We start from the raw sequence: 65,000 nt of genomic DNA on the forward strand, positions 1-65,000 counted from the left end.
GTCAGGATTTGGGGAAAATGACCCCAAATGAACAGCGAGACACGTACTGCAGGCGGGCAGTGAGATAAATTCGTAATTGTGACTACATCTCGCAATTCTGACTGTATAACTCGTAATTCTGACTTTATAACTCGTAATTCTGACTTTTTATCTCATAATTCTGACTTTATAACTCGTAATTCTGAATTTATATCTCATAATTGCGACTATATCTTGCAATTCTGACTTTATAACTCGTAATTGTGACAATATCTGACTTTATATCTCATAATTGCGACTATATCTTGCAATTCTGACTTTATAACTCGTAATTGTGACAATATCTGACTTTATATCTCATAATTGCGACTATATCTTGCAATTCTGACTTTATAACTCGTAATTGTGACAATATCTGACTTTATATCTCAATTGCGACTATATCACGCAATTCTGACTTTATAACTTGTAATTGTGACAATATCTGACTTTATATCTCATAATTGCGACTATATCTTGCAATTCTGACTTTATAGCTCGTAATTGCGACAATATCTGACTTTATATCTCATAATTGCGACTATATCTTGCAATTCTGACTTTATAACTCGTAATTGTGACAATATCTGACTTTATATCTCATAATTGCGACTATATCTTACAATTCTGACTTTATAGCTCGTAATTGCGACAATATCTGACTTTATATCTCATAATTGCGACTATATCTTGCAATTCTGACTTTATAGCTCGTAATTGCGACAATATCTGACTTTATATCTCATAATTGCGACTATATCTTGCAATTCTGACTTTATAGCTCGTAATTGCGACAATATCTGACTTTATATCTCATAATTGCGACTATATCTTGCAATTCTGACTTTATAGCTCGTAATTGCGACAATATCTGACTTTATATCTCATAATTGCGACTATATCTTGCAATTCTGACTTTATAGCTCGTAATTGCGACAATATCTGACTTTATATCTCATAATTGCGACTATATCTTGCAATTCTGACTTTATAGCTCGTAATTGCGACAATATCTGACTTTATATCTCATAATTGCGACTATCTCGCAATTCTGACTTTATAGCTCGTAATTGCGACAATATCTGACTTTATATCTCATAATTGCGACTATATCTTGCAATTCTGACTTTATAGCTCGTAATTGCGACAATATCTGACTTTATATCTCATAATTGCGACTATATCTCGCAATTCTGACTTTATAGCTCGTAATTGCGACAATATCTGACTTTATATCTCATAATTGCGACTATATCTTGCAATTCTGACTTTATAGCTCGTAATTGCGACAATATCTGACTTTATATCTCATAATTGCGACTATATCACGCAATTCTGACTTTATAACTTGTAATTGTGACAATATCTGACTTTATATCTCATAATTGCGACTATATCACGCAATTCTGACTTTATAGCTCGTAATTGCGACAATATCTGACTTTATATCTCATAATTGCGACTATATCACGCAATTCTGACTTTATAACTTGTAATTGTGACAATATCTGACTTTATATCTCATAATTGCGACTATATCTTGCAATTCTGACTTTATAACTTGTAATTGTGACAATATCTGACTTTATATCTCATAATTGCGACTATATCTTGCAATTCTGACTTTATAGCTCGTAATTGTGACAATATCTGACTTTATATCTCATAATTGCGACTATATCACGCAATTCTGACTTTATAACTCGTAATTGTGACAATATCTGACTTTATATCTCATAATTGCGACTATATCACGCAATTCTGACTTTATAACTTGTAATTGCGACAATATCTGACTTTATATCTCATAATTGCGACTATATCTTGCAATTCTGACTTTATAACTTGTAATTGTGACAATATCTGACTTTATATCTCATAATTGCGACTATATCTTGCAATTCTGACTTTATAGCTCGTAATTGTGACAATATCTGACTTTATATCTCATAATTGCGACTATATCACGCAATTCTGACTTTATAACTCGTAATTGTGACAATATCTGACTTTATATCTCATAATTGCGACTATATCTTGCAATTCTGACTTTATAGCTCGTAATTGCGACAATATCTGACTTTATATCTCATAATTGCGACTATATCTTGCAATTCTGACTTTATAGCTCGTAATTGCGACTATCACGCAATTCGGACCATATCATGCAACTGACTTTATCATTCGTAATTGAGACAATATTTGAATATAATCTCATAATTGCGACTATATCTCGCAATTCTGACTTTATAACTCGTAATTGCGACTATCACGCAATTCAGACCATATCATGTAACTGACTTTATCATTCGTAATTGTGACAATATTTGAATATAATCTCATAATTGTGACTATATCTCGCAATTCTGACTTTATAACTCGTAATTGCGACGATCACACAATTCGGACCATATCATGCAGCTGACTTTATAACTCGTAATTGTGACTATATCTCCCAATTCTGACTTTATAACTCGTAATTGCGAAAATATCATGCAATTCGAACCATATCATGCAACTGACTTTATAATTCGTAATTGCGACAATATCGGACTTTATAACTCGAAATTCTGACTATATCTCCCAATTCTGACTTTATAACTCGTAATTGTGACTATATCACGCAATTCTGACTTTATAACTCGTAATTGTGACTATATCTCGCAATTCTGACTTTATAGCTCGCAAATGCGACTATCATGCAATTCTGACTTTATAACTCGTAATTGTGACTATATCACGTAATTCTGACTTTATAATTTGTAATTGTGACTATATCACGCAATTCTGACTTTATAACTCGCAAATGTGACTATATCACGCAATTCTGACTTTATAGCTTGCAAATGCGACTATCATGCAATTCTGACTTTATAATTTGTAATTGTGACTATATCACGTAATTCTGACTTTATAATTTGTAATTGTGACTATATCACGCAATTCTGACTTTATAACTCGTAATTGTGACTATATCACGCAATTCTGACTTTATAGCTTGCAAATGCGACTATCATGCAATTCTGACTTTATAACTCGTAATTATGACTATATCACACAATTCTGACTTTATAACTCGTAATTCTGACTATATCACGCAATTCTGACTTTATAGTTCGCAAATGCAACTATCATGCAATTCTGACTTTTTAACTCGTAATTGTTACTATATCTCGCAATTCTGACTTCATAACTCGCAATTCTGAGTTTATATCACATAATTCTGACTTTATAACTCGTTATTGCAACTAAATCACACAATTCAGACTTCATAACTCGCAATTGTGAGTTTATATCACGTAATTCTGACTTTATACGTTGCAAATGCGACTATCACGCAATTCTGACTTTATAACTCGTAATTGCGACTATATCACGCAATTCTGACTTTATAACTCGTAATTGCGACTATATCATGCAATTCTGACTTTATAACTCGCAAATGCGACGATCACTCAATTCTGACTTTACTATAACTCGCAATTGTGACTATATCACGCAATTCTGACTTTATAGCTCGTAATTCTGACTTTATTCAGAGTATATATATATATATCACGCAATTGCGAGAAAAAGTCAGAATTGTGTCTTTGAAAGCACAATTCGTGGCGGAAACCAAGCTTCCATAGTTCCAAGACACATGTAATGCCCAAGAAATGTTCGAGCATGCTTACAATTACCCAAACCGTTGTGTCTAGTTAGGCAGATCACTAGGTTTTGAGACACAACCAAGGCAGGTTTGTCTTTGGTCACCAAGACGTGTCAAACAATTGAGAGACAAACCGGCTTTAGAGAATCATAATGAATCCCTATTGAAAAGAAGAGGGGAAAAACTACTCTCATGCTTCTACAATTACAAAACAAAGCGGCGTTTGACCAAAACAAAGCTGTCGGATCAACGCAGCTCAACATAACAATGACCTCACCGCAGTAAGATATCAAGAATTGCATGCCAATCTAAAAAAGTCTAAAACTTTTCAGGGTTGCATTTCCCAAAAGCCAGTAGTTGGTGCCAATATATGAGTTTATTACAAGCTCTCTATATTCGATTAACAGGCACTTGAAAACCAATGGTGATGCTCTACGGCATAAAGTAAACAGAAGCCGTTGTCATGGTGATGCAATGACATGTTATAAGACACTATAACCCCCCCCATCCCACTAATCATCTGCTGGGTCATTAATAAACGAACAGTAATCCAAGATTCATAACAATGACCAGCATGTGCACCAGAGATCATGGGAAATTAATCCCAGCATTCATTTATTTCAGGATTTCCCCCCCCCCGAGGCTCAAGGACCCCCTGATGCCACATATCAGGCAGATGGCTGGTGAAGTTGCAGGAAATTGGGTGTTTTTGGGGCGGCTGACATGTGCCCGTGTTCACACAAACATAACCACAGAAATAAAGCAAGCATGAAAATTCACATCATTTTCTAAAAGCATGTTATAGCTCTTATTGTGAACAAAGTGCATGTGTTTCTGTTCTCAAAATGCCATAACCGGACTTCAACAAAAGCATAAGCTCAGTAAAACAATCGATATGCAGATTTGAAAAGCTCTTTTATTTGGCACTCATGTAATGGCTTCCTTATTAGTAGTTGATTAAAGGGATAGTTCACACAAAAATTAAAATTAGCCCATAATTTTATCTACCTCAAGTCATCCGAGGTGTGTATGACATTCTTCTTTCAGACGAATAAAATCGGAGTTATATTACAAAAGTATTTGAAAAGTATCAAAAAGAAATGGATTCATAGTTGCTCTGTTTTTGAAGTCCATAAAAAGTGCATCTATCCATCATATAACTGCTCCACGCGGCTCTGGGGCGTTAATAAAGGCCTTCTGAAGCGAATCGACTAAGAAAAATATCCATTTTTAAAACTTTATCAAGTAAACTTTCGGCCGACCGCCTTCCCTGTTCAATTTATGGAAAGATTGTTTAAAAGTTCCCCTGCAGATCGAAAGATTAACGCGACCAGGTCCGCTCGTCATGACGTCACGAACACATCTTTGAGTTTCACTTTCAACATTCAACACTAGGCGTAGGCGGTCGGTCGAAAGTTTACTTGATAAAGTTTTAAATATGAATATTTTCCTTACACAAACGCATCGATTCGCTTCAGAAGGCCTTTATTAACACCCCAGAGCCGCGTGGAGCAGTTATATGATGGATAGATGCACTTTTTATGGACTTCAAAAACAGAGCAACTATTAATCCAATTCTAGTGCTTGGATTAGCCCGGACTTTTGTAATATAACAAAATGTGCTATAGAAATAAAGGTTGTTGCTAGTTTTAATTTTTGGGTGAACTATCCCTTTAAATGGGTCTTTCCCAATTTAAAATATAATCGCGACTTCTTTTCCTCAGAACTGCGAGTTTACATCTCGCAATTCTGACTTTACATCCACTATACCCCCTGAAGGTGTGCTGTGGTGTCTGGCACCAAGATGTTAGCAGCAGATCCTTTAAGTCCTGTAAGTTGCGGACTTGTTTGTTCAGCTCATCCCACAGATGCTCGATTGGATTGAGATCTGGGGAATTTGGAGGCCGGGTTTTTTTCCTGCTTCTAACACATCAACTCTGAGGACAAAATGTTCACTTGCTGCCTAATATAACAGCTGATGGAGAGATCATCAGAGTTATTCACTTCACCTTCATACCAGCACTTATATGCATATTCAGTGTCTTTCTATTACATTAAAAAGGTATTATTATACCACGTAATTTAAATGCAAGCAAATCACCGTTAATATTATAGTGAAGTATCAACTGGGGTTCTCTGTATATTTTGAAGTCCATAAAAAGTGCATCTATCCATCATATAACTGCTCCACGCGGCTCTGGGGCGTTAATAAAGGCCTTCTGAAGCGAATCAATGCGTTTGTGTAAGAAAAATATCCATATTTAAAACTTTATCAAGTAAACTTTCGGCTGACCGCCTTCCCAGTTCAATTTATGGAAAAATTGTTGAAAGTTTAAATTTAGTTTAATATTATTGAGAAGTATCAACTGGGGTTCTCTGTATTATTTTTTTTTGCTAGGCCAAAATTAATCGAAATCTAATCGAATTAGTGTCAATATGGTTGTCCAAATATCAGCTGAACACCAGTATTGTCATCATAAGCTGCTTAAAATAAAAGCGTCCACTCCATAAAGTTATTCACAAACATAGCCCAAGAGAATAATTCAGCTTCCTGAAATGTTTTTCTGGCACATTCAATCTGTTAACAGCACTTCAGCAAAGTCTTTGGGTGATAAACAGAGCTCAAGGACACGATGAAGCCTTTATGGCTGTGGTTCCCATCAGGAAACACCTGCAGTTCCCCCTCCTCTGAATATATCCATCTCTGGAAAAGTATTAATTTGAGATATATGAGCATCATGTGGATGAACATGTTTGGGCAGTTTTGGACTGTCCGTGTAGAAACATGTCCATCTGTCACTCAAACAGAGGCAGACAGTTGAATATTTCAAGATCATATTAACTCGATCCATTAGGATATGCTATTTTGTTATCTCAAATATGCATATCTCGCAAATATCCCATAAATTTCAAATGCCTAGTGAGTCATCATGGAAACTTCCTTCCTAAGAATCCTCCTCCTCTTTCAGTGAAGGACATAAACAACAACATAACCCGTCTTTTATCACCCTAAGTCTGGTTTGTTTACATTTCATTTCCCTTTTTTTTTGGAGGAAATTCTTCAGATAAACAAAGTCCCCACTTTCACCAACCCCTGGTTTCGAGGGTTTGGGTTGAGAAAAAAAACAACAACATGGATAAACTCACCAGCGTTAAACGTGTTTGTTTAGTTGTCTCAGTAACTTTAGTTGTTTCTCTTCAGTTTGGCTGAGTTTGATCCACGTTTCGCTCCACGGCTGGAAAGGCGGGCGGGTGCGCGCGTGGGTGCGTGGACGCGCATCAGCTGAAAACTCTGCTGCTTTTCCTCCACGCGACTTGGAATGTTCAGTTGAGAGGGATTCGCGGTTCAAAACAACCAATCAGAGCGCACATCAGAAGGCTTCAATGGGAAGGGGCGTGGACATGAAAACAGGTGGGCGGGGATATGAAAGCATGTGGGCGGGGACCTGAGAGAAGGTGGGCGGTCTTTCTTTAAACGCAGGCGAAATACATAAGAAATTAACATAACGGTCGCTGTTTTTATCTAAAATCAAACTTTATTTGCATTTGATTGAGTGCAAGAATGTATAAAAAAATAAATAAATATAATATAATGTATAATAAATAACAGCCAATACATAATATAGAAAATAACAATGAGTAGCAACGATAGATACAATTAAATATTTTTTAACTCCTCAAAAAAAATAAAAAATAAAACAATAATAATAATTATATATATAATGTTATTATATACATTATTAATAATAATAATATATATATATATATATACACATCTACAGCTACAGTATATATATATATATATTTATATATATATATATATATATATATATATATATATATATATATATATATATATATATATATATATATATATATATATATATATATATATATATATATATATATATATATATATATATATATATATATATATATATATATATATATATATATATATATATATATATATATATATATATATATATAAACAATAGATAGCTCATACATAATATAGAACAATTTACTATTTTAGTTATTTTTAACTCTAAAATGATATAATTATTAATAATTATAATAATATCATATATATATATATATATATATATATATATATATATATATATATATATATATATATATATATATATATATATATATATATATATATATATATATATATATATATATATATATATATATATATATATATATATATATATATATATATATATAATGTATAATAAATAACAACAGATAGCCAATACATAATATAGAAAATACCAATGAGTAGCAATGATGGATAAAATTAAATATTTTTTAACTCCTCAAAAAAAATTTTTTATTAAATAATTATAGAATTAGTAATTATATATATATATATATATATATAATATATGTTATTATATACATTATTAATAATAATTAATATATATATAAACAATAGATAGCTAATACATAATATAGAAACATTTACTATTTTAGTTATTTTTAACTCTATAATTATATAATTATTAATAATTATAATAATAAATATATACATAATATAATATATATGTATAAAATGTATAAAACGTTTATAAAAAATATAATATATATAATATAATGTATAATAAATAACAACAGATAGCCAATACATAATATAGAAAATATCAATGAGTAGCAATGATAGATAAAACTAAATATTTTTAACTCCTCAAAAAAATGTTATTATATACATTATTAATAATATATATATATATATATATATATATATATATATATATATATATATATATATATATATATATATATATATATATATATATATATATATATATATATATATATATATATATATATATATATATATATATATATTATATATAAACAAACGACTATTTATAAGTCTATAATTATATAAATATTAATCATTTTAATAATAAATATATATAATATAATAATACAATAATTAATTTAATACAATTATTAATAATGACATAATTAATTAAAACTTTTGAAAACGAAAATGACATTAAAGTGTCATGTAATTCTAATATTAATGATATTTTAAAATATTTCAGATCTGTCTGTGAATTATCCATCTGACAATGTCTTTGTGTTTCTGTCCTGATTTGGCTGTGTGGGAAAATAACTTAAAGAACTTTATAATGATATCAAATAAAAAAATAAATATAAAAAAACTTTGAATGATTCCTCTATGATTAGTAAACTGGACATTGGATATAATATTGAGTCATAATCACAAAGCAGGATTAGTTTGCACAGGTAAAATCTGATTAGCCCCTCTGGGGTCACATTGGGGATTAAACTGGCCTCCATTTATAAAACCCCTCAGTTAAACTCAGTTAATAAAACAACATTAGCAGCTTTATAATGGTATTTTGAGGCCAGAGACATTTGGAGAATAATAGGTTTTACCAAAGGTATTTGCGTATTTTACAGTAATAAACATTCATATTTCTAATCGCAGTGTAAAACATTCAGAAAGTGTGTCTGTTGCGCCTTCATGTGGACGGTGTGCGCGATAACGCGGGACGTTTGCGCCTACATCTCCCAGAAGTCCTTGCGCTTGACGTCAAGGCCGCGGCAACAGGAAGTGTTCTAACTGAGCCGTTGCTGTAGAACAGGTAAGCTAGGTTTTTACATTCGTTTAAAATGATTCGCGGTGCTTTTGGTACATAAAATAAAACATAAAGTATTTCTGGCTTCAGGTCAGAATTTATTTACACGATCTAGCATTATGTTATAACAATGGTTGGTTTATATTCGTAGCTAGCTAATGCTAGGCTTCCTCCAAAACATTTGACACTTCTGAAATACATTTGTTTTTTTTAAAAAGGGACAGTGTACATTAATCAACATTCATGAATGTAAATGTACCCAAATTAGCCCAAAGGCTAGTTTTCATTGGTAGTCAGATGTTATTGGGCCTAAAACTTGAGAAAATTAAAGAAATAAGAGAGAACCACAACAGTAGAAGCAGAACTTCTCAAATACAAAAGGCAATATATATGCATTTATATAAGATATTGTTATGGGTTAAATACTATTAATAATAGTAACATTATTAATGGTAATAATAGAGGAAGCACATTGTTGATCAAGACATATAACATCTACATTTAAGCCAATAATGGCAGTAAAAGAGTCTTTCACTGATCTGATCATCTGTAGAGAATCAGATGTTGCTTACTGGCTGTTTTTCTGCAAATACACTATATTGCCAAAAGTTTTGGGACGCCTGCCTTTACATGAACTTCTTAATCCCATTCTAAATCCGTAGGGTTTAATATGGAGTTGCCCCACCCTTTGCAGCTCTTCTGGGAAGGCTTTCCTCAAGGTTTAGGAGTGTGTTTATGGGAATTTTCTTCTAGAAGCGCGTTTGTACCGAAACCCGGTTCCAATTTAACCGGTATGTAACCGGACCGAATCAGAACGCAGATTTTGGTGCCATTTAAGTTCAAACGTGCTTTCACATATCAAAACTATTCAGTGTTTTCAACCACATCATGTTTATTTTAGGTTCCAGACATTTAAATGTTCATACGTACTAGCAAAAAACACACACTGATGTCTATGGAAGCGGCAAAAACACTCCTTTCAGACGGTTATAACTTGACTACGTGTTCAGATACACATTATATAGTAACTCTATAGTTTAATCTATTCTTCTCCCAGTTCAGCGGTCACTTACTTTCATGTATTTCGTGAGACGAGGATGAATTTATGTAACGTAAATCCGACCGATCCGATTCTCTGAGGCGCAAACTAACATGTCGGCACCCATCACGCATTATAGATCAACTTACACATATTTGAAAATCAGAATATCAGATAGTTTGTGACATAGTTTGTGAATATTTTGAATAAAAAACCTGAAAAAATTGCTGAAGAGCTGTCATACAGCGTTATTGCGGCTTCGGTGTGTCATGTGAGAAGCATGACACATCGCCATGGAAACAATAAGACGATGCGTTCTACAATATTTAGCCAGAAAATATGATCATATATATTTTAAAATAAAGCTGAACCTTGAAGCCGGTTTGTAGCAGACCAAGAATACTGACTACTGTTATTAGTAGCCTACTGTAGTTGTAACAGTTATTTAGTGTTAAATTAGTTGTAGTTGGGTTAGGTGGCTTTAGTTTTACTGTGAATTTGTTAAGCAAATAGTGTTTTGTATTTGTTTATATTTATATATTTAAGTATACTTTGAAGCCACACTGTGTGATATTTTCCCCCATCTAGCGGTTAAAAGCTATATGACCATCCAGTGAATATTAGTTTCTCTTCCTCTCAATTCTGATTTCGTTTTAACTCCTACGGTGGCCGATTTAGTCCAAGATTAACATGGCTTCCAGTTCGATATCGTCCACATTCGACACGGTTCCATCGAGTGTTAAAACGCCAAAGGCAAAGCATGAATTCACGGATTTGTCCCTCTTTGGCTAATGTACTTTCAAGATGGAGGAGCAACATGGCGACCCGCATTCGAACCCTCACCCGTATGTATTTACAATGGCATATTATAAACTTACGAGAATACTTTATTACTTGAAAGAAGTAAATATACATTAATGAGCACATGTATTTTTGAAAGAACTAAGTGTTTTTAGCTAAGAATAAACTAAAAAAGTTACACAGTGTAGCTTTAAACTTTTAATAAATGGTTCAGTTTAAATAATAAAGCCATTCTTTAATGTTATCCACCTGGTTTTGTGGCTCTTTTTATAATTTAAATATCGGTTCAGACACCGTTATCGAAAAAAACCCAAACGATACTCAACCAACCCTACTATTGGGTTGAGGTGCAGGCCACTCAAGTTCCTCCACACCAAACTCGCTCATCCATGTCTTTATGGAGCGACGCTTTGTGCTCCGGGTCATGTTGGGACAGGAAGGAGCCGTCCCCAAACTGTTCCCACAAAGTTGAGAGCATGAAATTGTCCAAAATGTCTTGGTGAAGCATTAAGAGTTCCTTTCACTGGAACTAAGGGGCCAACCCCTGAAAAACAACCTCACCCCATAATCCCCCCTCCACCAAACTTTACACTTGGCACAATGCAGCCAGGCAAGTCCAGTTCTCCTGGCAACCGCCAAACCCAGACTCGCCATCGGATCGCCAGACAGAGAAGCGTGATTGGTCACTCCAGAGAACACGTCTCCACTGCTCTAGAGTCCAGTGGCGGTGCACTTTACCCCATTGCATCCCACGCTTTGGTGATGTAAGGCTTGGATGAGCTGCTCAGCCATGAAACCCATTGCATGAAGCTCTACACACTGTTCTTGAGCTCATCTGAAGGCCACAGAAGTTTGGAGGTCTCTGCAGAAAGTTGGAGACTTCTGTGTCCCTCAGCATGCGCTGACCCCGCTCTGTGATTTCACTTTGTGGCTGTTGTTCCCAATCGCTTCCACGTTGTTATAACACCACTAACAGTTGAGTGTGGAATATTTAGTAGTGAGGAAATGTCCCGAATGGACTTATTGCACAGGTGACACCGATCACGATACCACGCTTGAGTTCTCTGAGCTCCTGAGAGCGACCCATTCTTTCTCTAATGTGTGTAGAAGCGTCTGCACTAGTGCTTGATTTATACACCTGTGGCCATGAAGTGATTGTACACCTGTATTCAATGATTTGGAGGAGTGTCCCAATACTTTTGTTAGAGATGCACCGATTGTAATTTTCTTGGCCGATACCGATTTTTACAGATTTTTGCCGATTCCGATTTTCTTTCTAAGAACTATAATTGACAGCATATACAAACAAAAATCCACTTTTTCTTCAAAGCAAATTTTTTTTATTAAAATAAATTATTAAACATTACAACAGGATCTTCTCTCACTTAAACAACTCTCAAAAAATAAGTGTTCTGTGCCTGGAAAGAAGTAGAAATAACAAATAACTGAAAATCAGTTGCTTTGTGAAACTAAACATTATAAATTGACCTTTTTTTTTCTCTTTTTTACTATATATATACAAGGGCGTAGATTTGGTTTGAACATTGGGGGGGTTGAACGTTGGTATGCTGCCTGTTTTTTTTATGCATTGTTATTGGATTCCATCCATCCATCCATCCATCCATCCATCCATCCATCCATCCATCCATCCATCCATCCATCCATCCATCCATCCATCCATCCATCCATCCATCCATCCATCCATCCATCCATCCATCCATCCATCCATCCATCCATCCATCCATCCATCCATCCATCCATCCATCCATCCATCCATCCATCCATCCATCCATCCATCCATCCGATCGGGTCACTCGCACCGGTGCGTCTAAATATTTTTTCGCAGTCGCACGCAGTAACTTTCAGGCGCAAATGCGCCCAAAATGGTCGCTATGTAGAGCCCTGTTTACGATTATAAATTCCACAACAACAACAAAAAAATTGTAGCCCATGAAAAGAGTTTGTGTGGATAATAATGTAACGTAATTATTCAACCGTTCAAAATGAAACTTTGAATGAACTTAGCTTGCGAACAGGCCATGTGTTTTTTTTTAATTGAACGTAACCGACACTTAAGCTATGCGGGCGTTACTGATGCATGCAATGACATGGAGGCGCTGGCTCCGCGTGAACAACGGCTTAAATGAACAACTACCCTACTAGGAAAAAAGCTTTAGTTGGGGCAGCCCTATAGCCGTTTATTTCAGATAGACCTATATTTGTTCCAGCTTGTCACAAACGGCATTTGGGGTTGAGCGAGCGGCGCTGAGAGGAATGAGAAAGCTGCTCTCCATTCTGGAGGAAATGGCGCTCATTCTTTTCTACGCACACAGCATTGTCACAATATGACCTCATGCAAGTTTTAAAAACATATTTCAACATATTAATAATACCTGTTAATAACTTTTTGTTTAATTCGTTCAAAAATAATAGTGTACATATTTGGTTAAAATCGATTCCCTATTTTCGTTTTCGAAACGTGTGTTGGTTGGTCCGATCGATTGTGCAATCGATTTTCGAATTTTCCTAATATATACTTATATATATTTTACTTTTTACTAAAATATCAAGTGAAAAAGAATCAACCATCTAGGCATAATTATTATTATTAGTAGAGACGTATTATTATTACATAGAGAAGGCGCTAAATCTACTGTAGGCTACAAAAGTAGCCCAATATATTCTGTTAATTAATTTTTTTTAAACCAAACTTTTATTTTGACGGGTGGCCGTGCAGACCTTTGAGTGTCTGTGTTCATAATATGACAGTTTTCTCAAATGAAACGGTAAATTCTCATGAAGTGGCGGTTTATGCGTTCGGCTGATCATCCAGCGCCATGAAATCCATAATTTCTTTGTAATTGCTTTGGTGTTTTGGCTGCTTATACCCAGGAAAGACAGGAGCGGCTGCAGACCTGTGGCTGGCTCTGAGCTCTGGCCAGCTTTAGCCGTTTTACCTTTTACTACCTTCTTCAAACTGGGCAGTTCTGCGGGGGGATGGAGTTTTCCTGGTGGTTCTCTGTGGTTTATTTAAAAATGTATGCAGTTTATGCAGAAAATCGGCCAATTCCGATCCCTGGCCGATCAATTGGTGCTTCTCTAACTTATCGTCCCCTTGGAATTATAAGGTTCTATCTGCGTTCTGAGCAGTTTTGAGATATTGAGCTTCAAAGTTTTTGCATTACATATAGGAAAATGTATATGGGGAACAAGTTTCTTTCAAACATGAAAATAACAGGGACCCTAAATGTATTCTAAATATACAATATCAAAATCCTCTCAAAATTGTAAATGGGGATTTTTGGAATGGGTCAAATGCAGATAGAACCTTCTAATTCTAAAAAAAAAAACACTTTTCGCTTAGTATTATAAGGTTCTATCTGCCAAACCATTATTTGAACATTAAATATAAAAAATTATGTTGTAACAATGTCTCAACATGTGTTGGAATGTAAAATTTTATCCTTTCTTATGACATTTATTTCATATTTTTAGCACTTCCATGTATTTAGGACATTTCAAATTAAGCTAGGCAGGTCTAAATATTTTGTCCAGTGCAGATGTAAATTTTTGGTACCAATTTGGTGGGTAATTAAACACATTATTGCAGAAATTGTTCATCTTTCTTTTGTTTTGACAGAAAGCAGCTACTGTAATACATCTGAGCAGGATTTTATTCCACCTAAAGTGGGCCAGGTAAAATGTCTTTCTCTCTAGACATCAGTATGGCTGAAATAACATGCTAACGTTTATTGTTGTAATTAAGACCCCATCAATTAAACTTTTTACTATTTGACCTTTAAGGCTTAATATTGTAAAAATTAAGACATTTTAAGACTTTAAAAACAGACATGCTTCAGCAAATTAATTCATAAAGTTTAATAATCATTGAAAAATGATTCACTGACTATATGTGATGCCTGGAATTCGGGCTGCTGTCCTTGACAAGATCGTCAATAAAATTGTCGATCTTGAGGTTTCTTAAAAACTTTGCATTGTGTGCCATAATCCTCACAGATATTGTGTGTCTGCGATCTTTCCTGTCAAGGAAAAAGCCGGCGACACAACCTATAAAGTTGATCCTGATTGGTCCTCTTCTGTGCATTCGAAGTGCTGATTGGCTCACGCAGATAGAACCTTATAGAGCCAAGTCAGAGTTCGACTTTGTAGATAGAACCTTTTTGTTTTTCAATAAAAAGTCCCAAAATGTACACAACTTTAAAAAAAAAACATCACATAATGTAAATAAGTTGTCACAGAATAAGAATATGTGAATAACTCAATTTTGACAAAAACGTCAGATAGAACCTTATAATTCCAAGGGGACGTTATGTCAATATAGTGTATTAATGTATTCAAGTGTGTTTCTTGTGCTCTTCAGGAATGACCTGTACACTTGAGAAGGTGCTGGCCGATGCCAAATCACTGGTGGAGAGACTCCGAGATCATGACAATGCTGCTGAGATCCTGATCGAACAAACCACACTGCTGAATAAGAGAGTGGAGGCCATGAAGCAGGTATCATCGCTTGTTCTCAGTCTACCCAGTGAATAAAACCAAGTCTCATCTTCAGATTTCTTGTCCTCTCAGTATCAGGAAGAGATCGAGGTGTTGAACCAGGTGGCGAGACATCGGCCGCGCTCGACTCTGGTCATGGGAATCCAGCAGGAAAACCGGCAAATACGGGAACTGCAGCATGAAAACAAAGGTGTGTTTGGAGGGATTGCATCTGAAGCAGAGGTGGACAGTAACTAAGTACATTTACTTGAGTACTGTACTTAAGTAGACTTTTTGAGTATCTGTACTTTCCTTGAGTAGTATTTTTTTATGGAAACTTTTACTTCACTACATTTGAAAGACAAATATCGTACTTTTTACTCCACTACATTTCTATCAAGGTCCTCGAAGTAGAAAGTCGTAGCCGCTTTGAAAGTCAGTGGATGATTTGTTTTCTTCTTTAAAACGTGATAAGTTTTGTTTTTGCAGACAGCCTATCAGTAATCACTCTTGTAGGATCACATGAAGTTCAATGATTTCCAAGTATATTTTGAACACCAATCAATTGATGGCAAAATAGACGGCGGCAGTTCACAGACACAGTGCTCGCAACCATAGTCATACTTAAAAGTTAAAATTAAGAAGAGCAGACGTGGATAAGACTGAAAGAGTGCACACAGAAAGCTGCCTCTCAGACGCCAGACCACAAGTACTGGATTTTAGTCTGTTGAATCTACTAAAATTGTATTGTAGTCAATTAAAACTAGACTAAAACAATTCAGATGCCTAAAATGTTATAGTCAAAAGACTATGACTAAAACTAAATCACGATTTGCTGTCAAAATTAACACTGGTATGAAGTATGATTGGTCAAAGGATTTTTATAGATTTACCCGCTATTTAGTATCAGTGATACTGGCCTTCATTCATAAAAATATTACAATACAACACATTTAAAATAGGCCTATGCTGTCTTTAAATTGTTTATACATTAATTTGGAGAGTAACTGAAATTATTACAATGTTAAAAACTTAAAATATTAAAAACTTGCGATTAATCGTGATTAATTACAGAAAAAATGCGATTAATTCATTTTTTTTTTAATCGATGCCCAGCACTAATATTTAATGTATATACATGCAAATATTTCTTAAATATATACATGAATGTGTGTGTATTTATATATAAATAATAATTTACAGAGTACACACACATATATTATGTAAACACAAACTTTTGTTTTGGATGCGATTAATCGCGATTAATCTTTTGACAGCCCTAAATATAATATATATGTGTGCAGGTCTTAAAAGCCTTCAAATAGATTTTTAAAAAGGTACATGTACAGGTGATTTAATAAATAATTTTGCATATTTTTAATGCCTAACAATTAACATGTCCATATCTTTTCATTTAATTGGAAAATTCATGTATGCAATATTATCTCTATATTTTGATGTTTTAATTAAGTAATGATTTATAAAAAAAGAAAACTAAAACTAGTGTGAAATAAATGTCTAAAGCAGGAATAAGAGCTGCAAACTGCATATCTCGTTAAAACTCACTCACTCTTGCACACCAGCCTCTTTCCTCATTGGATTTTGTAAAATTGGAGATTTTTCCTCATTGGAAATTGTATTTTATTTGTCAGTGTATGCTTTAGTGTTACTGCATTAAAGCTACACTGTGTAACTTTTTTAGTTTATTCTAAGCTAAAAACACTTAGTTCTTTCAAAAATATATGTGCTCATTAATGTATATTTACTTCTTTCAAGTAATAAAGTATTCTCGTAAGTTTATAATATGCCATTGTAAATACATACGGGTGAGGGTTCGAATGCGGGTCGCCATGTTGCCCCTCCATCTTGAAAGTACATTAGCCAAAGAGGGACATACCCGTAAATTCAAGCTTCACCTTTGGCGTTTTAACACTCGATGGAACCGTGTCGAATGTGGACGAGGTCGAACTGGAAGCCATATTAATCTTGGACTAAATTGGCCACCGTAGGAGTTAAAACGAAATCGGAATTGAGAAGAACATAAACTAATATTCACTGGATGGTCATTTAGCTTTTAACCGCTAGATGGGGGAAAATATCATGATTAATGATACACACAGCTACAGTAGGTGTTTGATATATTGGCAGTAACACACACACCTTTATCGTATTTATTGTGCTTGATTTAAAATAAAAGGTGCTTTAAAAAGTCCTTGAATCTGGTGTTCATGAAAGAGTGGGAACCCTGCTGAAAGCTCAATCTAAACCCTCCCGTTTCTCTCCACAGAGCTGCGCTCGTCGCTGGAGGAGCATCAGTCTGCGCTGGAGCTGATCATGAGCAAATACAGAGAGCAGGTGTTTCGCCTTCTGATGGCCAGCAAGAGAGATGATCCTGCTATCGTCACGCAGCTCAGAGAACAGCACACTAATGTCAGTCCCGCAGACGCGTTTTCAGAGGTTTACCCTAATGCTCAAGTGCTCATTTCATGTGTTTATGTTGCAGGAGATGCAAGCGCACATTGAAAAAATAAATGAAATGGCCACGGTGATGAGGAAAGCCATCGAGGTGGATGAAGGGCGACTGTGTGAGGATGAGGAGAGAATCAAACGTCTGGAGGTGGGACATAATTTCACAAAACGAGTAATTAGTGCTGGGCGGTATGACCAAAAATCTATATCACGCTATCTTTGAGTTACATTGTACTTACTCAAATAAGTAATGCGTAATATTAATTACTGATCTTCAGACAAAACAATAACACTAGCCAGGTTTACGAACTTCTGTTGTTTCTTGAAGTAGAGACCAGGAGAACTTGGATAGGTTTTTCAGCAGGATTCTTTATTGAGAAAAAAACGTGCTGTCTTTCCGCTGAGGTTCCAAGTCTGACTAAAGCCAGTTGAACCTCGTATTTTATCTACATTTCAAGGGGAGGGATTATACAGCAGGGGAGGAGACATAGGAAAATCGAGACACACCCCAAACATTCCTGTCTCATCAGCCGTAATTCAATCAGCAGAACAGTGTCATTCAAATGCATAGATGCTAATCCAATCACTCAGGCAGTATTGCTCTAAACTTGTCATGGTAAATAGTCAGGAAGTGCATAAAGACAAAAGACTTAATGTCTCAAACACTTACACAGCCTGACGTAATCTCCTTAGAGTTTCCTCAAGTTTACTTCAAAATGTAAAACACAAATATAGATAATGTTTTCAGTTATATTCTATTACATTGGAACATAGATATAACAATGTGTAAATTTGTAATCCAACAACGTGCACACTTTTCCGATTACATGAGGCGTTATCTAAACCGATCTGGTGTTCACATGTGCTGACTTTCAATCGGGATCATTTTGTGAGATGCGCACACAGTTTGTCTGCCGCATCAGATTCGTAACGTTGCCAGTTATAGTAACTGCGACGTTCGTGGATCAATAGTTCTGTGTTGGTGATTTTTATATTGATTTATTTTGCAATAGTTTAACCTAATTTATGTACATTGCAATGGCTATTTCAACAGCTGTGAATGATGAATGCGGAATCAAAATGAATTCAATTCATTTATTTTGAAAAACACAAAATTAACAATAAAATGCGCACAAATTATTAATAAAACATAGGATGTACAGTGAAACAAGAAAGCATTCAAGACGTGCTCCGCATCATTACTAGTACTAAACACATAGATATTTCATATGATTAAGGAAAGACACCATAATCACAGAGGTATAAATATTAACAAAAGTAATTAAAGTAGACTGTGGGTAATGTTACTTAAACTTTTTTATATATATAACTTACGAGAAACAGAGAAATGTCCTCTCCAGCAGCTTGAATGTTCCCCGTTGCCATGGCAACTCTCAACAGCCACCAGGACTTATACAGTTTTATAAAAGCTATTTATTATTTGTTGTAAAGTGTAAGAATCACCTCGGAAAAATTAATTCTTCTCTCAGGCGCAGTTGAAGCCTTTAGGACAAACGCTGTCAAGATGAGATGCTGTAGCCAGGCTATGTCTGTGTCATTATTCCAACATTATATGTTCATAACTCGTTACGAAATAAAAAGTTTAACACAGAAAAATTAACTTTCCTCTCTTGTCAACATTAGCCTGGTGTGAGCGTGGCGCGCGCTCTTCAGTTGAGGAGGCGCGCGCACTGTATATCACGTCACAGAAAGACGTACACTCAATGTAATCGGATCAGGTTGTTTACCTGATGGAGTTTTTCGTTTGATCGGTTCATGAAAAGGTTTATCCCACCCCTCTCAAACCCATTACAATTTCACTCGGTTTGGGCATTTTTATTCCGATTGAGATGCCGTGTTGGGGAAAGTTCTATCGATTCTTTTTGTAATCGATTAATCTAGCACTTAATCGATCGATTAATCGGATAAAAGAATTCTGTGTTTTTAAACAACCAAAACAAATAATGCATAACGAAAATGAAGAGGAAAAGCAATTTAATTTATTAATATGCACAACAGGTTTCATGCTGTAATCTAGCCCTGACATCAAAATATCTTTTATGTATATTTCTACACCTGCAGCATTTACCATTAGGCTACTAACAAATAATATATCATTTCTGGGGTGATCCTATTTGCTATGGTAACCTAGCAACCTGTGTGTGTGCGTGTGTGTGTGTGTGTGTGTGTGTGTGTGTGTGTGTGTGTGTGTGTGTGTGTGTGTGTGTGTGTGTGTGTGTGTGTGTGTGTGTGTGTGTGTGTGTGTGTGTGTGCGTGTGCGCGTGTGCGTGAGGCTTCATTGCAGTTTGGTACAGCAGAAATACATACATTAATTTTCAATAGAACGCTGTGGCTTGCATCACTTGCATTGCGGTGCATTTTAGGTGAAGCATCCGTTCGAAAAATCGCGTCACAACATCACGTCCCCGTGTATATCAATTCAATGTTTGAGTGGTAGGTAATAACCATATATCGTCAATATTATAATATTAAGCTACCCTAGATGAATCTGCAAATTTGAAAAATCGATTTGCATTATAGCTTGAGGAAAGACAAATAAACAAATATCACAGACATGTTAGGTATCCTAAACTATGATTTTATACGTCTTATGTATTTACTTGCAAGAATGTAGCCCCTCACGCCAACGAGCAAACGCCGGCCCAATGTTGATCCTCGTCCTGCCTTTAATCCCTTCACTTTCTCGTTTCCTCGTTTTGCTTTCCTCCGACAAAACCTTTGCTTTCTTATTTTTCTGTGCTGCTTCGGCCATGACTATATAACATTCGGCAAACAAATGATAGTTTTTCTCGCACGTCCGAATTTAAGGGAAGTGACGTATATGCCGTAAAGCAGTCGAATTTTGTAGTTCTTTTTTTTCTCGGGTTACTACCCGAAACCCGAAGTTTAAAAGTACGATTAAAAACGATACAGACCCCGTCAGGCTATGGCAGACGTGTCATTCAACCTATTGTAAGTCGATGTATCATCACAAGAGGTTTAAAAAAATATATTATAAAGGTTGAAAAGTTACCTAGTGCTGCTTTAAAGGGTTAGTTCACCCAAAAATGAAAATTCTGTCATTAATTACTCACCCTTATGTCGTTCGAGACCCGTAAGACCTCCGTTCATCTTCAGACACAAATGAAGATATTTTAGTGTAAAGCTGATGCTGAGAAAGGCTTCAGACAGGCCTCCATTGGCATTCAGTACACTTATACTCCCAAGACCGATAAAAGGCACTTAAAATGTCGTTACAAAGTCCATCTCACCACAGTGACTCTACAATAATCTTACGATGCGACGACAATAGTTTTTGTGCGCAAAAAAAATCAAAATAACACCTTTATCCAGCTTGTTATTGCCTTCCGCGTGTGCCTCCACGACGCATGCGCGAGAATATGACGTAGCGCCGGTGTTCGGGAATCCATGAAATGCACACTTAAGCCCCATTTTGAGCACTACGCCGAGACCTAAAGCACGATCAATGTAGAATTCAACAGCTGAGACACGCGCGTCTTCCTCTGATTGTAAACAAATCGCTTCTGGGTCATGTGTCCGAACGCCGGATCTGCGTCATATTCTCGCGCATGCGTCGTGGAGGCACACACGGAAGGCAGTAACAAGTTGGATAAAGGTGTTATTTTGATTTTTTTTGCGCACAAAAACTATTGTCGTCGCATCGTAAGATTATTGTAGAGTCACTGTGGTGAGATGGACTTTGTAACGATGTTTTGAGTGCCTTTTATCGGTCTTGGGAGTATAAGTGTACTGAATGCCAATGGAGGCCTGTCTGAAGCCTTTCTCAGCATCAGCTTTCAACAAAAATATCTTCATTTGTGTTCCGAATATGAACGGAGGTCTTACGGGTCTCGAACGACGTGAGGGTGAGTAATTAATGACAGAATTTTCATTTTTGGGTGAACTAACCCTTTAAGGTGTTTATATGGAGCATTTTTATTCGGATTTGACTTTTAAACTGATTACTGTGCTCCATGTAAACGCACCTGATATATTGTGAGATGTGTGCAAGTTGCTTTCAGTTAAAACATGCGTTTTAGTTTTAAAGCCTTGTCTGTGAAACCCGGGGACTGTGGAGTGGTGATATTCTGGTTTATAGGTGATGTTGTTCTGTTGCAGCTGGAGAATAGTGGTCTGCGGGAGCTGCTGGGAATCAGCCGCGAGGCGTTTCTGGTGCTGAAGAGGGACGATACGTCTGACAGCACGTCTCTCTCGCCGCTGCTCTCCAGCACAGATGTCAGTCTGAGGAAGAGCTAAAGAGAGACTCGAGAGTTTACAAACCGTCATTCAGAGCTGCCCTACAAATCCCACAATCCTCCATTACAGGGTCATGTGACCTCACCGAGCTTCCTGGATGTCCATCAGCCATGAGGGGTTTTGCAGGAAGGGCCTAACACTGGGATTCAACCACTTTTCCTTCATCATGGCTTCAGTCTGGAAAATGACAAAATTGACTGATTCCGCCGTGGAGTGACCGATAGGCAGATTGTGAATGATTACCTGGACATGGGACTTTGTACAGGGAATGTCACAAATGTGCCATTTTAATGAAAAAGGCTTGTTTCTTTTGTGCTTCTTGTGTTTGTAACAGTGTTTTATGTGAGTATGAGATTGAAAGTGATTAAAACCGGTGAATGAACAGGGGCTGATTTCATTCAGCATTTCAGTGTATTCAAATATAGCGGTGCATGTTATTCCAAAGAAAAGACAGTTTGGAAATATAACTTTTCTGCTAGTCGCTGTGCGTGTAAATCTCTGATTTTAAGAGACGCTCTAGCGACTGACACTAGTGGTTGCAGCCTTTAGCCTCCTTGTTAGAGCGTCCGTCGGGCTGTGATTATGGGGCGTGTTTCAAACGAACCAGGAAAGACCTCAATTGGATAGACCTACAACCAATCAGAGCAACGGAGCGACGCATAACATTAGTTGTCAAATGTCAACAGAACTCAACTGCACTGTGTTGCCAAGTCCGCGAGTTGAAGCAACCCCGATTATGTGATATACAGACCCAGTAATGCAAATTTTATCATTCAGCCCTGCCAAAATAACACATATTTTACCTGTCAAATGCCACTTTTTTCCAGAGAACCCCCCGGAAAGCTATTGGGCTAGTTTTTGGCTAGTTTTGAGTAGCAATTGGGCGGGTTTTGTTGTGAAAACTTGGCAACCCTGTCTGCACGCACGCTGGAAGAAGTAAGTGTAAACAATCTTTGCCGGTGTTGTAAAAAAATAATTTAAGGATACACGGAGTACCAACACGATCATAATTTCTGAGAGAAATGGTAAAGGTGAATGCATATACAAACAAGTTCTCCGTTTAGGATTAGAACAAATTCAACCCAAGCGCCTTTGATGACGTGATGATTGCGTTACTGTTGATCATCTGTCCATCATCGTCTAAAGCCCGCCCTGATGATTTCATTGGTCCGAACAGTTTCTGTTCAGGCATAATTACTCCTCTACGGATCAAGTCCAGACCGAACTGCCCGAGCTCAAATGTTGTGGGCGGGGCTAAGTTCGGCTGGCATCCAGGCTAAGAGTTATTATCCTTGGCTAAAACCTTAAAACGTTTCTATTAATTGAAATGAAGCTGAAATAAAAATGCTAAATAAATTAATATTAGAAATGTTGCCGTGACACTATCAAGTGTAGTAATTAAGCTTAAAGGTGCAGTGTGTGAATTTTAGCGCCATCTAGTGGTGAGGTTGTGAGTTGCAAGAAGCTACGGTGGCTGAGACAGGACAAAGATGTGGTCGTCTGACTGTGCGTTCACACCAGACGCAACTTGCGCGAATAAATCACGCTAGTATTCGTGCGTAGTTGGACATTTTGAGTTTACTTGCGCGTGACATTCGCGTCATGGGAGGGGCTTCTGCCAGCCGGCTCGTCTCGTTGTGACATGGATTGTTTTAAAATACGGAGAATAAGCTCAATTTGCCGGCTTTAGCTAACTTGAAGTCTCAATATGTAGAGCTCAAATTCAGTAAAGAGCGTTTTTTTGCAACTCACCAGACAGTCCGACCTCCTCACTCACTTTCTTCCAAGCAAGATCCTTTTTATTCCCGTTTCTATAAAGTATGAAGATTGTTGCCACTACTAAAGCAAAACGGCCGTAACGCTCAATTCGCGCCGTGTCATTTGTGCAAATTGCGCCGCCTCATGTCTAATCGAGTCTTTACATTGACTTAACATATAAATCACTCGCGCTTAACGCTTCATTCACGCCTGGTGTGAACGCATCATGAGACAGCAGAGAGTAGCTAGCGGTCTGTAGAGAAATTTGTCCCTTTAGGGCTACCGTAGAAACATGGCGGCACAAAATGACGGCTTCACTGTAAGGGGACCCGCGGTGTGTGTAGATAGAAACGGCTCATTCTAAGGTAATAAAACATAACCGTCTTTATACACCACTGTAAAACATAGTTATGTATATTATATTGCATTTCTGTCAATAGATCCTCATAAATATTACACACTGCACCTTTAAATATATATATAAGATATACAAGTTAAATGTATAACTTATTATTATACTAATTATTAACTGTAAATAACTAAAGAGTAAATGGTAATAATAAAATGAGAAGTGCACTACTAAGTTACAAAAAATAAAAGTATATTAAAATAATTTAAAAAAAAAAACACTACAAAGCTATAAATCTATAAATCTCACAATCCAATTAATTCCAGATGATTAAAATCAATTCCTGCCAGACATTTGTCTCATGTAATATCGTGTTTCACTCACAATTACATCACATTAAATATGCACAGGAACGCAGGGCAATTTTTGTTCATTACATTTATATATATTCATGTTTAACATTTAGTAGTTTATTTGTAATAAACACTTTAAGTTCGCTGTTTAAAAAGTGTTATTTGTATATGAATTATGATTTTAAACCCCCCCGCGCGGAGTGTGACGTCATATTGTGACCGTTGAAGTGTGAAAGAATTCATCCGCGCTACTCCTGAGAAAAAGTCCACTTCGGTGTTGTGTAAGGAAGGCAGGTTTTTATGTTAATTTTATTTTCTGTCACTGTGCAGGCTCTTTTATTGTATATGACAATATAATGATGATATACCGTATCAAATCGAGGGGCCGTTTACACATCATTTTCAACTTAACGTCTTTTTTTATGCGCTTTGGCCGTTCATTTACACAACAACGGCGTTTTGGGGGCATGAAAACGCAAACTTTTGAAAAAAGGGTTACAAAGTGCAAGTTTTTGAAAATACCACCTTGTTATATCAAAACAACAAAACGCAAATTGGCATGCGCATGCGTGTTAGTGAAGATGTCGTCACGACACAGAGCCCCGCCCCCAGAACTCACGGCATCCTCCCCCAAGTTCCGCCATTTTGGGAGGTTGGCCGCCAAAACAAACATTCATTATTTGTGTTGGTAGCATAGGTTGTTGTCGCGCTATTTTAGGATGCCTGGGAAACACTGTAGTGTAATAGGTTGCTCCAGTGCCTCACACGATTACCGTGGGAAACATAAGAACAGCGTGTTAAAGTTTTATCGTTTTCCTACATGGAAAAGGCACGAAGGAGAGCATGTCTCCGATGTTACAAGAAGACGTCGGATGTCTTGGGTGGCTGCTATCCAAAGAAAGGACATTACTTTCGACCGCATCTCTGATTCGAGGAGGGTGTGTTCTCTGCATTTTCATTCGGGTAAGTTGTCTTAACATGTGTGTATGTTGTCGGCTCTTAAAGGGATAGTATACCCAAAAATAAAAATCCTGTCATCTTTTAAGTTACTCGCCCTCAAGTTGTTCCAAACCTGTATGAGTCTTTTAATTCTGCTGAACACAAAATATATTTTTAAGAATGTTTGTAACCAAGCAACCATTGACTACCATAGTAGGGGAAACAATAGGGCTCGGGCGTCTAACGTCATTACGTTGCGTGGCGGCCATGTTGATGGCCTCATTTGCTGCTACTTATAGACGTGCTCCCTCTCGGTCTTAATTTGGCGTTATTATTGGAAACCATGGTAAATCGTTGCTGCATTGTGGGATGTAACACTGCATCACATAATCGCCATGGGAAAAAGGTCGAAAATGGGTTAACTTTCCACCGCTTTCCTGCTTGGAGACGCAATCACGGAGACCAAGTATCCGAGGTAACAAAGAGTCGTCGACTCGCTTGGATCGCGGCTGTAAGACGACCAAACATAACCTTCCACAGTATCCCGATGTCGATGAGAGTTTGTTCCCTGCATTTTCATTCTGGTAAGTTGAAGATCAGGGCCGTGCAGAGAGTTCTTCAGGGGCAGGGGCTCAAATGTAAAAAAGGGGCTATATATATATATATATATATATATATATATTATGCTCATCAAGCCTGCATTTATTTAATCAAAAATACAGGAAAAACAGTAGCCTAATATTGTGAAATATTACATTATGTTCTTTTTAACTTTGTATTAATCCAACAATCTTGAAAAGAGTATCACAGTTTCCATCATTGACATTAAATCCTCATATTAGAATGATTTCTGAATGATCATGTGACACTGAAGAGTGGAGTAATGATGCTGAAAATACAGCTGTGATCACAGGAATAAATTATATTTTAAATTATTTTAAAATAGAAAACCATTATTTTAATATATTTCGCAATATTGCTGTTTTTATCAAATAAATGCTGGCTTGATGAACATAAGAGACTTCTTTCATAATGCTGCATAATATTCAAAAATGGTAACGTTAAATAAAGTCCTTTCACGTAACCATTTCTCCAGCCTACACTTCACATAATAGGCCTGTGGCACTTGGGTTTTGATAGTTTCATGAAATAGTAAACGGTGTATCAATATACATAAATACAAGTGAATTTAACACTACTTACCATTAATGCGACTTTTACTGCTGCGTGGTTTTGTGCAGTGATTTGTTTGTTGTCAGTTAAAATCCATTTTGTCAGTGATGCAATTTATAAAATGAGCCAAACCGCAGGAAATCGTTCCACAAACGTTAGTTCGTCTGTCGATGTAATTTTCAACCGATTTATGAATAAGAACAGAAAATTACCGCTTCACATCGCCCAATGGAATTTGAACTTGCTTTGCCAGATCACGATTGGTTGGTGTATATACATGACAAACGGGCATTGGTGAATTGTGTAATACTTTAAAATATATAATATATAGATCTGTAATTAAATCAACACATTAGCTCTGATTATGGATGAAAAAAAAAATATTGGTTTACTTTTTTCCCGTGAGGCCACACACTCTCTGAAAGGACCATATTTGACTCGAGAGCCGTTTCCGAACAGTGGGAAATCAGCTGTCAATCAAAACGCACGCGATCCATAGCAACGCGTTATGGCAACGCCTCAACAGAAATTGTCCGACTTTTGAGCCGTCCGTTACTATTGTATACATTGTCATGTTATAATAATCACATTTATTTATTTTTATTGACCACGATATTATCATTGATATTTGTCTGAGAGGGGCACTTTTGATTCATTTTGAAAAAGGGCAGGGGCTCGAGCACCCAAAGCCCCCCCCTCTGCTTTTTACACATTGTTTCTTTCCTTCAACTGTGATACCACATACATACACATGCATGCGCGCGCACACAAAACATAACATTATAGTTCTATATGTTTTCAACACTTCTGCTATGGGATGCACAGCAAACCTGGCCATCATTGGAAAGTGATGACCCATATGGCTTCAGAGTGCGTTGAGAGTGCAAGACCTGAGGAGACATAAATGAACATGCATTACGCATTTGCTAATTTGTCTTAAAACTGGAAAAAACAGCAGTAATAATAAATTAACACTTTACAATAAAAAAATGACAGATAAGGACAACAATTCATTATGTTTCATTCTATGCAGGAAACCAAACATTAACCTCAACCCCTCAGTAATGTGTATACATGACATATAATGACTTATATATATATATATATATATATATATATATATATATGTATGACAGTAAAGTGTACAATCTGAATACATTTATGCATTTAGCAGACGCTTTTATCCAAAGCGACTTACAACTTGGGGAATATATATTAGGGATGGGCAACAGTGGTCGAGTAATCGAGTACTCGAATGTGACAGCGATCATCGATCATGAGAACGATGATCGCCCTGAAAAAAAAAAATATTTGTCTCTTTTTTTATTGGTTATTGCGTCGTTTTGCGCGGTACCGGAGGTCTGATTAGTTAGCGTTATACAGCACGCCTCCAGACCGCGGCGAAATAAAGTGAAACTGAGGCGTGCACTGCAGTGATGTCTGGAATCACTGATCATTAAATGGTTAGTGCAAGATGTGCAGCGCCAATCTGTCATAGCATTATAATGAGAACACCGTGGAAAATGCTGTAAATGATCTGTGCTCAGTTCCCCGTGTATCAGCTGATCCACAGAGAAACTAGCGAGAACACTCAGACTAGCGCGTGAAGTTCATGTGCGCATTCGCGTCCTTTTCTGCAGATGCAGAAGATTATCTTTATGTTGTTTATCTGATTAATCTAATATAAAACGCGTTTGGTTGAGCTTAATAAGATAGAAAAGCGCTGCCGTTATACCGGCTGTTCATTCTCTTCAGTTTCAGCTCAAATGCATTAATGCTCGAGCTCGACATGGTTTGAGACAGTCATTTTCTTTTTAGATTGGCTATTTCTTTCTCAGAATCATTTATATTAGTTATGCAGCAGTGCTATACTGTTCTCGTATTTTTTAACAGTAGACCTAGTTTATTTAAAGTTGTTTTTCGTTATGAGTTTGAAAACGCGCAGTGATGTCTGTAAAAGCTTCGACCATGAATAATACAATTAAGTGCATGATGTGCAGAGTCCATCAGTCAAAGCATTATAATGAGAACAGGATTTTAATAAAATGTTGTTTCTGTGTGCTTTCGTTGTCCGTGTATCAGCGTTGTTAAAGGAAGAGCGCATTCAAAATGTTCCGTTTCAAACCATAGCCTGTCAAATCTAGCACGCTGAAGTTCACGTGCGCATTCACGTCCTTTTGTGGTGATATATGTCATAATAGGTTCATAATAATCTTCATATTAACATTGATATAGGGTGCGTTTGGTTGAGTTTATTAACCAGCTAGCAAGCTCTGCAGGGTGGTGTTATTTCACAGTTTCAGCTCAAAGGCAATGCTCGATATTACTGACTTGGTTATTTGAGATGGTCCTTTTATAAAGATGTTTCTTTTTCAAAGACATTTATGCATCATAATCAAGCAGTTATTTTTTTGTTTTAAATGTTCATGTTTTCATATACCTGTTTTCATGTCACGTTTGTATTTCTTTACAACCATTTTCATAACAGTTTCATTATCTCAATGACGGACAAGCCCCGCCCCCTGCACATGCCCCGCCCCCGAGTACTCGAGTACTCGTTTTTGAGATCTATCGATGATCGAAATGAGAAATTGACAAAAATGCCCATCCCTAATATATATATATATATATAGCTTAAAGGGTTAGTTCACCCAAAAATGAAAATTCTGTCATTAATTACTTCCCCTCATGTCGTTGGACACCCGTCAGACCTCCGTTCATCTTCAGACACAAATGAAGATATTTTAGTGTAAATCTGATGCTCTGAAAGGCCTCCATTGGCTCAATGCACGGTTCACTCTCAAGACCCTTAAAAGGCACTAAAGACGTCGTTACAAAGTCCATCTCACTACAGTGGCTCTACAATAACTTTATGAATCGGCGAGAATAGTTTTTGTGCGCAGAAAAACCCTAAATAACGACTTGTATAGTGATGACGATTTCAAAACACGGCATCATGAAGCTTCGAAGCGTTATGAATCAGTGAGTCGAATCAGCAGTTTGAATCGCCAAATTTCAGCAGTTTGACACGCGATCCGAATCATGATTCGACTCACTGATTCATAACCAGGGCTCTACATAGCGACCATTTTGGGCGCATTTGCGCCTGAAAATTACTGCGTGCGACTGCGAAAAAATATTTAGGCGCACCGGTGCGAGTGACCCGATTGCTTCTCATGAATATGTATAATCGGAATAAAAACTAGAAACACTGACTGACTGAGCAACTGTTACGTTTCGTGCTGCAATCAACTGCTTTTCATGCCTTCTGTCAGCGGAGCATGTGCAAAAAACGTGTGCGACGGACTACACTTCACAGATTAATACCACATTTGAATTATCATAAACAAGGTCGGAAATTAACAGGGGCTTGGGGCAAAAATGCCACCAAAAATGAATTAATACAAAATAATTTAAAAACGCTCCTGTATGAGTTCTTGATTTAATCTTTATCCGCTGCAGTCCATAACATTTATTGAGTTTAAAAATGACTAGATGCATATGAGTGAGTACATCATGAATCCATTTTCCAAACCGTGTTTTTATCTTACCCTGAATCACTACGGTACACATACAATAAGTGTTTATATTCTGACTATTCAATTCCAGTTTGGGTCGCAGCGCTGCGGAGGAGCACAGTCCCTGCGTGACTCGCCATAGACATAAACAGAGAGAAGTAGATCCGGCTGTTCTTCCGCAAGACGCGTGCATTTCTGTTCATTAGCGCCAGAGCGCCAAAAGTTACGAATTGCTATTGCTCCAAGTATTGGCATGATTGCAAATGTGATACTGATCTTGTACAAAAGTCCAATAGACAAGTTGATATTAAGTAACAACGTTTTAGCCACAATACTGTTTATTTCGTGAAAATCAAAACTACAACAGTTGTGCATCTCCAAGCGTTTCGATCAAATGAATCTGCGTTTGAACGATTGAATGAACGACTCCCACATAGACTTGACGCCCCCTACTGGCTGTTTTATTTTCATATTTATACTTTGCATGGACTTTTTATTTAAAATATAAATATTTTAACTAAGTTTAATTTTAACTTGTACATAGCCTATTTCTAAATTCAAAAATTTAAAACATTTATACAACATTATTGACCCATGAGCTGCATGTAAATGTATCTAAACACCACTTCAGATAGAGCTTCTGCGCCACTTCTACTTTTGATGCTGATTTAATTTGATTGGTAACAGTCTGGTTGTGTCTTATTGCTCTAACTGAATTTATTGTTTAAATTAACATTTTAAAAACAACTTTTCTATTTTAATTGAAGAAATTGACAAAAGCATAATGCATACATTTAATAAGATTAGAAAACATTGCTCTTATAATGGTAAAAATGCCCCTGGACATTAATTTAAAGGGAGAAAGATCGTCCTGTAACAGGAAAGTTATAATTGGAATACGTGTTATTGATCAGAAAGTGCTCCTACATTTTTGACTGTGCTCCTAATTTTTTTTTAATTAGGAGCACAAGTGCTCCTCAAGAAAAATGTTAGCGTAGAGCCCTGATAACGCTTCGAAGCTTCATGAGGCCGTGTTTTGAAATCGTCATCACTATATAAGTCGTTATTTAGGAATTTTTTGCGCACAAAAACGATTCTCGCCGATTCATAAAGAATGGTTGTTCGCACTAACGGTTACTAAACTAGCAGCTAGGTGGAGCACAGCTTACCTTTGTCCGGATTACGGTGTTCCCACTGTTTGCCGGCTTTATGATCTGCATCTCCTGAACCCATCCATTTGTGAACTGCACATGAGACTCCAATGCCTTGTAGCTTCGGAACTGTTCTGGGGCCGGTTGCATAACCCGTAAAGACTAGTCTTACAAGTTAGACACACATTTTTTTTTCTTTAACCCTCAGAGCCCGACGGCATCGCCCACGACGTCACACGGCACCTCCGATAAATATCTATATTATTTCATGAAACTTTGATCGATTTTCTTACCGTTTTTTCCAGCAGAAAGCTAACGAGCTAGCCATCACGGGGGTGTCTTTGGTGTCTTTATAGCCTTTACAGAAGGTTTTCTATCCAGCCTGGAACATGTGCATCTTTTTGGAGTTGTTCAGCAATAAATCAAAACGCTTACATCCAAGATATATCCACTTGATGTCCATAATTTATAAATTTTCCGTCATTTTTGCCGCTAGCGCGATGCTAGCTGCCATTTTGGATGAGGGTTTGACCAATGACAGGCTGATCCGTCATCCACGTTGGTGTGCGTCATTACGCGAACCACAGCTCTGTTATTGTGGAGAGAGAGACGCACGGCTAGTGTTGAGGAGAGAGAGAGAGAGAGAGAGAGAGAGACGCACGGCTAGTGTTGAGGAGAGAGAGAGAGAGAGAGAGAGAGAGACGCACGGCTAGTGTTGAGGAGAGAGAGAGAGAGACGCGCTGCAGTTTTGTGGAGAAAGTTTGAGGAAAAAGTTTGAGGAGAAAGTTTGAGGAGAAGTTCCTGATAGGAACTGTTTTGAGGCTTGGCACCAGTAAATATCCAAATATCCAAAAAGAGGCCAAAAGCGCCTGGACTTTTTTTGGAAAAATGTAAACAGTTTTGGTTCTGTATAAGTTATCATGTTTATTCCTGAGTTCCAGGACTCCAAAGACTTGAACAAACTGTTTTCCAGAGGAAATATGCTTAGCTTTTATTTATTTGTGTGTGTTTTCAATAAATATTTGAGTGATTCAATTTCCGTTTTATGTTTTCATTTGTCTTTATGGTCCCCTAAACTTATTTTACATTCAGGTGACATCAATGCAACACAAATATACTGATAGTGCAACTTGTCTTGAAAAAAAGAGGTGTGTCAATTGTCTGTGCACAACAGGGTTGATGTTTTACAAGCTTTTTTAGTAAATAACACCTGGCGGAAAATTAATTGTAAAAATACCCTTAGGTCTTAAAGGGTTAAGACCATTCATAACTTTTTAAAATCAGTAACATAAAAACATAGACTGGCCAATTTTGATACGAAAAATAAGACTGAATGCCACTTTCCTAACTGCTAGTGGCTCATACTAGATCTTAAGACACTGTCTTAACATCATGGCTTAGTTTATGCAACTGACCCCTGAAGTGTAGGCGCTAGGGCTGAACGATATGGACAAAATTTCATTTCAATATCAATACAATACGATATGACTACGTGCTCGGTGAAAACCAGAATCTGAATTAAAATGTGTTTGATTTAAGCCTACATTTCAAAAAATTGTGTCAGAAAATGTATTGTTTTTAAGGCTTTGGCACGTACGATCACACAGGTGTGATCAGTCTAGGCAGGTCCCTGGAGCGGATGATTAAGTGCATCACATGATCAAATGTTGAATTTAGCCAGAGACATGCGTGCTCAGAGCTGTCATATATCACAACTTTTCAGTGTTTTCAACCACATACTGTTTATTTTAGGTTTCAAACATATAAATTCACACAAGTACTAAAAAAACAATACATTTAGAGTTTGTTAAATACACACTGATGTCTATGGAAGAGGTAATAATAATCCTTTCCATTATAATTCGACACGTTTTATTCATATCAGATACACATTGTGTAAGTAACTTCAATGTTTACTCTATTCTATTCCCAGTTCACCAGCCACTTACTTTTAAGTATTTCGGGAGAAGTGGATGAATTCACGTGTTGTAAATCCTACAGATCCGATTCTCTGAACTGCGTCTGCGGCACAAACTAACACGGCGGCGCCCATCGCGCATACAGCTCAACTAACGCCATCGTTATAAAGGTGTTTAAACAACAATATACTTCCACTTGCATGTATTTGACAATCGGAATATCAGATATTTCATGCCATAGCTAACACATTTGTGAATATTCTGAATAAAAAAGGAAAAAATGACATAAAAGCAGATCATCGTTCATTCAGCGCTGTTGCTGCGGCGGTGTGTCACGTGACAAGCAATGACGCGTCACCATGGAAACGCCGCCCCCCTCTCACAATATAGTTCCCACGCGCTTGGTAGTGTGCGCGCGCTGGCTTTAGCGGCGCATTCAAGGGCACCCGTAAAACTGATGTTTGTTGTGACGGCCAGATTACGCAGGGCGAGCGCGGAGAGGGGAAATCTATATTGTTGCTTTTTTCGATAGTAATATCTTGAAAGTTCACATCTAGATATAGATACGATAACGATATATCGTTCAGCCCTAGTAGGCGCTGTTATGCAAAACTGTGGCAGCAAGTCGTCGTCGGTGCTCCACTCTTTGTTGGGAATTTCATATGGATCCAAATTGTTAATAGTTCTAATTTTTTTCCATTTACCGGTCCCTGGCTTCCCTGTTTAATGTGTCTCGGTAAATTCCACATCCTTTTCGAGATTTTAACATATTTTTTCAATCTTTTCTTTCTCCCTACTCTGCTTCTTCTCCTCGTTCGATTTGCTGTTTGTTTACATTCGCGAGGCCATCAACATGGCCGCCACGTCCCAGAATGCAATGCAGCGCCCGAGCCCTGTACTATGGCAGTGATTTGTTACAAACATTCTTCAAAATATCTTCTTTTGTGTTCAGGAGAACAAAGAAACTCATACAGGTTTGGAACAACTTGAGGGCGACTAAATGATGAAATAATTTTCATTTTTTGGGTAAACTATCCCTTTAAAGCCACGAAGTGCACTGACGTTATTGCCTAGCCCAGGGGTTTTCAAACTTTATGAGGCCAAGGACTAGGGGTGCACCGATCCGACTTTTTCAGTCCCGATACCGATGCCTGGGCTTTGTGTATCTGTCGATACCCGATACCGATCCGATATATTGTTGAATTAATAATAAACTGTATATCTTCCACCTTATACCTTCCTTGAAGAGACTAAAGGCACCAGACTTTACTAACTAAACATAACTAAGACAAAATAACAGATGTATGTAAGGTGTTGAATTCTTATTTATTTAAAAAACAATTGTGCATTCAAATCTAAAATAGAATGTAATCTAACTTCTTTAAATAAATAAAATGTAGCAGTGGAAACAAAAAACAGTCAAACATACAATAGTAATCTGACAGTTACCAAACATTTTTTACACTACAGATAATTGTTTTGGTATATAATCATATCAATATTAAAAAGTAGCATTACAAATTAACAAATAGTCTAATTTTCTGCCATATGCAATTTATTAAAAATTTTCAGCTAGCTAATAACAACTTTGTTCTGGTTTCACCTCACTCCAGATTAAATGATTGTAGGCTAGGCCTTTTTATTTTACTACACATTGTCAACAGAAATAAGATGAAATACTGTTGATAATTAAAAATTATTCTTACTACCCACTCTTGCTAAAATGGGTAAGCACACTTGTGTTCTCATTTCAGATGCGTTCTGAGTAAATTAATAAACTGAGTTCATGAGTTCAGTGTTGGACGGATCAGTTGTTCTGGCCAGTCGTTAAAATGATTCGGTTCAAAGGAGTCATTAGGTCACGAATCGGACATTAGCAGGCGCGTTGTCTGCGAATCCCGTCTGTTAGAACATCGCGAAAGATGTCAACACACAGAAAACACTTCATAACTGGATATAATTTGTCTCCCGCTTATTGAAAGTATGCTTTATGTCAGCTGGTCAGAGAAGAGTCAATGTTTTTTGAGCGCAATTCACACCCAGTGATAATTCAAGGACAAAATTGTCCGAATGTGTCACGTGCAACATGGTTTCGGTCTTCCGAGCTTTTGATTTGGATTAATATGTGAAATATGAGAGCGAACACTGATTATTTTGAAGACCCAGAGAGCGCGCGCGGGGGAGGAGCTCTCAGATCGGTCTCTCTGTCACTCAGTCACAAGCGCAGCATCTGTTCTACATCACTCGTAAATCACAATAACTCATCAAATTAGGCTTTGGCCGTCAAAAAAATGTCAATGCAGGAAAGACCCTGACTTTGCAGTAATACCCTCGAAACAGCGACGAACTAGTTGGCGTGGCAAGCGTGAAATATCTCCTCCACACAGCCGAGTCTCTTCTAGCAAGCGACACACGTGAAGCTGACGAATGACGTCGGTTCTGCTGCGACGGAAAAAAACACCTGGATCGGCTTGTGGATCTGTTCATTTTTCCGATCCCCGATCCAGCTATTTTGTCAGTATCGCGGCCGATATCCGATCCTAATATCGGATCGGTGCACCCCTACCAAGGACCCCCAAATATGATTTTATGAGGGACCCCCTTCCTAAAATCCTTCTATATTTGGACCCTGGACCACAAAACCATAAGGATATTTTTTTTAAAATAAAGATTTATACATATGTCTTCATGGAACATGATCTTGAATTAATATCCTAATGATTTTTGGCATAAAATATTTGTTGTGTTTGCTATTGCCACAAATATAACACGTGAGACTTGTGACTGGTTTTGTGCTCCAGGGTCACATACTTTTATGTGTGAAAAAAAACATTTAAACTGTTAAATAAATAGTAAGTATGACATTATAAATACAACATATTGTTTCCAAACTTAAATTGGCTATACTTAATGTTGGATTTATAAACCTGAAGAAGAGAATTTTCAATTAAAAATTATTTCTATAAGCAACTTTCACAATGAATGTATGTAAGCAGCTTATGTAGTGCGTTAAGAATATAGCCTTACAACCCCAGTGAGCGAGATAAAGGGGACTAGTGAGAAAAACAACGCAAAAATATACAATTATTAAAATGAGTTATAATGCTCAGTAGACTTTAGGGCTGGGTATCGATTCAGGTGTTTCGATTCGCAAGCTCTCAAATCGATTCGATTCAACTCAATGAATATAGATTTAATTCAAATAGCCTACTATGTTTATAAAAAATAACAGTGAACAAGTTTACAAGTGGGTAATTAAAGAGAAATTAAGAGCCACAAACCTGTATATTAAACTCTTTTTATTTTAGGTACACTCGGGTACATTAAAACAGAACCCATCTCTATATTTCAAATGCATACAATTATGTTAAATACAATATAATTTTGTTTTTATGGATCCATGATACACTTATTTTAAAACATAAAAAGGATATTGGATGATTTTTAGCAATTTTTTAGTAAAGGACAAGCATTTCTTGCGATTTAGCCGACCGTCATTCAGACTCTGTACGTTTTTATAGGGGCGTCTGAGCTTTGATTCGTGCCCCGGATGATGCGTTATATTTTTTCACTATCTCTGTTATTTGCGTGCCTTCCTTAGATGCGATTGTATTTCGATTTAATCTTAACGACAAGCATATATGCGATACCGGATCGACTGGAAACCCCTGGGGGAAAAAATCGATTCTTGGCCTTGAGAATCCATTTTGAATCGACCACATTTTAAAAAAACGATTAATCGAAAAATGTGCACAGCCCTAGTAGACTTTAACCATTTTTGCTTTGTCTTTTTATTCCCTGAAATTTTCTGGGGACCCCAGTATGAAAACCCCTGGCCTAGCCTACTAGCTAAACACAGTGCTAGGCATAAGTGAATACACCCATGTTAAAGTTCACTAAAAAGAGGAATAAAATATCTTTAGCATGGGTGGTAGCCCTGCACTTATTCTTAGCACTGTTGATGGCCAACCATTAATGTTGTTATTTTTAACAAAACTAGTTGAAATTCTGTTCATGCCATAATGGTAAAAAATAAGGAAGTGTACTTTTTATGTACTTCTCAAATATACTTAAAATTGCACTTAAAGGGTTAGTTCACCCAAAAATGATAATTCTGTCATTAATGACTTCCCCTCATGTCGTTGGACACCCGTCAGACCTCCGTTCATCTTCAGACACAGATGAAGATATTTTAGTGTAAAGCTGATGCTCTGAAAGGCCTCCATTGGCTCAATGCACGGTTCACTCTCAAGACCCTTAAAAGGCACTAAAGACGTCGTTACAAAGTCCATCTCACTACAGCGGCTCTACAATAACTTTATGAATCGGCGACAATAGTTTTTGTGCGCAAAAAAACCCTAAATAACGACTTATATAGTGATGACGATTTCAAAACACGGCCTCATGAAGCTTCGAAGCGTTATGAATCAGTGAGTCGATTCAGCAGTTTGAATCGCCAAATTTCAGCAGTTTGACACGCGATCCGAATCATGATTCGACTCACTGATTCATAACGCTTCGAAGCTTCATGAGGCCGTGTTTTGAAATCGTCATCACTATATAAGTCGTTATTTAGGGTTTTTTTGCGCACAAAAACTTTTCTCGCCGATTCATAAAGTTATTGTAGAGCCGCTGTAGTGAGATGGACTTTGTAACGACGTCTTTAGTGCCTTTTAAGGGTCTTGAGAGTGAACCGTGCATTGAGCCAATGGAGACCTTTCAGAGCATCAGATTTACACTAAAATATCTTCATTTGTGTCTGAAGATGAACGGAGGTCTGACGGGTGTCCAACGACATGAGGGGAAGTCATTAATGACAGAATTTTCATTTTTGGGTGAACTAACCCTTTAAGTATACCTGACTTTTATTGGCAGGAAAGCCTATTTATAAGAAAAGTATATTATACACTAACTTTCTCCACTCTGGAGGACACCACAAAGATGCATTGCCTTGTGTCCTTAGCCTCTGTTTAAATTGAGTTTTTATAATCAAATTATTCTGTTGTAGGCAAACCATCATACGAGATGTTCGAGAACCACCCTGACTGGAAACCATCTCTGCGTTTGGGCCACAGGGATGTTAAGAAAACGGATGAGGCCAGATATCAGCGGCAAGTAAAGCGCAGGACGCACCAGGACCAGTCCTACTGTGAAATCACTGTTGAAATAAATTCTTGAAACACCTTTTATATGACTTAACAGTATTTATTGAGAACTCACAATGAGCAGTGTATAAATGTTCACCATACGCTCAATATAAAAGTGCATTAACCCTTTCATGCATGGTGTCCACATTTGTGGAGAGTTAATTTAACTCCATTTAGGGTTCATTTATCATTGTAATTTTCTCCAAACCACTTGAGGGCAGTGTCAGAAGATTGACAGCAATATTGTAATCTTGTATTATAAATATTCACTGCTTGATGACATGATTAATCCAAGATGGCTGACAGTGATAGCCATGTGCCAAATGCCCCAGGCATATCTGTGAAAAACTTTGAGCTAAAAAAAAATACTAGGATGTACAGTATAATGAAAATGTTAGTGTTTTATAAACTAAAATTTAGAGTAAAATGTAGTTTTTATACACCAATGTGGACGTCATGCTACAGTGGAGTCAGTCAACCTGCTAGTATATGTTTTATTTTTGCAAAGATGTTTTGAATTGTCTTATAAAACGGACATTTAACAAATATATCAACATAAATAACCATTCAAAATTACATATTACAGCATTAAATGGCAACTTTACACATGCACACCAAGACAAATGTGCATTTTGCCTCCCAAACGGGGACAGCACAGGTCAAGCACTCAGTACTTGTCTCGTTGTTATATTGTAATATTAATGGTTGTAATAACTGAGCTGATATACATAGCATAACATGACAATAAAAACAATGTTCCATATTGTCATCTGTGGCTTTGTCTCATTTTACGCTTTTGTTGCATGGTGTGTCCACATACGTGGACAGTTAAATACTTTTTAAATAAAACTGAATTTTGTAAAGATTAAAATAGTTTTAAATTTTAGCATCGTATTAAAGTAATAAAAAGATTCTTAAAAAAATCGAGATAATGTTTACCATAATTCATGCATCAAAGGGTTAAAGGATTAGTTCACTTCAAAATAAAAATTTCCTGATATTTTCCTCACCTCCATCTCATCCAAGATGTCTTGAGGAAAACATCCAGGGATTTTTCCTCCACATCATCGACTTCAATGCTAACTAAGATGTTGAAGGTCCAAATCAATGCATGTTTGAAGGGCTTCAGAGGCTCTGCACGATCCCAGATGAGGAATAGGGTCTTATCTCGCCAAACCACCGTTCATTTTCAAAAAAGAAAAATTAAAATGAATATTTTTTTACCTAAATTGCTCATCTTGCGCTGTTCTGAGACAATTTAGGTTAAAAAGTATATAATAACCTTTTCTTTTTTGGAAAATGACAGATCGTTTCGCTAGATAAGACCCTATTCCTCGAGCCTCTGAAGCCCTTAAAACCTATATTTAGTCCATTTTATCACACAATTCAAACGATAAATGCCGTTTTGACGCTCTGTGGCGTGACTGATCATTGATCACAGTTCAAGCGGCCGCGCACGCGATCATCTCTTACTAAAGAATAAACATGAATGAACATCTGAAGGTATGCTGAGGATACATTACAACTTACTGTCGTGTGTGTGTGTGTGTGTGTATATATATATATATATCGATGAAGACCTGTGAAGGCGATCGATCATCTCTTACTAAAGAATAAATATGAATGAACATCTGAAGGTATGCTGAGGATATATTACAGCTTACTGTCATGTATATGTTGTGTAATCACTAAATCAGTGTTTCAACGGCGGAAAGACGTCAATATAACGGCTGTAAACTAAACAATGTCATGTAACGTTAGCATCACATTTACCTCAGGCAGTCATTCAGTGTCAAAACAGACTTTTATTCACTAGAGAAATCAACTCTTTCACTAAATATATGCTCTATATTAGCCGTTATATTCATTATATTCTACTGAACCTGTTAGTGATGTCTTGATTATTTCATGTGTGTTTAAATAAACCTGTCATGAAAATGACAGACACTGTGTATAAATGATTATATTTCAACAACGAATTGGAGAAAAAACTATTTTATAATTAGTAGGGCTGTCAAAAGATGAATCGCGATTAATCGCATTCAAAATAAAAGTTTGTGTTTACATAATATATTTGTGTGTACTCTGTTAATTATTATTTATACATAAATACACACATTCATGTATATATTTAAGAAATATTTGCATGTATATACATTTATATAATCTATAATATATATATAAATATAAATGTTTTATATATAAAAATAATATATTTTTCTTAAATATATACATGGTTGTGTGTGTATTTATATATAAATAATAATTAACAGAGTACACACACATATATTATGTAAACACAAACTTTTATTTTGGATGCGATTAATCTTTTGACAGCCCTAATAATGAGATTTAGAAGTTAATGCAAAAACTGCCTTATGTGAAGTTTACATGTTTGCACACTATGTGTTATTTGAGTGTTGATTATTATACCTAAAAATAAATAGCAACTGAATTACAGCTAATAATTTGGGCTCTGTTTAATATTAATGTGCAAGTAAGGGATCGCTATATAATTTACAGAAATATCTTCAATAAACTTTTAGATATAATTTAATTAATTCAAGGACAGACACTTTTTTTTCTTCTTCAGTAAACCACTGTTAAATATAAAAATAAATGTTGTAAAACTGCTGTACCGAACCGTCAGTTAACGTAACGTAACGTAACGTTACACCTCTACTGTCAGTCTTTAATTTTTTATTTGTGTCATGCGTCACACTTCCTCCTGTTAAATGAAAGGTAGCATTAATATGTATTTAAGACGAAGGTCACTTTTTTTCAAGTTATACACTTCAAATTTCCATTTGTCTGCATCCTTGCCTGATCACATTTACTTTTTTTTTTAGTATGCACGTCTAATCGTGCTCTTACAGTATGGGTGCTGGAAGCGGTCAAAATGGATTTAAAGACTCTGTAATAAAGGTGTTTCATCTATATTTTTGCATTTAACCCTAAAAAGGGCAAGACCATAAAGAGACATCAAAAAATTCATATATTGCTATTTTCCATCTTATTAGGACACAAATAATACAATTTAATGTTTAAAAAAATAAATAAATAAACATAACTTTTATTTTTGATTTTAATGTTTGTATATGCTATACATTAATTATTATACATAATTTATTTTAATTGTATTACTCTTTGATTTTAATGTTTATATTATATATTAATTATTATAGAGTATATATTACTATTGATTAATGTTAATATTCATGTTAATTATACATCATTAATGTAACTTTTTTTAAATGTTTCTATAATATATATATATATTTAGCTTTCCAGTGATTTCAGGCTTTTGAATTATTGCATGGTGTAGTAACTGATGCCAAAAACCAAGTAATTACCCATTTCTATATCGGTGTTGGGTCGATGTTTTTTATATCAGCCAGCTTCTCTTAATACCTCTGCTTGGCACTGGTAATAAGTTTATCCCTGTAAGGGCCCTTTTCTTTTGCTGCATTTTTCTCCATTTCTTAATTTGTTCTTAATTTGAATTTTTAATTCGTCTTTCCTCCTCCGTCTCTGTATATCACTCTTACAATGTTGCCCCTGGCAACCGATAGCGTGGGATCCCAAAATGGTGGACATTCTCATTCTCAATAGGCTAGGGGTGTAGTGTTTCTTTACTAAAGTGACGTCGCCAGTTACTAAGACAAACAAAGGAAAAACTTTTCCATTTTTAGTACATCATTGTTGTGTAAACGTGTAGTACATTTATGGAAGTTCGTTTCCGCCACAGAATTAAACATTTTAAAAGATAATTGCGACTTTTTATCTCACAATTTTGAGTTTACATCTCACAATTCAGACTTTTTTTTTATCAGAATTGCTAGATTCTGCAATAGCGAGATATAAAGTCAGAATTACGAGTTACAGTCAGAATTGCGTGATATAAACAATTGTAAGATATAAAGTCAGAATTGCGAGTTATAAAGTCAGGATTACGAGTTATAAAGTCAGAATTACGTGATATAAAGTCAGAATTACGTGATATAAAGTCAGAATTACGTGATATAAAGTCAGAATTACGTGATATAAAGTCGGAATTGCGAGTTATAAAGTCAGAATGTGAGTTATAAAGTCAGAATTACGGGATATAAATTCGGAATTGTGAGATATAAACACAATTGTGTGATATAAAGTCAGAATTACGAATTATAAAGTCAGAATTACGTGATGTAAAGTCGGAATTGCGAGTCATAAAGTCAGAATTACGTGACAAATTCGGAATTGTGAGATAAACACAATTGTGTGATATAAAGTCAGAATTACGTGATGTAAAGTCGGAATTGCGAGTTATAGTCAGAATTACGTGATGTAAAGTCGGAATTGCAAGTTATAAAGTCAGAATTACGTGATGTAAAGTCGGAATTGCGAGTTATAAAGTCAGAATTACATGATATAAAGTCAGAATTGCGAGTTGTAAACACAATTGTGTGATATAAAGTCAGAATTACGTGATATTAAGTCAGAATTGCGAGGTATAAATAACAATTGTGAGATATGAAGTCAGAATTACGAGTTATAAAGTCAGAATTACCTTTTTATTTTTTGGTGGAAACAAGCTTCCATATAAATGACTAAATCTTTAACTAAAATTAAAACGAAAGCTGAAAATATAAAGATAAAATTTTTTAAATATTAATAAACACTATAATTGTATCTCTTTCGGATTCAAAATCAAAATCTTGGAATAGAAAACAATATCATGTAGGCATTATGGCACAAATCACAACTTTTATTAAACATTTAATTAGACAATTTTATACAAAACAGAAATAATACACACAGCTACCACTTAAAAAAACAGCTCACACATGTAAAGTCTGCACGTTTGAAATGCTTTAGAAAAATAAGACGGTTCGTTTGCTTCTGTGAGAGACACAAAGATCCCACGAAGAAACCCTGAGAGGATCCCGGAAACTAATGAAGGAATGCGCTGCAAAATTCGGGAACTTGGCTTTGTGATCTACGATAAGAGCTACATATTCGGTTATGTGAAAGAACTCAATCTGCATTTAAAATCCTCACTATCAAGTGCACATTCCCACAGGAACTCAGGAGAATAAGCTCATCATCGGCTCCGCAGACACACACACACACACACACATCAGTGGCTAATGAATACCTGTTCATTCAGTCTGCAATCGCAGCCCATTAGTGGTGAACATGATACACAAATCGCATGTCTTTAAAAATCTCGTTTCGGACGAGTATTGTACTACACACAATAAAAAGAAAGGCTAAAAAAAATCTCCACATTGCCACCACATTTCCTCTAAGCTGCTAAAATGCATCTAAAAATGCTTCCGTATCTAGTCGAGGTCAACATGACTAAATCCAATGGGATCCAACACACCATTAGTGCTTTGTGTGTGTGGCTCTTAAAATCGAGCACAATCCTAAAGTAACTGTTCTCCGCGAGTCCAAAGGCGAGGGTTAGAGCAGGAGCGGTGTGGTTTCGCCGGCCGGTTCGGAGCGCAGCGTGAGCTGGCGGATGCGTTCGAGGATTCGGGCGGATAAAGACGGCTTGTGGTGGCTGGGATCCAGGACGTTGGTTTTCCGGCGCTCTCGCTCTTGCTTCCACATCACGTACGGGCTCGGCGGGAAAAACGGCCGCGACTTTTCCCGATACAGCTGCACCACGATTCCCGAAACACCCAGAACGACCCACACGGTGATCAGGATGAAATCTGGAGAAACCGCACACATGACAAACTTTTTATAGTGGTGAACGGAAACTACGGCAAATATCATTTCCCATTTGCCTCTAGGGGCCTATGAAATCAGTTTTATGCATCCCAAAATCTGTGTTATTTCTGTTTTTACTATTCTGTTTTTACAAAAATGTAATGGCCCATATAATATTTTGTTTTCAAAAGTAAAAGAAAGAGCAGAGACCCTCTGTTTCTAAACAAACAAACCCAGGGTAAACATTTTAACTAACCACACATTCACCAGTTGATTAAGATGATAGATTTGTCTATTTGAATATGCAAATGAGGCCATATCTAATTTGCATACATTTCCATAATAGAAGGATGTTTTCAGATTTTTTATTTTATTGACATATTTGAGTGATTTCGGATCTCTTATCCGTATATGGACCAGAAAATACTGTCAACAGTCAGAAAATAACATTTTTAAAGAATAAAATCATGTGAATGTCATATGAACAAAACCCTGAAACACCTTCAGGATATAGATGGGAATAAAACTGTAAAGTTTGGTGTTTGTGAAGCTGCTGAAATGGAGATTTCTGACTCGAAACATGTGGCCTTTAAAAAGATGTACTGACAATAAAATCTACAGACGTAAATGGATAAAGTGTAATAAAGTAAAGTGCTTAAACAAACCCGGTTTTATTCTAGCTTTGTGCATTTCTTTTTTATCAACACTTAAATATGGGTACGTTTCATAAAAAAAAGCTACATTTTGATCACATTATTTTACATATGCATCGGCTTGCATACGAACGATTGCTTGTTTTTGCGTCTTCTTCGCCTGTGTTTTGATCAGGAGATTCTTACTCTTTCACAAGATGCGTAATTCACCCTTAGTCGCGAGTTTGATTGACAGGTGATCTGACCAATCACATCGCCATTTTGTCCGACAAAGCAGTCAGGAGGGTTAGTGTTAGTTAGTATTTTCTCACAAATAACGGAAAATTCCGTGTTTGGCGGGGAACGAGTTAATGGTTATTCAATTTTAGTAAATCAAAAAACATGACCAATTAATTTAAATCATCAAACTTATACAATTTAACAAACATGTAATAAAAGTTAAAAAAAGTACATGTTTAGGGCCCTATGAAATATGATTTTTTTTGCTCTAATTCCATTTTATTTTTTAATACATTCGGTGTTTTCTGTATTCCATTTTAATGGTTTATTTAAATTTTAATAATCAAAAAGCTCATCTAATTAATTGAATTCACAAAAACAAATGATTATAAAAAATGTTTTACATGCGTTAAATGTATGTTTAAAGTGTTATCAGGTTTATTATCGTTAATTGAAATACAGCGAAGATAAAATATAAATATTATTTGAAAAAATGTATGTTGGAAATAAATTGCAGAAATAAGTTAAGCACTAAAACGTTTAAATGGAAATAAATTAGGGCTGTCAAAAGATTAATCGCGATTAATCGCATCCAAAATAAAAGTTTGTGTTTACATAATATATGTGTGTGTGTACTCTGTTAATTATTATTTATATATAAATACACACACAAGCATGTATATATTTAAGAAAAAAATATTTTAATATATAAAACATTTATATTTATTATAGATTATATAAATGTATATACAGTATATACTTGCAAATATTTCTTAAATATATACATGAATGTGTGTGTATTTATATATAAATAATAATTAACAGAGTACACACACACATATATTATGTAAACACAAACTTTTATTTTGGATGCGATTAATCGCGATTAATCTTTTGACAGCCCTACAATAAATAAAAATTGAAACTAACAAAAATGTAATTTAGTCCTAAATAGAAATATAATAAATAATAATAGAAATGACAAAAACACACATAATGAATACTAAAAATGTAACTAAAATTAACATAACAAAAAAATATTATTTTTTTCATTTCTAAAGCCGTGTTTCCACCTAAATTACTCGGAACAATTTGTCCCAGGAACGTTTTCCCCCAGACCTATTGCTGTCTGCATTTGTACGCGGTCTAAAGTCCCCTGAAGATTAAGTAAATTAGTCCGCTGATGTAGGACTGCGCACGACTTTCCAGTTCCTGCAGGATTTCGTCCTCCGCATATAAGCTTAATAAAGCCTGAACCTTGACGTCGTTCAACCGTCGTATTTTTTAAACTCCATTGTTGATTCGAATAGCAAACAACTACTGTACACTAGGGCTGTCACTAACGACTATTTTGGTAATCGAATAATCGATCGATTATTAATCGGGTAATCAGATTTTCTTTTGTGGTAATAAACGACCTATGCAAACAATAGCCTTTAAAATGACTTGAATATCATATAATATTTGGTTCAAATAAAGTATCAAAAGCAAGTAATTGTATGGTTTTATAGAACAACACATACATACATTATAAACAATTATCTTATGTACATTATGTATTATAACAAATGCCTGCAGACGGCGCCAATGCCTGGTGATTATTGTTGTCCCACTTTACAGCAGATCAAATCATTGTTTAATATTAAAGCTACACTGTGTGATATTTTCCCCCATCTAGCGGTTTAAAGGTATACGACCATCCAGTGAATATTAGTTTCTCTTCCTCTCAATTCCGATTTTGTTTTAACTCCTACGGTGGCCGATTTAGTACAAGATTAACATGGCTTCCAGTTTAACCTCGTCCGCATTCGACACGGTTCCATCGAGTGTTAAAACGCCAAAGGCGAAGCTTGAATTTACGGGTATGTCCCTCTTTGGCTAATGTACTTTCAAGATGGAGGGGCAACATGGCGACCCGCATTCGAACCCTCACCCGTATGTATTTACAATGGCATATTATAAACTTACGAGAATACTTTATTACTTGAAAGAAGTAAATATACATTAATGAGCACATATATTTTTGAAAGAACTAAGTGTTTTTAGCTAAGAATAAACTAAAAAAGTTACACAGTGTAGCTTTAATCGAGGATTTTTTTTAAATCGAGTACTCGAATTCGACCCTAGTAAACACACCGCAACAGAGTTTTAAAAATGGCTGTTGAAATAAAATACTTTGTGGAGTCAACCAATCAGCATGTTCAGCGGCCAAATCCCACCCCCGAAACTTCCTGAACTTTGAAAATGTACTACCTCGTGAGCAGGGACTTTCTGAGGGGGGGCATTTTTACCCCGGACTTCATTTCCCTGATCCCTGTGGTCGAAACACACACTGAGTACCACCCATATGGCCCTAGATCCAGGGGAAAGTGACCTACCGATATCCTGCAGAGGAACAGAGATAAACGCTCGGCTGAAGTTGTCGTTGAGGAAGCGTTTCAGGACGTCCAGCGTGATGTAGGACAGACTGGTGTAGGTGTAGGCGTTGACGGTCAGGACAACTGCATATGCACCAACCACTCCACATGTGATTATATTGCCCTAAAACATACAGTAAACATGTGCATTCATTTGAGTGTCTGATATGAGTCGAGTAAATATATACACTACTGATCAAAGGTCTGGAATAATTACACATTTTTCAATGTTTTTGGAAAGAAGTCTCTCACCAAGGCTGCGTTTATTTGATCAAAAACACACTAAAAATAGTGAAATATTATTATAATTTAAAATAACTGTTTTCTATGTGAATATATTGTAAAGTGTAATTTATATCATGTGATCAAAGCTGAATTTATCATCATTACTCCAGTCTTCAGTGTCAGAGAAATCATTCTCATATGAGGATTTGCTGCTCAAGAAACATTAATTATTCACATTTATTATTCGAAAAGTTATTTTAATAACCCTCTGGTGTTCTTCTGTCATTTTTGACAGAAAAAAAAAATTACGTTTTGAATTCTTTACTTCATCGGAATGGCACAAAACTTGGGTTTTTGCACTTGCTGTGTGAACACACAAACAAAAATCATACATGATTTGAAAAGGTTAAATGGTCCTGAAAAAAATATCACACTTGTGTTCCTTGTGGTCAAAAATGAGCGCATTGGAAATTAATTTCATCTAGTGGAGGCGTTTGGTACTGTGCCCTAACAAAATCTGACTGAAAGCTCATTTTTTGAGATATCAACCTTAAATTTGGAACACAACTTGTTTAGATTGCAGTTTTAAAGTAAAAATGTAAAATATTAATTTTGTGCATTTTTCATAAACGTAAAACTTTTAAAAAAATTCACTTCAGCAATAATCTACCACGTGTCATCTTTAAAAAGAGATCAAACTGCTCTAAAACATTCAAGATTTACGACAAGATTTGTAAATCTTGCGACATTTATTCAAGATTGAAGGATCTATTGACAGAAATGCAATATAATACACAACTATGTTTTCAGGTAATAATGTTTTTATTACCTTAGAATGAGCCGTTTCTATCTACACACACCGCGGGTCCCCTTATAGTGAAGCCGCCATGTTTCTACGGTAGCCCTAAACGGACAAACTTCTCTACAGAGCTCTAGCTACTCTCTGCTCTCTCAGACGACATCTTTGTCCTGTGTCAGCCACCGTAGCTTCTCTATGTGCTCGGAAAGAGGGGTGAGCGGTTGCAATTCACAACCTCACCACTAGATGCCGCCAAAACTTACACACTGCACCTTTAAGTTGGACATTTCCTTTTCAGGTCAATAAATGAAATATAACTATAACATAAATCTAATTTAGTACTATAAAATCCCCTAAAAACATTAAATAAAAACATTATCGAACTAAAATATGATACTTTCATTTCACTGAAATAAAAAAAGTCACATTTGACCGCCACACGAAGACCACCAGAGGGTTAAATTGTAATAATACTTCACAATATCACTGTAGTTTTGATCAAATAAATGCAGAATGGTGAGCAGAAGAGACTTCCTTCAAAAGGCAAAAGTCTCACCTCTCTAGGCCACCTGATGAAGAATAAAGGAACAACCACCATTATGCAAACAAACACCACCCAGAACACCACATCATTATGGAATATAGGAAGATCACCTGGAGGGAAAACAACCAATAATGAACATTATTATCGGCAACAAATCTGAATTTAAGCTGCTGCACAACCCGAGTTATCCTGAACATGAGACATGCTTCATATTAAAGTCGACATGGAATTTAATATATAGATCATACTGCAAACAACCCCAAGCTTACAGAAGAAAATATCCATCACTCCTTCTGTTTCATTGCATTAAGCGCTTCAAACAAACACCTCGGCTTGCCCTGTCAGCTGCTTTGACAGATTATAAGCTATTTAATACATGTTTTCCCCACAGCATAACTTGCATTTTTCAGTTATATAACTGTTTTATTTTGTTGTGCATAAATATGCCTTTTTATTGCACATTAAATGTACGTTTAAAAGTGGTAGCCAGTTTATTATTGGTAATTTCTGTTAATGAAGCTAAAATGTTTTATTTGAAATACTTCAAGTAAATGAAAATGAGACATCAGTTTAAGCTGAAGCACTAACAATTTTAAATGGATTTAAAAAAATAAATAATCCTAAATAGAAATGTGTGTGTTTTTGTCATTTTATTAGTTTTTTAAAATAACAAACAGGGTTCCCGCGGGGTCTTAAAAAGTCTTATATTTCAAAATCTAAATTTTAGGCCTTAAAAAGTCTTAAATTCGCTGAAGTATTGAGTTCTAGGTCTTAAATAATTTTAAACAGGTCCTAATTTTTCTACGTCCATGTAACGCTACCTCTAATGCTCATTGAAATGCTCTCGCAGCGCTTTTGTGTGTGTGTGTGTGTATGTGTTTATTCCGGGAAACAGTACTTAAGCTATTTAAAGTTTTTATTTTATTATTGACTGTTTACTTGATTACTTGAGATCTTATTAAGCAGTTGCTTATTGCTGTGGTTTAGGCCTACTTGTAAGATTTCTGGTCATATTTCCCACCCTATAAGCGATCGTGTTATTAAAGCTAGGTAGCACACCACTGGCCTAGCCTTTTTTTTTTTTTGTAAGATACCAAACAATATTTATGCATTTTGTTTGTTTTATTGTCGTGTGTAACTATTGTGCATCTAACATAATATGGTAAATGTGGCATCCTAATTATGAAAAAAAAAAAACATGTACATTTCAAGTAATTTTTCTCAAACAAATCACCCAAAAAATATATTTATATATATTGTGAAATTCTGGTGGGATTGAGCTGTGGGGAAGAACAAGTTTACTGATACTTTGTTCAATTTGAATAAATTAATTTGCTTTGTGAGTCATTTTGTGATTCTGCATTTCCTTTGTAAAAAAAATGTTATTGCGTGATATAGGTCTTAAATTTAATTCATAATGGTCTTTAAAAGGTCTTAAAAAGTCTAGACTTGGTGAAACCTGCAGAAACCCTGAACAAAATTACTAAAAATGTAACTAAAATTAACATGAAAACTAAAAATGAAAGCTAATTCAAAATATTAATAAAACTAAAATAACAAGACGGACTGTTTTAATGAGGTATAAATATAATTAAATAACTATAACCAGATAATTGAATGAATACGTTTAGTCTGTGATTTTGTTTTACTTTATAAAGTTTTAGAATGTAATATGTTTATATTTTAACCCTTTTTACACAATTTATAACATATATGTATAACAAAAAGACAATAATTGTTGTTGCAGCCCTGCATTTTACCACCAAGAAGACAATAAAGAGTATATTCTGAGTATAAGATGAAAACTTTAAAGTCGGCATGAAACGGAAGTTGAGATCGTCTTTTTCTCCTTATTGTGACGTATATCCGAGTGAAACGGCTTCTGAAATTAGAAAAAAATGTAGGGCGAGGCTTGATTTCGTCCTTCGGGAATTGATTGGATCGTTGGAAGTTGGGCGTTGCTAACAAAATGGAGGCAGATTTGAAGTTCGCACTCAGTTGTGGAGAAAAACTCGATCTATCTCTTAAATAAATTTATTTTCTCTCTAAATCTTTTCTACATAATGTTACTGAGCATATTTCCTCACTTTTCGCTGGTTTATGCTACAGATTTTACTTATTTTAAGCCTTTTATGGCTCTATTTCTGTAAAGCTTTTTTCTCAGCTCTCCCTTATAAGGGCGCGCGCCGTAAGCGCGTTCACACGCTGCATTCCTCAGTGCGAGTCGTCACGATAAGCTGTTCGTCCGAATATATTGAGTAATTTTTACATTAAAAAAAGCTTTTATTTCTCATATATTTCTCTCTTTTTGCCTCAAGTCCTTCTTGAAGAAGGTATTGTGTTTACCGAGAAAAATGCACCTAACCACGATCAGTGACATGTTTCTGAGAGGTGCAGAAACGAGACGGGGCAATAACCCCGCCCTCACACCATAACCCCGCCCTCGCGCCATAACCCCGCCCTCACACCATAACCCCGCCCTCACGCCATAACCCCGCCCTCACGCCATAACCCCGCCCTCACGCCATAACCCCGCCCTCGCACCATAACCCCGCCCTCACGCCATAACCCCGCCCTCACACCATAACCCCGCCCTCGCACCATAACCCCGCCCTCGCACCATAACCCCGCCCTCGCACCATAACCCCGCCCTCGCACCATAACCCCGCCCTCGCACCATAACCCCGCCCTCGCGCCATAACCCCGCCCTCACGCCATAACCCCGCCCTCACACCATAACCCCGCCCTCGCACCATAACCCCGCCCTCGCGCCATAACCCCGCCCTCACGCCATAACCCCACCCTCGCACCATAACCCCGCCCTCGCACCATAACCCCGCCCGCGCACCATAGCCCCGCCCTCGCACCATAACCCCGCCCTCGCGCCATAACCCCGCCCTCACGCCATAACCCCGCCCTCACACCATAACCCCGCCCTCGCACCATAGCCCCGCCCTCGCACCATAACCCCGCCCTCGCGCCATAGCACATGACCGGGAGAGAAGAGAAGTCGTTTCGATGGGGGAGGGAAAGTTAACATATTTGATTAAAGATTATAAGGGTAAATTAATTTTTTTAAAATAATGAAGTGCACAGATAAATCAGTTATAGTAAACACTACAATATTAATATTAAAATACGAATTGTAAAATTTGATTTCATGCCGCCTTTAATTGTTATGAAACAGGTTTTGAACATGATTTCTTACCAAGTGGAGTGAAAAAGGTGATAGAGGAGATGTGAAATCCAAGAATGAGGCCGACCACCAACACGCAGGCCATGACAGAACCAAACCGCCACCAGCTCATCACCAGGGCCACGCCCCCGACCACGCCCATCAGCGCCGTCAGAGCCAATCGGACTGGGGAGAGACGCTCATTGTTAAGGCAAGACATTACAGGTGAACAGGGTAAACATTTTAACTAACCACACATTCACCAGTTGTTTAAAGAGCACCTATCATGGAATTTTGAAATGTACCTTTCATGTAGTGTGTAACATAGATCTAAGTGAACAAAAACATCCTGCAAAGTTTGAAATATGACAGTGCACCGTATGTTTAGTTATTTTCTTTCAAAAGTAAGAGTCGACTCTGAGTCATTTTTAAGAATCGTTAGAAGACCGAAGCTTTTTCTCTGACTAGATGACGTCAACTTGTCAAGTTATTTGACTACGATACGCCCACTTATTGCGCTCCAAGACGCCAGTGAAAACTAGAAAACATCATGGCCACGAGACGCTGTGTTCTGAAGTGCGACTCAAAAGCAAACTTTTCATCTGCCCAAGGATGAGCATTTGAAGACTAAGTGGCTTGAAGACAAACCATACATCATCGCGATTGTGTGTTTATTAGTCTTCAAATGTCTCTATTTGCATGTTTCGCGATCTCAGGAAGCTTTTATTATGGACTTCTATTATGGCACATGGTTCTTCTTCGTCTGTGTGTATCATATATAAGCCCTCCGGCTGCCAGGATGATTGAAAACAACACATAAGAGACTCAATCGCTCATGATTAGGCTACATCTGCGCATTTTGAGGAAGTATTGAATAAAAAATACTCCTCTGTTTAGAAATTTGACACAGACATATGAGAATCTATCAATATATCTCCTCATCTGCACACTTTTGAACTAAAAGCCCTGAGGGATGTTGATTTGTCGCGAGTCTTCGTGAGGAGAATAGAGGAGTTTTTTTATGAATGAGATCAGCTGAGGCTCATATTACAATCAAACGGTACAGACGCGGTTTTCATATTCATAACTCCTGACACATATTAACAAATTACTGTCACTATAAGACTTTGATGGGCGTTCCGTTTCCGAAAATATCTGCACAGACTAAACCAATCACAACTGACTGGGTCATCGGACCAATCACCGCAGATTAGCGTCACGTAAAGGCGGGGTTTTGAAAAGTGAATCACTAAAGGAATCATTTGAGAATCGCTGTCAAAACAGGTAAAAATAAATGCATATTATAAGAAAACTAAAGTCTTTTTTGTCATTGCATGCATGCAAAACTGTTGTTGGGGACTTCTAAAACAATATTTGGAACATTTTAAATGCCATAATAGGTGCTCTTTAAGATGAAAGATTTGAATATGCAAATGAGGCCATATCTAATTTGCATACATTTCCATAATAGAAGGATGTTTTCAGATTCAAATGTTTTATTTTATTGACATATTTGAGTGATTTCGGATCTCTTATCCGTATATGGACCAGAAAATACTGTCAACAGTCAGAAAATAACATTTTTAAAGAATAAAATCATGTGAATGTCATATGAACAAAACCCTGAAACACCTTCAGGATATAGATGGGAATAAAACTGTAAAGTTTGGTGTATGTGAAGCTGCTGAAATGGAGATTTCTGACTCGAAACATGTGGCCTTTAAAAAGATGTACTGACAATAAAATCTACAGACGTAAATGGATAAAGTGTAATAAAGTAAAGTGCTTAAAGTGTACATAACACACACAGTAGGGATGCGCGGTATACCGGTACTGGAAAAATACCGGTATATATTTTATTTCAAACGGTACGATATCATGATTTTGCTCATTTCGGTATATGCTGCTGTTCCGAAGTTCACCGCCAGGTGGCAGCGCGCTACCCAAACTGACGCGAAACCGGCAAATGTGGCAACAGATGAATAGAATAGATGAATACAGCAGTTGAATCTCACTCAACACGCACAAAACTCATTAATAAAAAGAGGAGTTGACGTGAAATGTGGAATTACTTTGCTTATAAAACTGCTGAAGAACCATCAAACCTTGCCAAGCATTAGAAACTTAATTCCTGACTTGTAAGACATTAAGAGATCGACAGGTGAGTGCATAATTCTAACGATTTAATTTAGACATTTTTCTTTTAACACTGATTAACGCACATACATAAGATCGTATCGTTTAAATATAAAGAAATCTCCAGCGTTCGTTTCAACCAGTGACATTTAGATTTCATAATATTTGCACGCATACTATTGCACTATTTACATCCGCGAAAGACATAACCAACTGTGTTTATGTGACGACTCACTAAAGATGGACATTTTTGACATAATTTTGTGTATTTGACTGAGGAAAAACACCTTAATTTGGAATGCGCGAGCTCTTTAGGCTTGTGTGTTTGTTGTTGGTATGAGCACAAAGAAAACTCTCTCTTAAAAAGCTCCCATCCCATATGTATTACGAAATGCTATAAAATCGCTTGCATGTTCAAATTGGCGAGGTTTAAAAAGACGCGGGCAGTGATTTCCGTCAGCTGTCGCGCAACGGAAGCGAAAGTGTTGAATCTGAGCGTGCAGATGCTTTTATAGTGCATGTGCGATTTCTTTTGAAGCCAGAAGCAATTTGCTCATTTTGAGAGAATGGAGACGCGCTGAAATTACTTACAAGAAAGTTTCCAAATGACTGATTGATGTGATAATCTTTGTTGATTAATTTAATAATAAACATTTGCGGTGATTTCCCGCTTCATAAACCCAAAACTTGCGAGAGTGAGTAAAATTATGCGCAATACCCGCATCATAATTCAGACCCTGTGTGGTATTGATTTAATATCGGTACTTCGGTATTAGATTGTGGTACCGTACCGAAGACAAAATTGTGGTATCGAGCCATCCCTAACACACAGTTTCTGCCAGTTAATCTTGAGTATCTATAGAGTAGTGTTGATCCTTCATATCTAGTCTTTAGTTTTATCAGATTTATAAAAGACAGACACACTGCACCGATTCTTTCAGAAAACAGCCGAGTCCGTGGAGGCGTGAAGTTTGCACGTTGTTTTCAAGCCGCATCCGCGCTTCATTATAGAAATGTATTGTTTGCATATTGTGGTGTATACAAACAATGTAATTATGGCCAGGGACAAAACCAGACGTTTAGGAAATACGCCATGGCCAATGAGTGATGTGGATGTTGTCATGTGACTGCATTTTGGTTCGTTTCAACTGGTTCGGACCAAAGCAATCAGTGTGGTGTGAAAAGGAACCAAAAAAGCTGAAAAATGCTACAATGTATAATTGTTTGCCCTTGGTTCGGACCAGATGAACCGAACTAGAGATGTGAAAGCCCCCTAATTCTCCAGTGATTCAGTACATGTGTGACGACTCACGGTCGTAGTCCAGCGATGTGGTTCTGGTGATCAGGATAAAGAAGAGAAACGCCACAAACCCGAAGCCCATACAGAACAGCTCTGAAAAGACACAGAAAGGGACATTTTTTGACTGGTTACATTAAAGTGTGTTTACATGCACTCATTTCCGTCAAGCTCATTTTAGTATCATTGAGATACTAATATAGTTGTTTAAATACTTTGAATAATAAGTTATATATTTTTAAAGTTTTAGTAATTTTGTTGTGTTTTTGTCTCTTTTTTTATTTCTGTATTTTATTTTTATTTCACATGATTTTTTTAGGGGTTCAAACCCATAAGGATTTTTATTATTATTATTATTTTTCTTGTGCCGTAAAACTGATCGTGCAGACCAAACCGTAAATGCTAGAGACTTGAAACTTTGTCAGATGGTAGTACAAAAATCGAGGAGAAGTTGACAGAGTATGACCCCGATTGGCCAATAGATGGCGCTACAGCAATCAAAAGGGCTCATAAGGGCACCTGATACATGAACCCGTACCAAAACACTAAAAGTCACAGAAGATGACCATTTAAATCTAATGGAGAGAGTGTTGAAATGCCATAAACACTCAGTTATAAAACACTGAATGGACCGTTTGTTGAGCAAGAAGCCTTGACTAACATTACAAGTGGAGAAATGATCTTATGACTCCTTTAAAAACACGCCATCCATTTACGTGTTCAGTATCTATTCTATAGATTATTGACTATAATATCTGTCTAAACTCTGAGGCAAAGACTTTCTCAGACCTAAAAGACTTGTGGTATATTTAGTAGATCAGCAGATATTAATAGCAGTAACATGATGTGTTTCTAAGAAACTAAAGAAAAACATCACTCACCACATTTGAAGAAGCGATGGCCCAAAAAACACACAAACAGCCCAGCCAAACCGATCAAAGTGAAAAGCACTTTGGTGGAAACTCTCCCTGCCAAAACGACAGAGAAAACCGATTTTAAGCTCTTCTCTCTTTCATATAATTATACCACAACAATATGAAATCGTCAATCGATCAAAGAGCTTCATAATAAAAGCAATACGTAAACATGAAACACATTTAAACAACCAGTAAATCCATAAACGTGTCACAGAAACTATTAAAGAACAATGTTTTCACGTGGGATTTAACAGTTGATGCTGAAGGAGCCGACTTCACACATTAAAGGGGTCATGAACTGGCTTTTAAAACAACTTTATACTGTTGTCTGAGGTCAACTTATGACGTTTGTGTGGTTTTTACATTCAGAAACATCATAATGAATCAGTAATAGGCTATTTTCTGCCCTGGTTTTGAGGCTCTCTGAAGAAACGCTCTGTTTTGATGGGCGTGCCGTACTGAAGACTTGGAAGTAAACGCCCACGGCTATGATTGGATAAGATTTGCATATTTAATGAGCTTCAGCTCCCCTCAGTACATGTGGGGATTGTTTTGAAAAATCTCGCAAAATATCTTTATCAAACAAACAGAATGATTCATCTCTCGTCCATCCGCGATTGATTGGAATGTTATTTTTGTATTACTTGGCCGACCCGATCGGCGAATATAACTGCGAATCGCACACACACGCGCGCAAGAAAGGAATGTTATTTCACTATTTAAGATAGCCCATCGGCAGGGCTGTGATATGTTTTGGTAGCCGGTCTGAAAAACACACAGCCCTGGGACGTTGGGCTTTGCGAGCCCTGGCCCATAATGTTACCGAGTCCGAGTCTGATCACGAATGAACCAATAACACCTCAAATAGAGGATTCTCCCGCCTGTGACCGCGTGCTACGGTATGTAATCAATAGATATCAAACGATCTGTAACAATGCAATACTAACCAGTGTTGGGCAAATTACTGAAAATTAGTAGTTAGTTACAGTTACTAGTTACTTCTTTTAAAAGTAATTGAATTACTTTAACAATTACTGTAAATCAAAAGTAATTAGCTATTAGGGAAAGTTACTTTTATGTCTGCTTTTTAAATGTAAATTTGAACAGTACTGACCAGTCAAACACAATAAATAGGACTGTGCGATATTGAAGAAAAATGCGATATCCTTGTTAAAGGGTTAGTTCACCCAAAAATGAAAATTCTATCATTAATGACTTCCCCTCATGTCGTTCGACACCCGTCAGACCTCCGTTCATCTTCAGACACAAATGAAGATATTTTAGTGTAAATCTGATGGCTCTGAAAGGCCTCCATTGGCTCAATGCACGGTTCACTCTCAAGACCCTTAAAAGGCACTAAAGACGTCGTTACAAAGTCCATCTCACTACAGTGGTTCTACAATAACTTTATGGAGTGACGAGAATAGTTTTTGTGCGCAAAAAACCCCTAAATAACGACTTATATAGTGATGACGATTTCAAAACACGGCATCATGAAGCTTCGAAGCGTTATGAATCAGTGAGTCGAATCAGCAGTTTGAATCACCAAATTTCAGCAGTTTGGCGGTTTGACACGCGATCCGAATCATGATTCAACTCACTGATTCATAACGCTTCGAAGCTTCATGATGCCGTGTTTTGAAATCCCTAGAAGGCATGTGTTTTAATCTCAGTCTGTCTGCAAATCCAGTCTCGACCTGTGACTTGTTTACAAACGAATCCGCGGTGAAATGAAGCGAACAAACGCGCAATGTCTTACACACGTGAGCTGGAACCGGCATGTTTATTGCTCAGTAGCGTGACCCGTTTAGCGGCACGAGTCGGTGGGCGGGGCTTAAGCATTCAATGACGTCAAGGGTCGACATATTCTGAGAGTTTTCTGGGCCTGGTGTCAATAAAAGCTTTTCTTTAACTAACAAGGAAGTTTTCAGCTCCGAGACAAACAGGATATTCTTATATCACGATGAACTTTTATGTATCAAAGGCTCTTTCTCAATTCATCACCCCTTTAATGAAATTTCTTCATTTACGAATACAATAGCGCAGCACAAATCTGAAGCGATGCAGGGAGTCGTTGGTGTTCTGACCTAAATCGCTGCACCCGTCCAGCGTGGAGTTGAAGCTGCAGGCGTAGGTGTGAACGGGGATGTAGGACGCCGACGTGTTGAGCGCCGGATCTCTCACAATCACAGAGAAAATCACACCCTGACCGGGCAAAGAGTTGAAGGAGAACTGCGTCTGCTCATGAGAGGATAAAGACACCACCTGAGAGAGTCGAGAAACCAATCAGTAACATTAGATAGTGCTTTAACTAACAATGAGGGAATACATTTTACAGCAGCTGTTCATGGAAATATTCATGTTAGTTAACAGTAGGGATGCCACAACTCTCAATATAATATTGAAGCGTTCGGTACGGCATTCACGGTTCAATACGCGCTTGTGAATTCGTTCGGTTTTGCATTTAATTAATTATTTTTCTACAAATTCAATCATTTGCCTCCATCCCAATACTGAAAAACGCGACATACATTCACATCACAGGTTAGTGGTGGAGTTATACTCACAGCACACTACAGTTATTCACAATCACCAAAGTTCATTATTTGCATGCGTTTTAAAGCCTTGCCGTTTAAACATTTCATTCGCGTGCTTATGCACAGTTTTAACATGCGCTATTCCGAGCGTGCGCACTAAACGCCTGTCAAACACGCGATTACTGGACTAAGTAGTCGTCTTACTGCGCTAATACTGTCAAATACACACAAGATTAACATAAACACAGTCGGTAATGTCTAAAGTGAAAGTAAAATCGGTGTGTGTCTGTATATTAGATGAACGCAGGTCTTTAATTGACAGCGGCGCAGCCTATAGTGAACACGCTGTCCTTAAAGGGACAGTTCACCTCTAAAATTGTGTCATTATTTACTCACTCTAATATTGTTTCAAACCTGTGTTCATTTCTCGATGACACAATTTTAATTTTTGAGTGAGCTATCCCTTTAATGTTAATACAACAACAAAAGACAAAGAGAAAATCACTTGCTGCTCTTGACTGAAGAACTAATACAGTAGCTTTAATAAGAATCAATGTATATTTTATAGTGAAGTCTGTGAAGTGTTTTATTTTTACATTCATTCATTCAATTTCATACTTAAATGCTGCTGTACAGCTCTGAGTTGCCAGTGTAAATCTTTACATATATATATATATATATTTTATATTATACAATACACTAGGAATGTGTACAAGGGTTTTTTAAAGTAAAGTTTTAAGTTTAAGGTTTTTCATTTCTTTTAAGTAAAATAAAGAAAGAGTATTGCAATAAAAAAATAGTCTTTTTTCTCCTTAACCTCTTGCCGTTTCTGTCGCCTAAGAATAGAAGAGCAAAAAACTGATGTGACAAGCCATCAGAACCGAACCGAAAACCGTGGTTAAAAACGAGGTGTGTATTGAACCGTGGACTAACTGTATTGTTGCATCCCTAGTTAACAGATACAAAATTTGATCTTTATGTTTTTGATAAACATTACCTAACTATTTGGTCTGTTAGTTCTAATGTAGTTAACTAATGTTAAATTTCAACTTATTGCAAAGCTCATAAATAAATGATAAACTAAGAGTGTTTTCAGACCTGTAGATCATTAGCATTTTTCCAAAACATGTGTTGCGTCCAAATTCCCCTACTTATACTACGACCTAAAAGTATGTACTCTTTTTGTGAAGAAAAAGTCGTTTGAGTGTGTAGCAGAAGATTATGCAAGCTTTGGGACATACTACTTCATCATCTTTAACGGACGCTCACTCGCTTAGTTGCGTCCATCCTGTCACTGTTTAAACTGCCCTGTCAATCATCATCACACTTAAAATCCTCCACATTAAGTTTCATTTCCTAATGTAGTCGCACGTTGATCTGGCATTTGTGAGTCTTTAATACAGAGACTCTCCTCGTGTGTTTGCAGTTTACATATAATGATGCATTTACAAGTTACATGGCCAAACGCATCATTACAAAAGATTATAATGTTGTTGCAGATGAAATATAATGTGGATAACATTGAATAAATATATTTTCGTCAGGTTATATACTCATAATTGATCACTCTAAACCTCTCTACTTAACCGCATATCCGTCATAATTGTAGTTTTTTAACACTTTTTACATTTACATTTAGTCATTTAGCAGACGCTTTTATCCAAAGCGACTTACAAATGAGGGCAATAGAAGTAGCTAGAGCAGTCCAAGGGCAACAATATCAACAATATGCAAGTGCTGTAACAAGTCTCAGTTATTCTAGCACGGAACAGAATTTTTTTTTAATTTTATTTATTTATTTTTTTACTTTTTATCCGCGTTTGTAGTTCTAATCGAATCCTCGTCCAACTCGCAATAAATATCAGCCAGGTCGATAATAGTAGACCATCCGGGTATCTTTGGGATACTCTTTTCACGATTTGGGACGTACTGTTTCTATTTAGGATGGATATTATGCGAATTGGGATACAGCAATGGACTTAAATGGTTACAATGTTGCATTTTGAGTCTCTTCTGCTCATCAAGGCTGCGTTTGTTTGATCAAAAATACGGTAAAAATAGTGAAATATTATTACAATTTAAAAATTCTGGTTTCTACGTGAATATATTGTAAGATGTAATTTATATCATGTGATTAAAGCTGAATTTATCATCATTACTCAGTCTTCAGTGTCACATGATCCTTCTCAAATCATTCTTATATGATGATTTGCTGCTTAAGAAACATTTATGATTATTATTGTGTTGAAAATAGTTGACGAGCGTGACTGGAATCTTCATTTATTAATAAACAAACCAAACTAAGGGTGTAAAAACGCACCAGTTTCCTGAAAACAAATGCTATAAATGAGCCAGATGTGAAAAAATAACAAGTTGAAAGGAGGAAGAGAGAGAGAGATTTCACACACTTTTCTGCTGTTGTCCTTTAAGCTCTGCACATTGGCCACTCTCTCCATACCGCCAATCAGACTCTGCTCTGATAGGTCGCCTTCCGGCAGGAAGTACTGATACACCTCATAAACCAGACGCCAACGAGTACTGGAGCCCGTGTCCCCGTCACACGCTGGAGGAATTTCCCCTCTGAAAAAACAAACATGATTTAGATTTTTTGCAACAATATTTTATCAATAAATTATCAACATTAAATTTATCCATGCACATCTTTTATTTATTTTTTATTCATGTTCCTCATGATTTTGAATCAGAATCATCTTTACCCCAAAAATGAAAATTGGCCCATGATTTACTCTCCCTCAAGTCATCCTAGGTGTAAATGACATTCTTCTTTCAGACGAATACAATCGGAGTTATATTAAAAAAAGTCCTGGCTAATCCAAGCAATATAATGGCATTGACTCGATGGGTCGTTTTAAAGTCCATTAAAAGAGCATCCATCCATCATAAAAGGGCATCTATCCATCATAAAAGTGCATCTATCCATCATAAAAGAGCATCTGTCCATCATAAAAGAGCATCTATCCATCATAAAAGTGCATCTATCCATCATAAAAGTGCATCTATCCATCATAAAAGTGCATCTATCCATCATAAAAGTGCATCTATCCATCATAAAAGAGCATCTATCCATCATAAAAGAGCATCTATCCATCATAAAAGAGCATCTGTCCATCATAAAAGAGCATCTGTCCATCATAAAAGAGCATCTGTCCATCATAAAAGAGCATCTGTCCATCATAAAAGAGCATCTATCCATCATAAAAGAGCATCTGTCCATCATAAAAGTGCATCTATCCATCATAAAAGAGCATCTGTCCATCATAAAAGTGGATCGATCCATCATAAAAGAGCATCTGTCCATCATAAAAGAGCATCTGTCCATCATAAAAGAGCATCTGTCCATCATAAAAGAGCATCTGTCCATCATAAAAGAGCATCTGTCCATCATAAAAGTGCATCTATCCATCATAAAAGAGCATCTGTCCATCATAAAAGTGGATCGATCCATCATAAAAGAGCATCTGTCCATCATAAAAGAGCATCTATCCATCATAAAAGAGCATCTATCCATCATAAAAGAGCATCTATCCATCATAAAAGAGCATCTGTCCATCATAAAAGAGCATCTGTCCATCATAAAAGAGCATCTGTCCATCATAAAAGAGCATCCATCCATCATAAAAGAGCATCCGTCCATCATAAAAGAGCATCTGTCCATCATAAAAGAGCATCTGTCCATCATAAAAGAGCATCTGTCCATCATAAAAGAGCATCTGTCCATCATAAACGTGCATCTGTCCATCATAAACGTGCATCTGTCCATCATAAAAGAGCATCTGTCCATCATAAAAGTGCATCTGTCCATCATAAAAGAGCATCTGTCCATCATAAAAGAGCATCTGTTCATCATAAAAGAGCATCTGTCCATCATAAAAGAGCATCTGTCCATCATAAAAGAGCATCTGTCCATCATAAACGTGCATCTGTCCATCATAAAAGAGCATCTATCCATCATAAAAGAGCATCTGTCCATCATAAAAGAGCATCTGTCCATCATAAAAGAGCATCTGTCCATCATAAACGTGCATCTGTCCATCATAAAAGAGCATCTATCCATCATATAACTGCTCCACACGGCTCCGGGGGGTTTATAAAGCCTTCTGAAGCAAAGTGGTGCGTTTGTATAAGAAAAATATCCATATTTAAAACTTTATAGACTAAAATAACTATCTTCCGGCAGATTGCTGTACGCATCGACTGCGTATTGACGAACGCTGAAGCGCAGAGGATCGAGCAAAACTAAATGTAGCATCGGGGATTACACTTTTAGCGCAAGTCGACTCGTGCACTGCTGACCGCCGGAGGTTCGCTATTCTTGTAATAATAAATGCCCTGATGATAAACTCATGACTATTACATTTCTCTCACCTCTCATACCCGATGTTTGCAGGTGCAAAGGTAATCGTGGTCTCAAACAAGTTGTATTGCAGGTAGATGTTCGGATCAATATCCAGCGGAAATACCTGATTACATGCTCCTGGAACGGGATCTGCACACAACAAGACAATCCACACACACACACACACACACACTGAGGATTCTCCATTCCAGACAATAGTGTGTTACTGAGAAGCAGGGCTTAAAAACGGAAAAAAATATCAATGGTTCACTCCGAGCAGAATCGATATTATAGCGTTTCCGTTTTTGCGTTCCTCAATAAACATTACTGTTCCGAAAACGGTTTGATTTGAAAAAATACCGGTTAATAACGTTATTTTAATTTAGCCTATACTTTAAACAAATATGTATAAATAGACGTATTTTCACTCAATAATAATATAACGCATGGTAATTAAACTTGAATATTTATTTCATAACATTTGTAAAACCACAACAGAAATACATGCATTAATTACACAGCATAAACAGCGGACCTGTTTTACTGGAGCGTTAGACAATCGAAAGTGGCTCTTATGCCTAATTCTTTTCAGAAGAGTCTTTGTACATAACTTTTTTTTAAAAATTGCATGAATAAAGAATAAATAAACTGGATAACCATTGCTCTTTTAATGCACCGTCAACTAATTTCAAAGCAAACACTGCGCAACACAGCATCCCATAATCAAATTCAGTCAGCTAATAAAGCTTAATCATTTAATACAATATAGCATTTAATACGAAGCATCAGCCGTCTATATAGAAAACATTGACCTGTCCTGTATTGGCAATCTGAAAGACTATAGGACAAATGTTTGATAGATGCTAGTACTTGGACAGGCTTAAACAGAATCCACAAACTAGCCTAAATCAGTCTATTTGAGCTTAAAGTCGGTACTGCTTATTTAAACGTACGTAAAGAATGTCCTCCAATACCTGCGCTTTCATTGATGACCTCAGCGGGGAAAGAAATGTACTTGAGGCGTGTAAATGCGCGCTCTATACTGACTTGCGTTACCGGTAGATTCATAGATGACATTTCACTCACGCTTGATCCGTCAACGTCACACGCTAAACTACTCTATTCATGATTGGTCACTGCCAAATTAAAATATCAAGGAGAACGATAAAAAAACGTTATTAACCGGTTAATGGTCATTTCAAATTAACGTTTCTGTTCAGAACGATTCAAATTGATTTTGATTTCGTTTTTGTTCCTCTTAAAATGTTGTTCGTTTCCGGTTTTCGTTCCTGAACCGGTTCAGAGCCCTGAAGTAAAGTGTCAGTTCTCTAACCAGCGCTGG

At 36.6% G+C, this 65,000-nt stretch overlaps 3 protein-coding genes across 5 annotated transcripts in view; 1 reads left to right on the forward strand and 2 right to left on the reverse strand.

The window, feature by feature from the left end:
- gas2l3 (growth arrest-specific 2 like 3) overlaps positions 1–6,989 on the reverse strand; it is a 34,408-nt gene extending 27,419 nt beyond the window's left edge. The window contains exon 1 of one of the 2 annotated variants that reach the window (XR_013816442.1): positions 6,815–6,989. The gene's annotated coding sequence lies outside the window, so the exon portion shown is untranslated. The remainder of the gene's footprint in view (positions 1–6,814) is intronic. The other variant, XM_079816363.1, reaches the window with a different exon arrangement.
- A 2,246-nt stretch (positions 6,990–9,235) lies between these two features.
- Positions 9,236–24,721, forward strand: fgfr1op2 (FGFR1 oncogene partner 2). 2 transcript variants are annotated; one of them, XM_079817027.1, is made up of 7 exons: positions 9,244–9,297; positions 14,772–14,827; positions 15,513–15,649; positions 15,722–15,839; positions 17,916–18,058; positions 18,132–18,245; positions 22,238–23,747. In XM_079817027.1, exons 3-7 carry the CDS (start codon positions 15,515–15,517, stop codon positions 22,373–22,375), a joined length of 648 nt encoding a protein of 215 aa, XP_079673153.1. In that variant the 5' UTR covers positions 9,244–9,297; positions 14,772–14,827; positions 15,513–15,514; the 3' UTR covers positions 22,376–23,747. The 2 variants fall into 2 exon arrangements, with proteins under 2 accessions (XP_079673154.1, XP_079673153.1); XM_079817028.1 differs by lacking the exon at positions 14,772–14,827 and having other exon boundaries at positions 9,236–9,297; positions 22,238–24,721.
- An 18,687-nt stretch (positions 24,722–43,408) lies between these two features.
- The window catches only part of tm7sf3 (transmembrane 7 superfamily member 3), a 27,176-nt gene continuing 5,584 nt past the window's right edge, over positions 43,409–65,000 (reverse strand). Inside the window, exons 3-12 of the mRNA XM_079817029.1 lie at positions 64,992–65,000; positions 63,688–63,808; positions 61,710–61,881; positions 58,852–59,029; positions 56,729–56,815; positions 55,863–55,943; positions 52,448–52,600; positions 49,252–49,349; positions 47,633–47,795; positions 43,409–44,384 (exon numbers count right to left, since the gene is read on the reverse strand). The exon at positions 64,992–65,000 is cut by the window's right edge and continues 142 nt beyond it. Coding sequence (XP_079673155.1) covers positions 44,131–44,384; positions 47,633–47,795; positions 49,252–49,349; positions 52,448–52,600; positions 55,863–55,943; positions 56,729–56,815; positions 58,852–59,029; positions 61,710–61,881; positions 63,688–63,808; positions 64,992–65,000 — 1,316 coding nt within the window. The 3' untranslated portion in view covers positions 43,409–44,130. The remainder of the gene's footprint in view (positions 44,385–47,632; positions 47,796–49,251; positions 49,350–52,447; positions 52,601–55,862; positions 55,944–56,728; positions 56,816–58,851; positions 59,030–61,709; positions 61,882–63,687; positions 63,809–64,991) is intronic.

Source organism: Gobio gobio, assembly GCF_949357685.1.
Source record: "Gobio gobio genome assembly, chromosome: 5".
NCBI lineage: Eukaryota > Metazoa > Chordata > Actinopteri > Cypriniformes > Gobionidae > Gobio > Gobio gobio.

Coding starts and splice junctions, on each gene's coding strand:
- fgfr1op2 (XM_079817028.1), top strand. CDS start 15,515: ATGACCTGTACACTTGAGAAGGTGCTGGCCGATGCCAAATCACTGGTG. Junction 15,650..15,721: donor GAGTGGAGGCCATGAAGCAG/GTATCATCGCTT, acceptor TTGTCCTCTCAG/TATCAGGAAGAGATCGAGGT. Junction 18,059..18,131: donor TCAGAGAACAGCACACTAAT/GTCAGTCCCGCA, acceptor TTTATGTTGCAG/GAGATGCAAGCGCACATTGA.